Consider the following 72,089-nt stretch of genomic DNA (forward strand, 5'->3'; position numbering starts at 1 on the left):
AACATCATCACCAAAAGAAGACATAAGCATCAGTATCCAATTCCATACACATATTATAATTGACTCTCATTTTGTGAAACAGTAAGATGAGTAGTAATCAAAATTTTTCAGTGTTGTCAAGCAGTATTGTAAGCAAATGTATGTATATATATACAAGTACACACCTAACAATCTCGCAACGAGTTTTAAAACTGTACATGTAAACGTACAAATGTATTTAAATTGAACTTAGGATTATTTTCTTACCGCCCTTATTTGAAACACAGTCCATCTTAGAAAACCACGGAAAAATGCACACAACACTAGCCAAGATAATATTGAAATAACTGAGCTGTGCGCAGCTCGTGTTCATGCCGTTTCTTGCTTGACAGCTTGTCTTTATGGAAATGTTGCCTCGTTTATTATTCGATTTACTGGCGTCACTAAGTTGCTGGCTTGCGTGCCCATGAGTGGCAGCAGCAATGTGTATCGATTAGAGCACTGTTGTATTTCTTTGAAGGGACCGCTAGTATTTCCGGCTCGTCGTGTGTCTGGAGTTCAGTCGGGATGCAGCGCCAGTGAGGGCCGGACAGCTATTACTCACCGACTGCTGGTGATACACATGCACTGTCCGACGGAAGTAGATTGGAGCGGGGACAACTGTTGGTTGGTCGTTCGGTCGATCGTCTCATCGGACGACGTGTATTTGGTCTTCCGATCGCTTCTAGGCCGCTTCAATTGATCATCTTGCCGGACTTTGATCGGTTCCTTCCTTGTGCAGAGATTTTGGGTGGCCAAAGGGCCAGTGTTCCCTGTGCATGGTTGGGTCTGAGCCAGTGTCTCCAGGTCGTCGTCCATCGGGGACGGAGCAGCAGTGACGTCCGGACAGCCATGACTCGCCCGATCGTTGCCAGCACACATGACTTCAGTGGGCATCACCTCGGTTGGTCGTTCAGTCGGTCGTCTCATCGGACGTCGTGTATTTGGTCGCCGACTGCTTCTGTGTTGTCTGTGTGTGTCGACTCGTGATTTGTCCCTGTTGTTCCTCAGTGACTGGTTTTAGTATCGTTCGAGCTGTTTGTGGAAGTGTTTCCGGGGAACCATGTGTACCTTGTGGTTTTGAGTGACCAGTTATTGTAACGCTATCTGCATGTTGGATGCAGTCGGTCGGTTGGGACAGGGCAGCGAGGAAGTCTCCGCAGTGCTAGGTCAGGCTGGGGCCACTGGTGGCGTGCACATGGGGCCACATTTGTGAGGCGCTAGCTGCGACAGCTATAAAGTTCGTCGCCCACGGAACCTGGACACTGAAGTTGAGTGATCAGTTAACCTGTTACCAAACCTTAACTGCTCTTCGTTCATTGCTGGTTGATGCTTTCTGGACCGTTCCTGCAAGCACCAACGTATGGTGTGTTGGAGTCGGTGAAATTTTGCAACCATCTTCGTGTATGGTGTTTAACTATTGTATTGGTTGATACTTGTTAGTGAAGTGCACCAGCGGTATCTTCAGCCTTGTGGCCATTAACGTTCCAGGTACCTGCCCTGGTCGTTAGTGTATTTTTCCGGCAGTGTGTCTTTCCCCGCCGTGTTGATGCTGTCCAGCACGGCGTGTAGTTCGACAGCCTTTGATGTTGTTCATATCTTTGAGTGGTTATTGTGTCTTCACTGTATTTAGACGCCAATTTTCAAGACTAGTGCTACTGGTATCTTCATCCTCGCTGATTTTCCATTGTCATGCTGTTGGTCACGTGGAAGGGAATTGATTAGGTTCTTGGTCGGTCATTCACCAGTCCCTGGGTCGGCTTGCCATCCTATTATTTAGTATTACGCTTGGCTGCCTGTCTCACCTAAACTTATGTTAGAGTTACCTCCGCAAGTCGATCCTTGGAGCACTTCTGGGCACCAATGTTCTGATGTTTTAAATTGTGAATTTCTCTTAGTCTCAAGTACTGTGCGAGGCTTTCAGCCGTATATTAATTGTTTGTTTAATGTTAAGATAAGGCCTTAACACATCTTAAATTAAAACTTTGAAGATTCTTGCTTACAACATTTTTTTTAAAGTGGGTTTTGCCCATAGGAAATCCTTATTATTATCCCGGCCTTAAAACTGTGAAAATATTTTTATCTATCTGAAATTCGTGTTTCCAGGCCTTAAGCCTTGAGTTTTTCTATGTTCAGTATGTGGCCTTCAGCCGAACTTTACAAGAAATATTTTAAGATAAGGTCTTCAGCCGCCTCAAATTAATATTTGAAAATTCACTTGTTTAAAACCTTTTAAAATGTTCTTCTCTATCTGAAAGTCTTGGTATGCAGGTCTTATGCCCCCAGTTCTTCTATCTCCAGTGTGAGGCCTTCAGCCGAGTGGTTAAGTAAAATTTTGTAACTAAGGCCTTCAGTCATGTCTATTCCTTAAGGTAATCTTAATAACTTGTGTCAGGCCTTTTTCATAGCTGCCTGCTACAGCATTTGGCAGTTATGTTCGCAAACATTTCAACACTGAAACTTCTTGGCAGATTAAAACTGTGTGCAGGACCGAATCTCGAACTCGGGACCTTTGGCTTCCGCTGGCAAGTGTTCTACCATCTGAACTATCCAAGCACGAATCACGCCCCGTCCTCACACCTTTACTTCCGCCACTACCTCGTCTTCTTACAGACTTCACAGAAGCTCTCCTGCGAACCTTGCAGAACTAGCACTCCTGGAAGAATGGATATAGTCGAGACTTGGCTTTGCCACAGCCTGGGGGATGTTTCCAGAATGAGATTTTCACAGCAGTGGAGTGTGCACTGATATTAAACACTCTGGCAGATTAAAACTGTGTGTCGGACAGAGACCCGAACTCGGGAGCTTTGCCTTTCGCGAGCAAGTGCTTTACTTCCACCAGTACTTCGTCTCCTTCCTTCCAAACTTTACAGAAGCTCTCCTTCAAACCTGCAGAGATAGCACTTCTGGAATAAAGGGAGGTAGGAGAGAAGGTATTGGCCGAAGTAAAGCTGTGAGGACGGGGCGTGAGTCGTGCTAGGATAGCTCAGATGGAAGAGCACGTGCCCGCGGAAAGCAAAGGTCCCGAGTTCGAGTCTCAGTCTGGTACACAGTTTTAATCTGGAGGAAGTTTCATATCAGTGCACACTCTGCTGCAAAATGATAATCTCCTACTCATTTCAACACTGTATATTCATTATACGTTAGAAATTTGACTGCCCATTTTGGACTTTATGGCAATCCATTTCTGACACAAATTTAAACACGTAAGACACTCAAAAGGATTTCAATTTCAAATGCTGCCTATAACTAAGGTATAGCAGTCCATGTTTGACAAAATTTTACTACATTCACACGTATGTTCCTGCCCCACTTCAGCAAGTCTTCTACGCTGCCCAATCTGTATTTAAGGAAGTCCATATTTCTTTTTAATTTGGCAACATTTTGCCTTTAGCAATTTCAGTATAGGGTTTCACATATTTGACAACAAAGTTTTAGAATCTGAATCTTACAAGAAAGTATCAGCAACTTTATACAGGTACCAACACTTTTATAAAGAGATAAATTACATTTAAATACAGTACAGTGACTTCATAAGATAGACATGTTTCTTTTACAGTGTAATATAGAATTTTATTCCGGTATCATTTCTGAATACACGTCATTTATTCATTCCTAGGGACATACTGCTTGAGATCCATTATGTTACAGACACCAAGGGGCTTCTTGGACTTTGGATTGATTAAATGGTAAGGACTGTTGTGAGGTATATCTTGTGTTATGAATGGCCCATTACATGTACTTAAATTTTGAAGTTTCCTGGTTAAGTTCACTTGGTTTTACTTGGGTCTACAGAAGAACATAGTCTCCGATCTTGAACCTTCTAACTTCAGCTTCCTATTACGCCTTTTAGATCTCCCTTCTGCTTTGTTTTTTCTCTTACTAATGCTTTCTTCTGGGCTAATCCCGTACCTATACATGGTGGGAACTCTAGTCTTTCATCAATCAAAAATGTGTTCTTATTATTAAGCAGGATTTCCACAGGTGTGAAGCCAGTTGATTCATGAGACCAGGAATTCATACATTCTCAAATTAAGGTACAAATCTGCCCCATTCTCGATGGTTATGGTGGCTGTAAGTCCTGCATAAACTTCGTATTTCCCACATATACCGTTCAACAAAGTTTCTCGCCGGATGGTAGGCCGAAATATATTCAACGTCTACACAATTCTGCTCCATGCCATCTTTCAGAATTTTGGAAATTTATTGGGGGCCATTATAGGACACATAATGTAACCCCAAGATATGTTCTTCTCCTGCAAATCACCTATATCAGGTGGCTTCTTCAGTTTCCGGAGTTCAGCTTCATTGGAATGGTACCATATCATCAGATGGTTCTTTCCTCCTTCGTTCAGTAATGACGTCTGGATTTTGTTTAGACATACCGTCATTCGTTGCTAAACATTGCAGTTAGTTGCACTTTCATTGGTTTCAAATACACCGACATTTTCGCAATCCGAACAGTCGTGCGAATCCGACCATTCTATTTCCTTATCTGGATGTAACATGAAAGCTTTTCTAAGTCAGGAGCTAAGTTCGTAATCTGATTTCTCGACAGACCTTAATTCAGGCTCACAGTTTTCTTGTGATGAACAATCATCCTCATCAGCTCTAATAACGTCCACAGTTATTTCAAACTTCGTGTAATCTTCATGGTCTTTCAGATTACGTAAAAAATTGTCTTTTTTTCATTATCTTCAAATTCGTGCCTTTCGGCGGCAGTTTGGTAATAGTTAACAGAGAGTTAATGCTGAGCATTTCGCCCACTATCATCCTTCTATCCATAACTACCTTTTTATTAGCTGCCCATGAACGTTGTGCTGTATTTATTGTTCCCTCCTTATTTGCGGGTCACTTGAACTTATCGATGTCCCTATTATCTTTCCTACCTTCAATTAACTTTTTGGTCGCTTATACTTTCTTAAAATCCTCCCATTCACATCGTGTGAGGCCCCTGTACAGATCGTCTATCTGCACACGCTATTCTGTAGCCTGTGACACTCATTTTAGTCAGTTACACTCTTACTTGTACTGCTACTTGGAGTCTTTTAATACATCTACGACTCCACCCACTCTTTCCTCAACTACGGAACTATTATTTGCCATACGATTTCGCTCCTATATACTATGACGTTTACATTCCGTTCCACTGCCTCGTACACAGCTTCTCTTGCAACAGCTGGAACATTCGCATCAGTCATTGCTCTCTGATAGCTTATAAGTTTGCTAACGCCGGGACCGGTACCTGTTATTGGGGAATCACCAATAGTGCACATCTGTCGTTGTACGTCGCGCTTTGTCGCGTAATCGCTTTTCTGTCTCATTATTCAGTGATCATTTCGGTAAAAGTTTCTTCGTCTGGGCCAGTGAATTCTGCCCACTCCAGTTTGGCCATCAACATTGGCGGTATTCCGTTTTCCATATCGTTCCGGTGTGCATTTCGTGTGGAAAAATCTGAACCGTGAACGGCAGAATTTCTTCTTCCTCTGTCACTACCTCTTGACGTGATAACCATCGCCGTCATTTTGTTCATCATGATTACAGTTGTTTCTGTTAGTATTATTCTGGTGGTTATCCTTATTTCCTTGCCAGTGGTCTTCGTCTTCCAAGAATGCAAACAAGCCTCGGTGGTTGCTTCTTATGTATTTTTAAGAATCTTCTGGGAACTTTTTCCATAGCTCCCGGATAATTTCATATTCTCATTGTCTACTTCTTAAGTGTGCCAACTTCCGGTACCAGTATTCCCAGAAATCTTCTAAAGAATTCCTGCCCCTATTATCATGGAGTTTAGCCACGATACACTCCTACCACAAGCAATTATGCTTTTGTTCAGACCACTATTCTTCTATGAATTTTTGTTTAAATTCATTAAAAGTCGTTTGCTCAGTATTCAGGTTAAGACCCCAGCACTAGGCGTAACCTGCAAATGTGCTAATCATCACATTCATCTTTTCCTGATCAGATAAAGAATTATGAAAAATTCTATCACAATTCTTCACAAAATCTAACAGGTGCCAACCGTTATGTTTCATGGTGTGATCGAACCTTTCCTAGGCCTGTCTCGTATTTTACATTCTAGGTCAGATATTTTCCCTTCAACTTGCTAAGTGTTTTGATCACACTTCTGTTTGCATTCAAAAACTTGCTTACTTAAAACTTTTTCGGTAACTGAAACTGTTCTTGTCAAATGTGAGATCTCGTTCTTGCACTCGCCTACTACACTATGTGACCAAAAATATCAGGACACCTGGCTGAAAATGACTTAAAAGTTAGTGGCGCCCGCCATCGGTAATGCTGGAATTCAATATGGTATTGGCAGTCCCTTTTATGACAGCTCCCACTCTCGCAGGCATAAGTTCAATCAAGTGCTGGAAGGTTTCTTGGGGAATGGCAGCCGATTCTTCATTGACTGCTGCACTGAAGAGAGGTATCGATGTCGGTCAGTGAAGCCTAGCACGAAGTCAGCGTTCAAAAACATCCCAAAGGAGTTCTATAAGATTTAGATTGGGACTCTCTGCAGGCCCGTCCATTACGGGGATGTTACTATTGTGTAACCACTCTGCCACAACCCATGCATTACCAACAGGTACTGGGTCATGTTGAAAGATGCAATCACCATCCCTGAATGCTCTTCAACAGTGGGTTGCTTAAAACATCAATGCAGGCCTATGCTGTGATAGTTCCAGGCAAAAGAACAAGAGGTGCATGCCCCCTCCATGAAAAATGCGACCACACCATAAAGCCATCGCCTCCAAATTTTACTGCTGTCACTACACACTCTGGCAGATGACGTTCGCCGGACATTCGCCATACTCACACCCAGCCAGCGGATCGCTACATTGTGTACCGTGATTCGTCACTCCACGCAATGTATTTCTACTGTTCGATACGGAGTACATGGCAGTAGGTAGCAGCACAATGCACCAAATATGATAAACGTATATTTTTGGGGTCGTCCGGGTATTTTGGTCATATAGTGTATAACTCTCTAAGTAAAAATTGTTGTTTGATAAGCAGTCTTTTAACTTACTCAAAATATAATTATCTGTGCAAATACCAGCACAACATTAAATTCAAGTCCAAACAATTTTTCATCGAATAATCACTGATAAAACTTTGCAATTCTGAAAAAGTGCATAAATGCTTTACTGTTTTCAATTAAGACATAATGGTTTAAGAAAATAACGGCAGATTGATTTAAAATTTTACTGGAAGTGGAGAATTTCTCAAACTATAAACCCGAACTTTAAACATTATAACTCCACGCATTAGAAAGCAATCATATCTGTTTTTACAACTGCCAAATAAGTCTTTCCATAATACACTCCTGGAAATTGAAATAAGAACACCGTGAATTCATTGTCCCAGGAAGGGGAAACTTTATTGACACATCCCTGGGGTCAGATACATCACATGATCACACTGACAGAACCACAGGCACATAGACACAGGCAACAGAGCATGCACAATTTCGGCACTAGTACAGTGTATATCCACCTTTCGCAGCAATGCAGGCTGCTATTCTCCCATGGAGACGATCGTAGAGATGCTGGATGTAGTCCTGTGGAACGGCTTGCCATGCCATTTCCTCCTGGCGCCTCAGTTGGACCAGCGTTCGTGCTGGACGTGCAGACCGCGTGAGACGACGCTTCATCCAGTCCCAAACATGCTCAATGGGGGACAGATCCGGAGATCTTGCTGGCCAGGGTAGTTGACTTACACCTTCTAGAGCACGTTGGGTGTCACGGGATACATGCGGACGTGCATTGTCCTGTTGGAACAGCAAGTTCCCTTGCCGGTCTAGGAATGGTAGAACGATGGGTTCGATGACGGTTTGGATGTACCGTGCACTATTCAGTGTCCCCTCGATGATCACCAGTGGTGTACGGCCAGTGTAGGAGATCGCTCCCCACACCATGATGCCGGATGTTGGCCCTGTGTGCCTCGGTCGTATGCAGTCCTGATTTTGGCGCTCACCTGCACGGCGCCAAACATGCATACGACCATCATTGGCACCAAGGCAGAAGCGGCTCTCATCGCTGAAGACGACACGTCTCCATTCGTCCCTCCATTCACGCCTGTCGCGACACCACTGGAGGCGGGCTGCACGATGTTGGGGCGTGAGCGGAAGACGGCCTAACGGTGTGCGGGACCGTAGCCCAGCTTCATGAAGACGGTTGCGAATGGTCCTCGCCGATACCCCAGGAGCAACAGTGTCCCTAATTTGCTGGGAAGTTGCGGTGCGGTCCCCTACGGCACTGCGTAGGATCCTACGGTCTTGGCGTGCATCCGTGCGTCGCTGCGGTCCGGTCCCAGGTCAACGGGCACGTGCACCTTCCGCCGACCACTGGCGACAACATCGATGTACTGTGGAGACCTCACGCCCCACGTGTTGAGCAATTCGGCGGTACGTCCACCCGGCCTCCCGCATGCCCACTATACGCCCTCGCTCAAAGTCCGTCAACTGCACATACGGTTCACGTCCACGCTGTCGCGGCATGCTACCAGTGTTAAAGACTGCGATGGAGCTCCGTATGCCACGGCAAACTGGCTGACACTGACGGCGGCGGTGCACAAATGCTGCGCAGCTAGCGCCATTCGACGGCCAACACCGCGGTCCCTGGTGTGTCCGCTGTGCCGTGCGTGTGATCATTGCTTGTACAGCCCTCTCGCAGTGTCCGGAGCAAGTATGGTGGGTCTGACACACCGGTGTCAATGTGTTCTTTTTTCCATTTCCAGGAGTGTACATTAGGACACTTGGAATTAAATTTACTAGGATAGGATTCCTGTCCAGGTTTGTGATTTGGAATAATCACAGGTGCAAGATAGAGTTTTTAGTAACACCAAGATTATTATTAAAAGCAAATTTCACATATACCTCTTCCCTTTACAGAGTGCCAAATATAAACAATTTAGCGGAAGGCTGGTGGCACTGGTGGCATATTTTGCAGTGGCTGTTAACATACCGATGACGCAGTCGTGGCAATACAATTGGTCTCGTCCTATTATTGATCATCTTGGCGTCGGAATTATATGTCTACCGGGCCAAAATCAATGCCTGATAATGGTATCACCAATTGCAGCATCCGAGGCCCATATATACTGGTCTCAAGCTCTTCTGGCCTCAAAACTCAAAGAATATGAGCAACAATGATCCGCTACTGCCTACGAGATGTTAACCACAGCATAGCTTGGCCCAGACTCCTTACCTGTCGTCGCCGGCCGGAGTGGCCGTGCGGCTCTAGGCGCTACAGTCTGAAGCCGAGCGACCGCTACGGTCGCAGGTTCGAATCCTGCCTCGGGCATGGATGTGTGTGATGTCCTTAGGTTAGCTAGGTTTAATTAATTCTAAGTTCTAAGCGACTGATGACCTCAGAAGTTAAGTCGCATAGTGCTCAGAGCCATTTGAACCCATCCTTATCTGTCGCAACGGACTAGTTCATTTTGGAACACAACCTATGACCAGATTAGAAACAGAAGTGAGAGACGTTCTGCAGGACCTGACCATCATTTTGCAGGACAATGCTCAAGTAACTACAGTGCAAGCTGTTACTGACCTGTTTAACTGATGGCGCTGCTAAATGCTATACCACCTACTGCACTCCCCTGACTGAAGCCCTCGTGAGTTCAACTCGATTTCTAAAGTGAAGTAAACACTTCACGGCATAAGCTGCAGAACTGTTACAATTTCGTCGGGCAACAGACCGCCCCGCTCGAACTGCCAACACAATTGGCACTGCTACGAGTATCCTACGACTTCCACATCGCTGGCAACGGGTTATACGCAATGCTGGTGACTATCTTGAAGGTCAGTAAAACTTTGAAACACGTATCTATTTTGTACGATCTGTAAATAAATAGTTGTCACTATTAAAGTTCCAACCCTCGTTCCCAGATGATTCAGGTGAAAAGGTTTCCGACGTGATTATGGATGCACGACGGGAATTAACAGACTTTGAACGCAAATGATAGTTGGTTCTCAGCGCGTGAGACACTTCATTTCGGAAATTGTAAGGTAATTCAATAGTCTGAGTTCCACAGTGCCAAGAATGCGCCAAGAATACCAGATTTCAGCCATAATGTCTCGCCACCAACAACGCAGTGGCCAATGGCCTTAACTTAACGACCGAGCTCAGCAACGATCACGTAGAGTTGTCAGTGCTAACACACAAGCAACAATACCTGAAATAACGGCAGAAATGAATTTGGGACTTGCGGAAAACGTAACCGATAGGTTGTTAACAGAATGACACCGCATGCAGCGCCTCTTCCAGGCTCGCGACCATGTCGGTTGGACGCTAGACAACTGGACAACGGAAACTTGGTCAGATGAGTCCCGATTTCCGTTTGTAAGATCTGATGGTATTGTTCGAGTGTGGTGCAGACCCTACGGAGCCTTTGATGGAAGAATAAAGCAGTTGGTCACCCAGATCGCCCGACGTGAATCCCATCCAACATTTGTGGGACATGAAACTTCCTGGCAGATTAAAACTGTGTGCCCGACCGAGACTCGAACTCGGGACCTTTGCCTTCCGCGGGCAAGTGCTCTACCAACTGAGCTACCGAAGCACGACTCACGCCCGGTACTCACAGCTTTACTTCTGCCAGTACCTCGACCCCTACCTTCCAAACTTTGCAGAAGCTCTCCTGCGAACCTTGCAGAACTAGCACTCCTGAAAGAAAGGATATTGCGGAGACATGGCTTAGCCACAGCCTGGGGATGTTTCCAGAATGAGATTTTCACTCTGCAGCGGAGTGTGTGCTGATATGAAACTTCCTGGCAGATTAAAACTGTGTGCCCGACCGAGACTCGAACTCGGGGCCTTTGCCTTCCGCGGGCAAGTGCTCTACCAACTAAGCTACCGAAGCACGACTCACGCCCGGTACTCACAGCTTTACTTCTGCCAGTACCTCGACCCCTACCTTCCAAACTTTGCAGAAGCTCTCCTGCGAACCTTGCAGAACTAGCAATCCTGAAAGAATGGATATTGCGGAGACATGGCTTAGCCACAGCCTGGGGATGTTTCCAGAATGAGATTTTCACTCTGCAGCGGAGTGTGCGCTGATATGAAACTTCCTGACAGATTAAAACTGTGTGCCCGACCGAGACTCGAACTCGGGACCTTTGGAAGGTAGGAGATGAGGTACTTGCAGAAGTAAAGCTGTGAGTACCGGGCGTGAGACGTGCTTCGGTAGCTCAGTTGGTAGAGCACTTGCCCACGGAAGGCAAAGGTCCCGAGTTCGAGTCTCAGTCGGGCACACAGTTTTAATCTGCCAGGAAGTTTCATATCAGCGCACACTCCGCTGCAGAGTGAAAATCTCATTCTTATTTGTGGGACATGATTGAGAAGTCAGTTTGTGCACAAAATCCTGCACTGGCAACATTTTTGCAATTATGGATAGCTATAGAAGCAGCATAGCTCAGTAATGCTTCAGGGGACTTTCAACGTCTTTTTGAGTCCATACCTTATTGAGTTACGGCGGTACTCTGAACAAAAGGAGGTCCGACACAATAGTAGGCGGTATCTCATGATTTTTGTCAGATACGGTGTATGTTAAATGAGAAATCTTTGTCTCTCGATACCCCTGAGATCATAAACAGTATTCTCTGTCTAAACGTCATGCATAGTCAATTAAAGAAAGAATTTTGTGCAGACACCCTTACGTCATGCAAAAAGAAAAAGTTGTTAAAACACATAAAACACTGAAAGTAGGCCTGCTGAATAGATGCACCTTTTTAATTTATTTACTGGTAGTACCAAATCTTACGTGCATATAACCACTCTCAAATGAGGAGTGCCGTTAGTATAGACCAAATTAACATTCTATTAAATAAACTAGAACTCAAGTAATAATCTACATGTATGTTACATAACTAAGCAGGGAGTGGTACAGGAAATGCTATGTAACTGCGGGAAATAAGATGGTCTGACAATTTCACATAATTGAAAACGATATAAAATACATAATAGATGAATAAATAAAATGTATATAAATGTGTGGCTTTCAGCGATGATGGATAGCGTCCTAAGCTACCATCCAATATCCTGCTTATCACTATTTTTAATGATTTCTTGTAAGATTGTACATTCACTATGACTAATTAATTATTATTCATTCACTGTGCCAGTCCAACTTCTGTACCTTTCTTGATATTCATAATATTAATATCTCAATACCTGGATATCCATGGTGTGAATATGTTGAGGTAATTGCTTTTGCACTACGATAAGACTGTGAAGTGCTACTGAATTACGCAAAATGTTGGGAGCGACGCGATCATCAGACCCACTCACACACATACCATGTTTTCAGACATCTATCGGCCTTCCCGCGACCTCTGCGGCCTGGAGAAAGCCCTTGTACCCAGTTGCTGGGGACTCGGTTGCCGCCGGCTGTGGCTGTGCCTGGTGCTCTCGCGCCTCAGCTGCTTCCCATCGCCTTGACCTCTTTAGCTGGACCAACCCTTACTGATCCGTGACTCAGTAACTTCCATTTGGCTGGTAGTTCGCTAGTTTGGCCTTAGGAGAGGTAAAGACATCAGGGACGCAATTCTGATGTTGCAGTTGATAATGGTAGCTAGGCAAAATAAAATTAAAGACGCGATCAAGGTTTCAGTTGACACGTAAAAAAGCGTTAGAGAGCGTCAACTGTGCAAGGAGTTCGAAATTCTGTGGAAATTCTGCAAGGAAAGATGGGTAATGTACAGTAGGTAGAAGAACCAAGAGGGAACAATAATAGTGCGGGACGAAGAACGAAGTGCTCGGATTAAAAAGGGTGTAAGATATGTATCTAGCCTTCCACCTATACTGTTCAGTGTATACTCCGAAGAAGCAATTACGGGAATAAGAAGAAAGATTAAAGAGTAGATTTAAAATCTGAGGTGAAAGGATATCAATGATAACATTTGCTGATGACATTGGTATCCTCAGTGAAAGTCAAGAAGAAATACAGCACCTGCTGACTGGAACGAACAGTCTAATCATTACAGAGTAGGGATTTACAGTAGATCGAAGAAAGACGAAAGTAATGAAAAGTAGCAGTAATGAGAAGAGCGAGAAAGGTAACATCAGGATTGGAGACCACGAAATAGATGAAGTTAAGGAATTCTGCTACCTAGGCAGCAAAATAACTGATGACGGACGGAGCAAGGAGGACATCAAAAGCTGAGTAGCTAAGGCAAAAAAGGCATTCCTGGCCAAGAGAAGTCTACTAATATCAAATATCGGCCTTAATTTGAGGAAGAAATATCTGAGAATGTACGTCTGGAGCTCAGCATTGTATGGTAGTGAAATATGGACTGTGGGAAAACCGGAGCAGAAGAGAATCGAAACATTTTAGACGAAGTGTTACGGAAGAATATTGAAAATTAGGTTGACTGATAAGGTAACGGATGAGGGGTTTCTCTGGAGAAGTAGCGCGGAATGGAATATGTGGAAAACACTAACAAGAGATTGGAAATTTGTGGTAAGGACTATGGGAGCAAATTGCTGAGGTCATCGGTCCCTAGGCTTACGCATTACTTAATCTAACTTAAATTAACTTACGCTAAGGACAACACACACACCCATGCCTGAGGGAGGACTCGAACCTCCGACGGGCGGAGCCGCGCGAACTGTGACAAGACGCCCTATACCGCACGGCTACCCCGCGCGGCTCACTAACAACAGAAAGTGACCGAATGGTAGGGAATGTGTTAAAACATCAAGGAATAACTTCCATGGTACTAGAGAGAGCTGTAGAGGGTAGAAACTGTAGAAGAAACCAGAGGTTGGAAAACACCCAACAAACAATTGACGACGTAGGTTAGCAGTTGTGCTCTGATATGAAGAGGTTGACTCGGGAGAAGAATTTGTGTCGGGCCGCATCAGAGCCGTTAGAATGTTGACTCAGAAAAAAAAATAAAAAAAAAATAAAGAGCTCGCAGGAAATGAGTTATATTACAACATTTGAAAGCTATTCGTCGACTACCCAAGGGATAGAATGTGATACATGGCGTTATCGTCGGTGGCGTCACCGAAGGTACATCTGTTCATAGACTGTATGTTTTGACTTGGGACGTAACTCTAAAGAGTATGCGATAATGTGGAGCAGAGAACATGAGGCTGATTGAGCGAAATTTCATCACGGACAGTATTAAAATAAGCCATCGCGTTTCTACCAATTTCATTGATAATACTTCACAAATTTCACTCGTGGAACACATTTACTTTTAGCATTACACCCTAACTGGAATAAAAGGTAGTGCACAGAACGAACATAAACTGAGTACATCCTACTTTGCTACATAATATGAATGTTTCTCATCATCACCAATTACATGCGCTGCATATATTGTTAAGAAATCAGCGTTTATAATTAAATGATCATTAAATGTTCATTGGTGATCATGCTTATGTCATTGTTATCGTCTGCAGCGACTGGGCATTTATAAGCGTAAGTTGGATTGGTCGACGTAAAACATTTTGTCGACACGTCCTAGTCTCCGATGTTGCATTTTCTTTTAGTGGCTATGGTGATGTTAGCGATGAGGCATTGCTTACTGGCGCTACCGATCCAATTAGAAGTAAACAACTCGCTTATCAGAACCTCTCACCGCCGTACGTGGGACTCAATGCGGCAACACGATTGTAACTGCCACCTCCGTTAAAGTTATCGTTATACATTTTTATCTCTAGATCCTCTTTTATGACAGAAGCGAAGTTTGTTGTTCTGTGGGATAAGAATTTCCCGTTATCGATTACAATTTATAGTTGGGCGCTAATGACCATTGAAGTTGTGCGCCCTAAAACCACGAAAAAAAAAATTATAGTTTGGAGGCTGTGTTCAGTACCAGCAGATTTGATCTCTATAATTAACATTTAATTGGTGGTCTGTAAAACTTTGCGAGACTGTAAGGCGTGATCAATGTGGCTTTTTCCGCACGGACAAAGAGTATCAAACACCACGAAAGATGCCATTAAGACTGTGTTTTACCGGTTGCTGTACCTCTTTTCGTATCCTTGAAAAACGAGGAAAAAAATCATTATCTTACTGTAACCGTAGACCTGTTTTACTAATCACAGCCTTCCCGAACGGAAGGACTACGATAGGATGATCATTTGCGGCTGGGATAAATAAAAGTATTTTTTCTTCGAGATAGTTTGCTTATCTGCGTTCAGAGTTACAAATTTTAGAGTAACATGTTTCGCAAATATAATGTTTAAAACTGTGTGGTCGTTCTACTACGTAACACTACAGCACATCCCATTAGTTAGCATTCTGAGCGTTAGGGCTGCGAAGTAACACAGGACCGACGCAAGCGGCAGACTCTACGGCGAAAAGAATCACCTCGTGAACAGAGAATCAAATTACTCTCGGTGAAGCCAAAATAATCATACGCCAGAATGAATGAAACCGAAAAGTAGATAGCAGAATAGCTGGATTAGTAAGCAGGTAATCCGGTGACGCGATATGAATAACTGTATCAGGGACACTGTGCGGGAATTCTTAAAAAATTATCTCACGTGAAATTACTGAATAGGACGTGAGACTGTGCCTGGTCGTTAAACAGCTTTGCACTTCGATTTGGGTGTCGCAGGCTGACATATTCACGTCAGGAATACGACGCAGAATTCTAATTTGCATTCGTCCCTGATCTTCGTATGCTCTGTCTTTTCACGGTAGGCAACGCGTAGTCGTCGGCTTGCTATCCGCTACGAATAACTGCGCTACATGGCACGTGGGAAATTCCTTCTTAACTATTGATTTAGGAGGCCAACTTATATTTTTGTAAAACGAATAAAATTGTTCGCAGTCAATGTGACAAGTTACACTTTAGACGGGTAACTGACTAGTTCACAAAAAATTATGCATCTTTGGTATACGAAACGTGATACCCCTATATACGGCGTGTGTTATAAATGACGGGAGTTTCGTCTTTTGTAAAGAATTTTATTCATTCATATACATCAAAGTTATTCGCTTCAAAATATGCCCCATAAGCTAGCGATATTTGCAAACTCTGAAACACTTTGGGAACCAAGTCGATCACAGGGAGCACTGCCTCTCTAGTATGAAATTTTGGACCCCATTACAGTATTTTTTTGGCCAAGAATTCATGAATAAATACGAAGTTTTAGTAGGAGCATTATCGTGGTGCAAAATTCGTGAATTGTTTCGCCGCAGCCGAAAGTATCTATTGTGTTACATCAGATATAATTACTACTTGAAAATTTAGGCTATTATGAACAAAGAGCCTTCTGTGTAAAGCAATGAATTAGATCGTGTGATTGAATCGATCTTAGAGCGACAAAAGAAGTGAAGAATTCAATAGAACTGTGTCACTCTAAGTTACGTTCTATCTAAAAAAATGAAAGGTATGTGTGCAAGCGTTGACAGAGAAGTTAACCAAGCGGCTACTCAGTAAGTTTATACGAATTAAGTATAATACTATAATAGTAGAAATAACATGGACGGGATGGAATTTTTGTGCTCTACGAAGAGTCATGAAGAACACAAACTATTCTGAAAAGGTTTCTTACTACTAAAAGAAAACTGATGGCTATAATGAAAAGCTGTTTAATGCTTTGTGTTATTAATAGCGTATTTTTAAAGGGAACCATTATTAAGTGGTACATATGGTTCTCATTTACATAGGTAGCTATGGATATGTTTCTGTTACTCTGTAATGTAAACGCCGCCGTCTTGTACGTTTGTTCATTTCGAGCGGGAAGAGGAGACTAAATACAAAGCATGTTTCGTGTTATTTGATTAAGTCAATCTTGCTCCAGTTAATGAGAGCAACTTACACAAGAACATCTTGAAAGCTGGCAGCGCTCAGTTAATGTAATTCCAGAGAATATCTCGGGTGGCGCTAACAAGGTGCATGCAAGACAAGTATCAGCAAGCAGTGCTGTTCTAGCTCGCTTTGACTCACTGAAGTGTATTTCGCCAACACCTCAATTTTTATTTGGTTCACACCGTCCTTCAATCACTTAATTTCGTGTTATTAAACAAAAGAATTTTCAAAACTATAATGGGTCAGAATCTTGTGGAGGGATAGTTACTGACAACAATTATTTTAACCTACATATAGTTTCATAAGCACACTGTACAACACTAACTGTCGCAGAACTCATGTTGTGTTATGTTAGCGCTGAACGAACGCTCTGGGTCAAGAGGGCTGGATCACGTACGTTCAGAGCTGCGGTAAAGAGCATTACATATTTATGGGATCAATTTGCAGATTTGCTTCTTACACCAGCTTTCTACTTGTGTGCTTTACATCCTATAATTATGAGACCTGTTTTTCACTACGTCACATTGGGGAAGGCGTGCTAGCATCCATGCGGTTGTCCAAAAGCACTTAACGAGTCCCAGACTAAGAAATGATGACATAATAGAGCTGCAGCCACCTATGGAAGTTGGGCTGAAGCAGAATAAATAAAAACCGAAATAAACAGAAAAACTGTTAACAAGGCTGGACAGTAATGAAGAAGAAGAATAGGAGACTGCAGTTTTAGTGGAATGGCGTTAAACAGGAGTGTGAAGGGAGGGAGTAATGGGGGAGGGGGTGAATTTCGGGAAAAACGCTTGGTATTGGTGGCAGATCCCTGACGTCAGAGCCCGCATCTTGTGGTCGTGCGGTAGCGTTCTCGCTTTCCACGCCCGGGTTCCCGGGTTCGATTCCCGGCGGGGTCAGGGATTTTCTCTGCCTCGTGATGGCTGGGTGTTGTGTGCTGTCCTTAGGTTAGTTAGGTTTAAGTAGTTCTAAGTTCTAGGGGACTGATGACCATAGATGATAAGTCCCATAGTGCTCCGAGCCATTTTTGAACCTGACGTCAGAGTGAGGCTGCATAGGGCAGTACAGCAGTGTGATTATATGGCAAATGCGTCGCACCTTAGGTGCTGTAGAGCTTTATTCGTTCGTTTTACTTTCGGTTTGATTCAGAACACAGTTGGACAAATCAGATCCAGAGACATGACAGATGTTTTACACATTACAACCAAGTAAATGCTAATAAAGATGAGAAATAACTCACTTGTTCGATAAAGAAGCAAATGTTAATGTTGTCTGCTTCAGATTAAATTGCCATTTGCCAGATGAAATCATAGGTGCTTTCTCTTTGTAGCACATTTTCTCATGACTTCCAGCTGTGCTTCTTGATTCAGATACCTAAACCTTATAAATATTTTGTTCTTGCATAAAGAGCATAACTGTGTTATGAACCTCAGAGTTCTTTCGTCTCAAAATAGAGCACAGAGACTTCGTGTTCTTTTTTGTCTCTACGCTTCATTTCCATATAAATCATCAACTTCTTCTTCAAACTACATAACTTTCTTCGTAGATGCTGGCGTTAGCGGGTAAAGATCATCACAGGACTTAATTGATATCCAGATAACATTAGTCTCTTCTGTTTCAATTTTTGCTGCTGAAAAACATAATGATTTATCAATGTTTTGGTACTTAAATGCAATATAGCCTGTAATATATTTCACTACATCTGGAAGAACATCCGAGTTTACAGAGTTATTCCAGACTGTAACCACATCTGTTAATAAAATGTCTTTGACACTCACAACTTCTGAGATTTCTCATACTTGTGATTTACCTACAACGTTTACCAGTTGCTCACTAGTAATGAAACTCAGGGAGGCAGGATCTGAGTCGACTTCACTCTAGGAAGACTATGCACTTAATTCTTAAAGTAATTGCCATGTTTACAAACAAAGGAATACTGACTGCATTACCCGTTGGGGTTGGGTTCGGTTGTTTGGGGAAGGAGACCAGACAGCGAGGTCATCGGTCTCATTGGATTAGGCAAGGAAGGGGAAGGAAGTCGGCCGTGCCTTTTCAAAGGAACCATCCTGGCATTTGCCTGGAGTCATTTAGGGAAGTCACGGAAAACCTAAATCAGGATGGCCGGACGCGGGACTGAACCGTCGTCCTCCCGAATGCGAGTCCAGTGTCTAACCAGTGCGCCACTTTGCTCGGTGCCTTACCCGTGAGTACAGGGAGACGCACCCAGTTCGTTATATCAAATGGGGTAGGATTATTACGAAATATACCTAATTTTCTAAGTGATCTTGATTTGGTTTGGACGTTAGTGTGTAGCTGACATATATTAAAAAAAAAAAAAAAACAGCACTTCGTCTTCAGGCCACGATTGGTCTCCGAGAACATCCGACCGCCGTGTCATCCTCATGGCGAATGCGGATAGGAGGGGCGTGGGGTCAGCACACCGCTCCCCTGGTCGTTATGATGGTAGTCTTGGCCGAAGCCGCTACTATTCGGTCGAGTAGCTGCTCAATTGGCATCACGAGGCTGAGTGCACCCAGAAAAATGGCAACAGCGCATGGTGGCCTGGATGGTCACCCATCCAAGTGCCGACCACGCCTCACAGCGCTTTACTTCGGTGATCTCACGGGAACCGGTGTATCCACTGCGGCAAGGCCGTTGCCTTGACATACTTTTTAGGTCTTCTAAATCCTGAAACACCAAAGACCATCGTCATTATCATAACCATCGTCATCATTGTGATTATACGAGACTATACATACATCCACTGCATGCATCTACAGGCTACAAATAAACATGCGACACAACTTCCATATATCTGGAAGGGAGGGGCCAATGACTGCGGAGCAGGAATACCTATCAGACAAGCGGGTTGAATCCTCCCGTGGGATATCCAGGCCAACAATACCATACGTCTTTTACATTTTGTCGTGGATTTCAATAAAAGAATATATAATCTGAGAATGGCAATAAACTTTTAACGAAAATTGCAAAACTCTTACGTAACATATAGAAAAGAGGTTATAATGTCAGAATAATCTACGGTATTTAGTGTGATTGAGCTAATTACCAACTACGTATCTCAAATCGTGAGAACATTTTATGTTGCGATTTTCACTTAATTGCAGAAAATTATTGAATGCTGCAGTCTCAAATTTGATGAACTGGACGCCATAAACACCGTAAACAAAAAGCTAAAAAAAGTTTTGTCATACAAACAAAACCTTCAATAAAATGAGCAATATTTTGAAGCTCGCCATGTGCGCTCCATTATTAGGATACTAGATGAGTATCCATCCCATCCTTACCCTTCTCTCTGTCCATCTACTCCACCTCTCTCTCTCTCTCTGTCCATCTACTCCTGCCTCTTTCTCGCTCAGCTCCCTTCCCCCTCTCTTTGTCCATCCGCTCCTCTCCCAGAATATATCTGCAACTTCTGTGTCCATCTCCTCCTACCTTCCCTACTTCGTCCTCTTCACTCTTCTCTTCCATTTTCTCCTCCCAATATCTTTCTGTCCATTTGCTTCGCAAACTATTCTCTGTCGATCTTCTCCTCTTCCCTCGCTTTGTGCATTTCTTCCTCTATAGTCTCCCTGTGCATCTCCTCCTTTCCGCTTTCTCTGCCCATTTCCCCCTCTTCCTCCTATATATTTCCATATTTATCCTCAATGTCTTCCTATCTCTTCCTCCCTGTTCTCTCTGTGCACGTTATGGATCCCAAGCAAATATGAAGCTGCTTGTTCTTTTCCCCACTGTATTTCTTCCCAAGCATTAAGTAATGTGTCTACCGAATTAGTTAAAATCGATCTAGGGGTTCGGGAGCACCTTTATACATGGGGCTTTGCCTACATACGCACGTGTGATACATATTTCACATAAATTTAAAGATTTAAAGTATGTTACACGTATTTGCACACATATTTCAACTACATCTCTAGCTAATTTCGCGCTGTAGTTCCATTTTCATGCAGCCTAATCTTTAAGTCGTCGTGTCACCTGAATTATGAGTCACAAAATGAAATATTTTTGTAGAATAATTCGGCCGCATGTATGGATACCATCTGCAAAATTCGTAGGGAATACAATTAGTAGTACATAAGTAATAAATTAAAATGTCTCACACGGCAGTTCTACTGCATGAACATCGCAGATGTAATAATTGATGAACTTCCTCTCTTTCATTATTCTGTGGTGGTTGTCAGTGAGAAAATGTTTCGTATACGTTTGTAATTATGTGGAAAATCTGTTGCAAGTAACTGAGTGCTGTCCTTCTCAAATACTTAATGAATAAAGGCCGGGTATTCGTGAGTTGTGGGCTACAATTGTTTTTAACGTCGTCCCCACCCGTTTTATAACTAGGTGCTTCTTACCCTGCGCGGATCCTTCAAGAGAGCAAGGGATATATGTATCAAGTTTGGCTGAAATCAGTCCACTGGTTTAGGAGAATATGTGAAACATACGACGGCGGATCAAATATAAACGGGATTTTATTTTTTACTTAAATTAATTTATTGAAAAACTCACGGCAATTATAATTTATTTTGCCACATAGTCACCTGCTTTTGAAGTGCATTTGTCCCAGCGTATGGGAAGCTTTTTGATGCCTCATCATAAAAAGAACAGGGTCGTGTCACCAGCCAGCTGCGCACGAAGTCTTCCACGTTCTCGTTATCTTCAAATCGTCGCCCACTTAAAGCTTCTTTAAACGGTCTGAATAAGTGGAAATCGCAGAGCGATAAGTCCGGACTGTAAGGAGGATGATAAAGTGTAGTCCAGTGCATTTCCTGTAACTTGGAGACAGTATGGGGTCAAGCATTGTCGTGGAGGAGGATGACCTGCCGAATTGACTGGTCTCGTCTTTTGCGACTATATGCAACTCTCGCCTTGTTCAACAGTTCGCAGTAGTGAGCATCAATGATTGCGCGTCAATCATGCAAAAAATCAATCAGCAAAATGCATCGCTGAACGAAAAAAAATTGATTGAAAGAACATTTCCAGCTGACAGTCAAGTCTTGGCTTTTACTGGTGCTGCCTCCCCTTTCCTCCGCCGCTCCTTACTGAGTTGTTTGGATTCTGGAGTGTAGAAACCCATGTTTCGTCGCAGGTGATGATTCGACTCAAAAATGCATCACCTTCTTCCTCAAACCTTTTTGTAAGCCTCTAAAAGATCTCCAAACGTCTCAATTTCAGATTTTCCGTCAAAAATTTAGGGACCCATCTGGAACACACTTTAAGGAACTGTAGGTCGTTAGTAATGATTGCTTGACTGCTCCCATAACTGATTCCGACATTCTGTGCAGTTTCTGATACTCTCACACGACGATCGTCCTCAACAATGTCTTTAACCGCACGAATGCTTTTGTATCTAATGCTGGTCCAAGGACGACGATCGTATTGCTAATTTTCCACACGTTCTTGCCCTTCCTTGTACGTTTTATGCCAGGCAAATTCACACGTCCTTGATAATGTTTCATCACCGAACTGTGCAGTCAATCTTTGGCAAATTTCCGCCTATGTAACTCCTTCACGAGCAAGAAATTTGATAATTACGCGTTGCGCGATGGAGGGGTGCACCTGTTGCTAATACATTGTGAGTGTTACTGACGAAACTGGGGCAAATATCTAACAGCACGCTCTCCTCACTTCTAACGGTCCTGAATAGGCATAGCAGAAGCGCGGGGCCAGTCCTACCAACTGTTTATGTTCAGGAACCAAAATCCCATTTATATTTGATCTCTCTTCGTGCATTCATACGTACATCCATTGTTGTAATATGTACTGAATCTCCTATTCAAGATACAGTGAAAATTGGTCCATTCTTTAGGCAGCTGCATTCTACCGTTCCAGAAGACTACCACCTAATTATAACGACGCTGTACGCGCACGCGTGTTTACTTGGTTTCCTCGAGCAGCAACAGTCAGGCAGAGCCCAGACGGCATCCTGCAATCCGTATGTTGGTCAACCTGCTCCGCCCCCATTCCCTCCCCCCTAAACCCCCTTAGGTGGCGCGCTGGATGTGCGGGCTGGCCTCCCTGGGTAATTGGATTGGATCCCGCTCGGCGGCGCAGCTGCCAACAGTCAGCCGTCTTTCAGCAGGAAAAGGAAGGGCAAAGCTTTCATAGAGAGAGTAATTACATTTCTTCGCACATCGAGTGGAAAAAATCAGAGGAAGGATTCATTTCCACAAGAACTCGGCTACTCTTCCCTTCTGGGCGATGATCAAAGGCAGATACGTCTTCCGTCTTTTAATAATAACGATATCACCGGATCGGTTAATACACCATACTACCAGCGTGCTCTAACTGAAGAGACATGTAATATTAATATTCAGGAAAACTGTGTCGGTTATTTTACTGATTATCTTCGGGCCCTGTCACTTATACACTGACGAAGAAACAGTAGGAGTGGTTGCGCGAAGTAAATGAGAGTTGGTAGGTGTGTTTCTTCGTATGAAAGGTGGCATCTGTTCAAATTTCGCACCAGTCACGTAAGAGTGGTGCTAGTAACGCCACTATGGGGACCCAAATTAGGTTTGCCCTGAATACGATGATGAACTATAGTTACCTTTGAAATAGGATGTAGTAAGTTAATGCTAGTCAAGAATGCCTTTAAGATGAAGAAGATGCCATTACCATCAGCTCACTGTGTTTGAACGATGTGAAAGGTGGCTACACTGTGTCATAGCGCCAGAGATTGCGCCAAAGATTATTATTCCGCCGCCTCCACTGGTGCAGTAGTAGTTGAGAGGATGTCGAGGGCAGTTGATGTTCTGTTGGGCGAGAGAGTAGACGCTGTTCGGTTGGTGTAATGTATAGATGGAAGATGTTGGAATTGTCACAGTGGATTTGAGAAAGGAGATGGGCTTTTGATTTATGATACTGGTGTAATAGGAAATTTTCGTCAATATATAATGAGGTAAAAAGGTATTACAATTTTCTTTAATGACAATGCCTCCTGCTCACAGGTACAGTCAACAAAGCATCTGGCTCATGTTCATTTATTAGACTTGTAATTTTGGTTTCTACGTGCAATTCCCCCCCTGAACCATGGACCTTGCCGTTGGTGGGGAGGCTTGCGTGCCTCAGCGATACAGATGGCCGTACCGTAGGTGCAACCACAACGGAGGGGTATCTGTTGAGAGGCCAGACAAACATGTGGTTCCTGAAGAGGGGCAGCAGCCTTTTCAGTAGTTGCAGGGGCAACAGTCTGGATGATTGACTGATCTGGCCTTCAAACATTAACCAAAACGGCCTTGCTGTGCTGGTACTGCGAACGGCTGAAAGCAAGGGGAAACTACAGCCGTAATTTTTCCCGAGGACATGCAGCTCTACTGTATGCATGGGGAGCTGCATCAAACCAGTCTCAGGACTGAAGACCACAACAACAACAACAACAACGTGCAATTATAGTATTTCTGGTTTTTCAATTAGTTCATTGTAAATGGTGTTTAAAATATTTTGTCATATTGAGAAAGAACCGAGCCAGATACATGTATGTTGAGTAACACCAGCAAACACAGAACTGTTACACTTGTGCTTTGTTGTTTCGTAGCTTTTATGGTTGCAGGGGACTTAATTAATCAATTGTGCTAATCGAAATTCCTTGTCATTCTTTATTTTTATTTTATGCTGTCAGATTGCGAGCTAACACTAGTCAGGGCCAACCGGTTACGAGACTTCGTAACTAGTCACACAGCTACTAAAATTATTGCATTTATTCATTAATATTTTTAATTAAGCCCCAGTGCAGATGCTGGAACTGGTTCTTCCTTCCTCTATATTGCAGAAACATGATTTCTGATAGCAGTGGTCACGGAAAGGTACGATCACAAGAAGACCGGGCTTTGCGCGACCACGTGGAATTACCAACAGAGAAGACGTGTGCGGTGTACGGCTCTGGCGCATCGTATTGCATCTGCAGCAGAAATTCGAGCAAAAAAAAAAAAGGTTCAAATGGCTCTGAGCACTATGGGACTTAACTTCTCAGGTCATCAGTCCCTAGAACTTAGAACTACTTAAACCTAACTAAGGACATCACACACATCCATGCCCGAAGCAGGATTCGAACCTGCGACCGTATCAGCAGTGCAGTTCGAGACTGAAGCGCCTAGAACCGCTCGGCCACAAGGTCTGGCTTGAGCAGCAATTTGTACAACAGTGACACAACGAACTGTCAGAAACTGATTGCTTCTAGGACAGCTCCAAGGCAGACGCTCTGTAGCGTGCACTCAACTGACCTCAGACCATCATCATTTGCTGCTTCAGAGTGTCTAGTGAGATCTCATTGGATGGCAGGGTTGATGTCTGTTGTATCTTCTGATAAAAGCTAGTCCTACCTCGATGCCGGTGATGGCCATGTGTTGGTTAGGAGGACGCCATATGAGGGTCTACTAGCAACCTGTCTCCTCGCTAGATACACTGGACCTGCACCTGGAGTTACGGCCTGGAGCGCGATTTCGTATAGCAGCGGGAGCACTTTAGTGGCTATCCAACGCACTCTGAATGCAAATTTCTACATCAGTCTGGTGGTTCGACCTGTTGTGCTGCTTTGCACGAACAGCATTCCACGAGATGTTTTACAAGAGAAAACGCTTGCCCACATACCGTCTGTTACAACTCAACATGCTCTAGAGAGTGTCGACATGTTGTCTTGGCCTACTGGATCATCAGATCTGTATCCAGTCGAGCACGTATGGAACATCATCAGACAACACGTCAAATGTCATAAACAATCAGTTTCAACAGTCCTTATACTGACCGACCAAGAACAACAGGCATGGAACTCCATGCCACAAACTGACATCCGGCACCTAAACAACACAACGCATGCATGTTTGAGTACTTGTATTCAGTGCTCTCGGAGCAATACCAGTTATTAATCTTCCAGCAGTTCTAGACAAATGAATACCCAAAATTTTATTACGTGTTTTAATTATTTGTTGGTGTTGGCATAATTTTTTGTCATCAGTGTAATTCCAACAAGAAATTATCGGTTTCGCCGCGCAGGATTAGCCGAGCGGTCTAAGGCGCTGCAGTCATGGACTGTGCGGCTGGTCCCGGCGGAGGTTCGAGTCTTCCCTCGGGCATGGATGTGTGTGTTTGTCCTTAGGATAATTTAGATTAAGTAGTGTGTACGCTTAGGGACTGGACCTTATCAGTTAAGTCCCATAGGATTTCACACACATTTTAACACAAATTATCGGTTTCGTCCGTCACCTGCCGGGCTCAGGCTGTAAGACGGAAGAAGAAGTTCAGTCAGAATCATTTTCAGAAAACTACATTGTCAATGATTGGGATTTGTGAAGTTGATTGTTTGAGTGATAAATACGGGGTGTTCAAAACTCTGTCCGCAGTGCCATATGGTTTTTAGCCACGCGTGCTGTGTGATTGTTCGCCTGCCTGGGTTACTTCCCTTCAAGTGGACTCTCCCAACATTCCACTGTTTCGTTTATCTCAGCCAGCGTCAGTAGTATCGTTGGTGTATGGCGTTACGTGTTGACGTGAACGTTTAAATTTAGTTCCTTTGTTCGTTTGTGTCACCGCTGACATGCTAACCATTGAAGAACGTGTGTTTTTAGTCGAACAAGTGTTCAAAGCTGGCGGTAAATACACAGTTTCAGTTCGTCAGACACTTAATTCAGTTTTCCCAGAGACAACACTCCCACATCGCTATACTGTGTGAGATCTGATTAACAAATTTCGAAGTAGAGGTTCATTGACATATGCATCGAGAAGTGGTCGTCCTAACGTTTTGTCTGGGGATAAACTACTCGATATTTCAAATAAAATGTCCATGAGTCCGAACATGTCAGTAAGAAAACTCGCCCAGAAAATCGATGTTAGTGTCGGAACGGCCCACACAGCTGTAAGGAAATATTTAGAACTTTTCCCATACAAAGTGACAGTCATGTAAAAACTGAAAAATACTGATCATAGAAAGAGACTGCATTATTGTCAATGGTTCAAAAATTTCGTTCAACAAAGTGGAAGGGATATTCTTAATGAAACATTTTTCACTGAAGAGGCGTGGTTTCATTTATACGGGTACATGAACTCGTGAAATTCTCGTATGTGGAGTACTGTAAATCCATTGTGTGTTCATGAAGAACCATTTCATTCTGTGAAAATAGGAGTTTGAATTGAAATTTCTAGACGTCGGATTGTGGGTCCCATATTTTTCGACAAAACAATAAACGCACAACGATATTGCAGTGATATTCTGTACCCATTCATAGGAGAACTTGGGTTAAGTGAAATACTAAACGGTTATTTTCGACAAGATGGAGCAACCGCGCATACAGCTCGTGTTTCAATGTCACTGCCTGCAGATGTTTTTGGTGATCGCATAATTTCACAGGGACTTTGGCCTCCACGATCGCCTGACCTAACACCACCTGAATTTTTCTTCTGTGCTGCAGCGAAAGCAACTGTCTGTAAAAACCGTCCAAAATCCATTGATGACTTAAAAACTGCAACCTCCACTTTCACTGCTTCTGCTACAGTAGAAATGTTACAGCTTGTGTTTGAAAACGTGATTAGACGAATTGAACTGTGTATTCAACAACGGAGGGGACACTTTCAACATTTAATGTGAAAATTTGTAAGTAAAAATGAATATTCAATAAATTAATAACTTGTATTTCACTAAATTTCATTTCGGTATATTCACTGAGGCATGCGGCACTCGCGGCTAACAATCATACGGCACTGCGGAGAGACTTTTTGAACACCCCGTATTAAGTAATATTAGTTTGCGTGTTCGGCATTTGACAGTGCGATATGAAAAAGATAATGCATAGGGCACGGATGACGACTGTGATCGAATCTATCCGTCATCAGTGGCATTCGTCAGATCTGTAAGAGGGGAGTATGCGGAGGGCGTAAATAGACTTGGTTCTGTGCCAGGAGGCACACTCCCTGTACGCTTCTCGCCATTTTCCTCGGAAGGATGGTAGCGACCAGCGGTCGCGATTAGGCGCAGCTAAAGAATATTAAGAATTAGTTATTTATTTCGATAGAAATACAGGTAGCGTCTTGACTCGTGGTTGGCGTCGTCTGACAATGCCTGCCGACGAATCGCGTCGTAAGCGGCCTTCAGCCCGCTCAAGGCAGGTGGCACGGCACGGTTTTTTCCTGCCGGCTGCTGCACTGGCGGTTCGCCACTTGATGTGGTCCTAGGACCGGCTGTACCGTGACATCGCGGCATTGAGCGAGGGTGGCGCGTATGTTGAAATTACACACGCCGACTTGGGAGTGCTCTGTCCCCTTCCGCTCCCACTCTTTTCCGTCATGTGTCGTACCACGATGACGGTTGCCATGAAGTTATACGATATTGACCTGCGTCCAGGTAGGCCCTACTGAGTCCGTCGGAATGTCGTTACCACTGGTGTCCAGATTTAGGTGGGACGGGAAGACCTCCACATCCTCCCATCTGCGATAGAGGCAGACTGGCCTTGAACTCCGCGACTGGTGATTATGGCGGGGTTGCCATCTCTCCCACGAGCGGCTTTTGTGGTCCGCAGCGGGCAGGAAATCTACGACAGACTTCTGCCTGACGTCACTTCACAGCAATCGGGCAATCGAGTACGAACGTCATGTAATCCATCGATCTGTCTGAGCGACTGCCTTACGAGCTAAACTGTTGGTGCATTTATGGAGCGAAGTAGTGGCTAATATTTACCCGAAGTCATTCGTCATGGATTGCTATTACGAAGATATCAGTGGTTTACACCCTGCAGTACGTGCTCAACGAGTTTTTTATTGTATGGGACTTGTTTGTAAAAACTCTTGCTACCATTTGTTGCAGTCGTCGTAGCCTTTCTTTTTAAAAAAAATGGTTGAATGGCTCTAAACACTATGGGACTTAAAAGCTGAGGTCATCAGAGTCCCCTAGACTTAGGACTACTTAAACCTAACGAACCTAAGGACATCACACACATCCATGCCCGAGGCAGGATTCGAACCTTCGACCGGTAGGAGCAGCGCGCTTGCGGACTGAAGCACCTAGAACCGCTCGGCACAGCTGCCGGCTAGCCTTTCTTTCCTCACATAACGGTGACGTGACCCTGTTTGCCTGCTCGGACTCAACACATCCTGCTGAAGTCTGCTTGCTGCCTGGCCGTACTGAAAGCCCGATGTTGTGTTTTGCCCTGACCCAGTCCCGATAGCGAAATGTTTTCATTGCGGCCGGCTCGTGTCGACATTGCTGTAACGTAGCGAGATAGCTTCGCACTGGGACGTTGAAAATTCTACCCGTTTTACTGCCCTATACAAGGTTGGCTTGTAACACATCGTCACTGAGTGGCAGAGAGCTACCTACGCTATAAAAATCGTAAACAAAATTCTTATCGTCTGCAGCTCGTGGTCGTGCGGTAGCGTTTTTGCTTCCCACGCCCGCGTTCCCGGGTTCGATTCCCGGCGGGGTCAGGGATTTTCTCTGCCTCGTGATGACTGGGTGTTGTGTGATGTCCTTAGGTTAGTTAGGTTTAAATAGTTCTAAGTTCTAGGGAGCTGATGACCATAGATGTTAAGTCCCATAGTGCTCAGAGCCAAAATTCTTATCTCGCAAAAATTACACTCAGACTGTTCCAGAACCTATCCCTTCAAGTTTAAAATGGTGTTGTAAAGACTTTCTCAGTCTTTGCAGCTTGTAAAGAAAAATACAGGGTGTTTATAAATGAATATTGGGGTTTTAACGCTTTATAATATTCATTACACTAAAATTACGGTTATAAATGAAATGTCAAATGAAAGAGCAACTCAAACAGTTTTAGCAAGAACCTTACAAATGTTCACTGCCATAACGAAGTACGCGTTTCGTTGATCTTCACTATACCCAAGCGCTGGATAGGCTGCAAGGGGCCCAATGATATGTCTTGCTTGACATGACCTCCACGTTCACCCGGCCTAATGCCATGCGAATTTTTTCCTTTGGGGCTTCGTCAAGGATCGTGTGTACATGCCTCCGCTACCAGCAGACCTCCCTGAAATAAGAAACCGGAATTAAGCAGCTGTTTATACAATCACTGAAGACACACTTATCAACGTTTGGGAAGAACTCGGCTGAAGACTTGATGTGTGCCGTGTGACAAATGGTGCTCACACTGAACATTTATAAGGTTCTTGGTAAAACTGAGATGCTCTTTGATTTGACATATCATTTATAACTGTAAGTTGAATACAATAAATATTATAAGGCGTTAAAACACCCATATTCATTTACAAACAACCTGTATCTCACTTGATAAAAGTAATATTTCTTATCTAATTAAATCATTATATATTTTTCCATTATCATGTAAATCGTGAATAATTATCGCCAACTCTCGCTGGACCTAAATTTTTATTCTCTTTGAAGTTAAGCTGACGAAGGCTCAAGAGTAATGTTATGAAAACGACACTCGTTCCAACGGTCTCGCGATTTCCCTATACGCCGCAGCGTTCGATACGGCTGCTCGAACAATCGCATGACATTTGACTCACGCGTCGCGAGAACAAACGATCGCGAGAAGCTAAAAAAATTGCCGCAAATACAAGCCGCATCTCTGCTTGAAATTTAATAGTCACTTAAAACACGTGGAAATGGTAATAAATCCTTCCATCTTACGAACTCCTGCTGTATTTGAGCCAATAGCGATCCGCTAGATCATATTTCCTATTTACTGCTAGTGATCGTCGTCAGAGAGGCTAGTGAGCGCAGGCGGAGAGTCTTTGGAGGCGTGTGTAGTATAGAGTCGCGCCTCGGCTGTCAATGCGAACGGTGTGCAGTCAGTTCTGCATTGGCTTCGCACGTGACAGCGTGTGGGTTGCACGGTGCGTAGAGATCTGTATGATGAAGTAACCACGCTCGGCCTTGCTGGAGAGGAACGAGTACTCCGCACGTCGCTGCTTGTGGAGGTTTCAGTAAGGGATGTTGACACAGTGCTACTTGCAACACATAAGGAACTAAGGAAAGACGGCCTCGGCGTTTGTATGAAACGCACAGGCGGGATTCATTAGAGGCTATCCATTCCTTTTTTGCTAGATCAGCACAGAAATCGGCAACCTGATGCTACGGTGAGAATAATTATTATTTGCCTCTGCAGGCTACTACGAAAGAGTGTGCCACCTCCTCAGAATTCTTCCGATATCGTTAGCCGTTCTAGTTAGTCGTTACGCAATTTGAATTGCCTGATTGTACTTATTGATTTGATAACTGTGTCGGCTCAGTCTGCCCCTCCCTGTATTAAGATATTTTATGCTCTGCTTCTTTAACAACTTTAAGGAGACAGTGATTGCTGTGTATGATTTATCTGTCGTGTTGGTATCTCACGTGTGGTTGTTGCACTGGCGGCTGGGGCTGCGAAATTGTTTCAGTAACAAAATGTTTCAGTGCGGTGCCAACTTATTGACGTTGGACCAGCATAATTCAGCTTAGATTCTCATTTCTGTTGTTATTGTATTTAATTCTCAGTACCGCCTCGTAATTGAATGTTTTAGTCTGTTGTAGACTTGTGTACACCCCCACGCTAAACTGGTGATTTGCGGTCCGGCTGTAGTGTACCGGCAGGGCATTTGTTAGCGACATGTAAAGCAGCTCGCACTAATCTTCAGTTATTTTATTGCCACTTGTAAGTATGATCTGCGGAAATTTTAATGTTCACCTATTACTGTGATTGCTTTGTTAAAACTTTTGCTTCTGTTTAAAGTGTCTTGTTCATTGTTCAATCAAATACCTTGGCAAATAGCGTGTGTTTAAGATAGCCCTTCAGGCCTGTTTCAAAATTAACTTTTCAAGTACTAGTTAATTATTGAGTTTTTAGTCCGCCTGCTTAGCTGGGTGGTAACTTGACCGCCTCCTATGCAAGCGGTCCCGGGTTCTATTCCCGGCCGGGTTGGAGATTTGCTCCGCTCGGGGAATGGGTGCTGTATTGTCCTTATCATTTCATCCTCATCCCCGGCGTGCAAGGCGTGAATGAAATAATACTTTCACTTGGCGGCCGAAATCTCCCGAATAGGAGTCTCCCGGCCAACGATGCCCTACGCTCATTTAATTTCCACTGAGTTTTTAATTGCATTTCTTTAATTAGCCCTTTAGGCATCATTGGCTGTAGTTGCTATTTCTTAAAATCAGCCCTTCAGGTGTTAGTGGTTGCAGCTGTTGTATGTTGTTGGAATCAGCCCTTCAGGCGTTACTTGTTTTCTTTGCTGTTCCTTAAAATCAGCTCCTCGGGCGTTTCACTTTGGGAATTTGTTGTATTACCGCCTTAGTTTGTTTTTTATATTATCCCTTCAGGCTGTGTATGAAAAATTTTATGTGGCTATGTTGTTAGCTGCGTTTTTAAAATAACTCATAAATTGTTAAAGATCACTGCTTGTATTGTCAAGGCTAATGTAATGGTAAATAAAGTCTGTGTTACCTACCCATCAACTATGTGCAAATGAACAAAACGCGGCCCAGTCCTTCCTTTGATTATCTGGTCGCGTGGCACCAGATCGGATACCCGTCCGCGTCTATCAGTATTTGAGTTAATTTACAACAAGAACTCTCATACGGTATATGTGTATGCTGTGTCTAAACACCTATAATCTGTCGTGTATAACTAACAGCCGAAGGGGAAAATATTATCGTTCAAAATTATTACCCGACTCTGAACCCAATACAAAATTTTATTTGTTTATTAGAGAATATAATAGTTTACCAAGTGAGCTGAAAATGACGATTTGGATACTGTTCATGTATCAGAGTAATATGTCAAAAGTTAGCAGCTATTAATCAGCTTAAAAACAGGTTGGTAATATTCAGATGAAACAAGGCAGAAAATTAGTTGGGAATTGAATGACAAATAACCATATTAAATTATCTGTAATTGCGATCGCGAGAATAAATAACAGTTGCAAGACTCGTTGCGGAAATAGAGGCAATAGACGTCAGTGGAACCTAGTACGAGCTGAAGCTCTATAATTAGACTGAATTGTCATTGTGCCTATTTATTTATTTATTAAAAGCTGTGTTTATGTAAGAATAGTACTCCATAAGATATGTAGCACTTGTTTCATGTTTATTTTTATGATTAAAATACATGAAATAGTAATGGCGCTATCACAAGTCATGGAGATAGTAGCAACAGCAGTGGCTAGATCGTGTGGCGATCCAAAACTTTAAGGAAGCCCGATATTTCCCAAACTATTCGAATAGTTCGAGTCGCCCTCAGCCATAGCACTACTCAACAACATAGCGTTAGTAACTTCATCCAGTTCTATTAATACATTAAAATCTTCCACAGGAGATACAGGAACAGTACGTGATAATAGTTGGTCTGACGGACGATGACCTTCGGTAAGTTATGGTCTGTGGACAGATATTCGAAGTGCGGCCGGTCTTGAAAGGCGTCACACAGCCGTGATTAACTGTTCAGTGAAAACTGAAAAAGGAAACACATGTCTTAACATATAACACCACTTGTAAAATGGCTTGTGCACTGTCCGCGCCAAAATTTCTGATTTTATTTCTGACCCCCAAGCGACGTCAGCTCAGTATCTACGGTGGGAGCCTGGACTAACGACACTGTAAACAGAAAATTAGTGCAGTCGACCGGTCGGTTGTGCAGCTTGAAGTAGTGGACCTGCTGCCGTAGTGTATCAACTTTGTTGTGTCACAAATCACTATGTATTAACATTTCTAAATGAAGTGATCAAAACAGTCTCAAGAATGTTTCGAAGGAGAGAAAAGTGTGGGCAGAACTTGTCCAGCACACTGTGACTCTTCGGCAAAAAACAGTGATATGTGGACGGCTGCCGCGATTTGCTTGAATTGCGGAAGGCGGACAGCTCTTTTCTGGATAAAATCATCACGGGTGAGAAGACCGCGTGTTATCAATACGAAACTACAACAAAACGACAAGTGCAGAAATTCACACGAAAGGTCAACGTCCTGACGATGTAACCTATATGCAAGGCAATGCGATGCGTTGGTTGAACATGCCGAAATAGGACTTTTCTCTCAGCATCACACGATTGTATGAGCATTCTGTGCGTTGTACTCAGTTACTTCACCAATACAGCCGGTCATGCCATGACGCACACAGCCTTTTGTTTTGGCGCAGCCGCCGTCACTACCACAGTAACCAGGGCGTGAACCACTGACCTCACATAAATGCCTAGGCCCACGGCACATGAAGTAAATTACTTTGATATCTTCTATTTTTTTGTCTTCGTAGTTAAGATACTTACATAACCATATGTGACACATTTAGTAGTTATGAACCTATCTTCAATTTTATGTGGAATTACATTACCCTAACTAAAGTTCCCGTAGATATGACTCGTGGCTTTTTTTTTTTTTTCTCTCTCTGAGACCAAACTGCTGAGGTCATCGGTCCCTAGGCTTACACACTGCTTAATCCAACTTAAACTAAGTTACGCTAAGAACAACACACACACACCAATGCCCGAGGGTGGACTCAAACCTCCGACAGGGGGGAGCCCCGCGAACCGTGACATGGCGTCCAAGAGCACGCGTCTACACCGAGTGGTCTTACGATTTAATTACTGGAAAGTTGTGTGGCCTACTCACTTTTCAATTAATAAACGCGACTTGTCTTTTGCACGATTTGTGTGACGGGTATTTTTGGTTCGATTTTTAATTACATGGACGTAATGGCTTTTGGTTTTAATGTCATCGAAAGACCTAGGTGTGTACTGGTTCATAATTTTATGTTATTTTAGATCTAATTTATTTCTTTGTGATCACTTATATTTAAAACATATGAATTCTTTTTGAGCGGATTGTTCGTCAGAAAGCTTTTCTGATATTTCATGTATATGTATTGTTGATTCATCCTGTATGGTGGCCTGTATCCTCACGGGCTATTTAGTGTCCCTGTGTGTGACTGTTTCATGGCAGTACATGATTTATGGATGCATTCACACTTGAATGTTTTTCATCATGAACAGATTCAAAAACGGCTCTGAGCACTATGGGACTTAACTTCTGTGGTCATCGGTCCCCTAGAACTTAGAACTACTTAAACCTAACCTAAGGACATCACACACATCTATGCCCGAGGCAGGATTCGAACCTGCGACCGTAGCGGTCGCGCGGCTCCAGACATGTAGCGCCTAGAACGACTCGGCCACACTGGCCGGCTGAACAGATTCCTGTTGGTATTTTTCATATGTTCTACATATGTTATGATCCGACGTGGGTATTATATTTGGTCCTCTGACCCGTCTTCGGTATTCATTTTATGTATACGACGTAAGTATACCCCCGAACTGTGTGCAACTCAGCATTTTATACTTTGACATGACACATAGGTTATGTTACTTCTCTTTACTTGTTTATGATCTATTGTTTATTTCGTACATTTATCACCTTTTACAATTATTTTGTTTTCCAGTACATTATTTCAGTGTTGTGCAGATAATGTCCTACAGGCCAATAAAAATCAAGAAATAATTATTTAATGAAGTTATTAACAAATAATTGTCCAATGTATTGAGTGGAAATTCGTAATGGTATACTTTAGGTATGTGACAATGGATGTATCTGTTCGTTCTATCAAATGTTTGCTGTAGATTCACTTGTGGAGTCTTGTCCTTGATTCTCATTCTGTTTTCAGTCTATCTTTGTGTTGCATGACTGGTAAGTTGATTAGGCTATCGTTACTGTTTTATGCATACAGACCTGAAGATGGCGCACTGAAGCGTCGAAACTGGCAAAGTAAATAATATCATAAGGACGGCTGTAAGCGCTTCATTTTCACACAAAATGTATGTACTTCACTGGTTAAATATTGTATGTGTTTTTTCAGTATGATGTTATTCTTGTGACTATAATCAATGATGGTTGTGTAATTTGTGTACTGATTATGTTTTTCTGATGCGTATTCAGTAATTGAGAATATTAGACAGCCGAAACATCGTAGTACACTCCTAGCTGAGCTGTAAGCGAGGAGTCGAAACGGCGCGGTATGGCCGCAACCAATATGCCATTCTGCAACCCATGCAATACAGGGTAATAATATGTAACATCCGAGATCAGCCTCTCCACAGCATACTTCACTGGTGGAAAGTATGAAGGCAGGGAAAACTGAAAATAACTGAATCACCACGATGGGGACAAGATTGCTGAAATCTGCGACTAACGAGAGCAAATAACCACACTGTCTGCCATGATGACCCTACGTCCACCTCTGTTTCAGAAGCCTTAGTTTCTGTCAGTGGTGTCTAGTGGTGTCTATTCTTTGACCACTGGACCACGGGGTGCCGGGTTCGGTTCCTGGCCGGGTCGGGGATTTTCTCTGCTCGGCGACTGGGTGTTTGTGTTTTCCTCATTTCATCATCATCATCATCATTTGTGACAGTGGCTAAATTGGACAGTGTAAAAGAAATTGGACCGTGGAAAAATTAGGACTTTGTATGGCCGCTGACGTCCGCCCAGTTGAGAGCCCCACAAACCAAACATCATCATCAACTATTCTTTGATGACTCGAGGACGGTACCCACCTAATAATATAAATCACGGGAAAGGTTGCAGTATGAATCAATCGTGAATCAGAAATCGGCTCTTTTAATACTCGGTAAAACCAGGGTGTTCACCTGAATGATCAATGTTTTTAGAATGGGTCGACTACCAGCTGGTGTAAGCGAATGATCGATGTATTTAGAATGAGTCGACTATCGGAGTCTCAGTGAACCGTCCCATCGGTTCAATGGTAGGTAACGGACGCGTCTGGAAGCGAAGTGGTACTGGGGATTGGGCACGAGCAGTGACTATGTCGATGCTTGAGAAAAAGCGTGCTGTAATCAAGTTTCAGATTCAAAGATTTCCGCCACACATTGTGTACCCTCCCCTTTAACGTGACAATGAAAGAGCACACCCGAGAGATGCCTCTTCGACAACGATCCTACACCTTGGGTTCGCTATCATGAATCATTCCACTTACAGTCTCGAAATGGCCCCATCTGCTTTTCATTTGTGTCCAGAGCTTAAACCAAGCGAGGTGGCGCAGTGGTTAGCACACTGGACTCGCATTCGGTAGGACGACGGTTCAAACCCGCTTCTGGCCATCCTGATTTAGGTTTTCCGTGATTTCCCTTAATCGCTTCAGGCAAATGCCGTCATGGCTCCTTTGACAAGACACGATGGACTTCCTCCCAATCCTTTCCTAACCCGATGGGATTGATGATCTTTCTGTTTGGTCCCTCCCCCCAAATCAGCCAGCCAAGCACAATTTAAAGATCATTTACGCGGACGTCACTATGATAATGATGTGGCGGTGCTAGCAGACATTATGTTGGGCTCCGTCTACAAAATTGAACACTCTACTGCGACGGTATCAAAAACCTGGCTCATCAGTCAGAGAAATGTGTTTGTCGCCAGGATGACTATCCTGAAAAATTAATATGTAGACATGAAGAACGAAAATGTATAATACTCACAATGGTTAGTTTGTTTAAAACGCTTTAAGAGAAAGTTTACACATAAAAAAATTCTTTTCAGCACACGTCTTTAAGTGTCACAGGGTTGTATGTGCAGGGATATTAAGGACATACTGGTGGTGTAGCTTCGAATGGTTGTTGTGGCGGTTTTTGTGTGTATCATCAGCATGGACAAATGAAATGAATATGGATGATACGATATTCTATAGTATTCTCTGGTTTGAATTCACTCTGTTTTTTTAGCAGTTGCATTGATTTGATTTTGTAAATGATACTGACAACATTATACACATGTATAATGCATTATTCATACTACAACTTCTCCCGAATAATTATTTTGTTCAAATTGCACAAGAATTCCACCTGACGTAGTGTAATAATGTTGACTGTAAGTTGTGTTCATATCACTAAAATTACAGATCGTACATCAGAGCTTTTAAAATTTTTGTCTTCGATGGGTTTAGTTATTCTTAGCTAATTGATCATGAAAAGGAACCACAGAATACCACCCACACACAACACTGACGTATGCTACCACATATATTTTTCTCCGTGATTCGTCCGTAGTTTAATTTTGGCCTCATACATCAGCAATGAAATCTTGTTCCACAATAAATACCATCAGCACTGTTCTTAGAAAATGCAATCTGATTCGATCAATTTTTTCTTTTATAAATAAGTTCAGTGCCACTGGTGCACATTTATTTCTTACACATCGGAATATTGTTTGCAGTTTCAAGTAATTTAAATTTGCCACTGTGATAAAAGTTAAGATGGCGGCCAACAAAAGATAGAAGATTTCTTTTTAATTAAGATTTTCCTTTGCTCAATAAATAATTAATCATTTAAATTGCTGACACCAATAAAAAAATTATTAAATTGTTTTGCAAATTAGTTTAACAGAAACCCATGTTATTTTCAACTAGAAGTACAGACGAAGTTGCTATATAATCGCATCTAACAATGGGTGCGCTTCTTGCAGCTATGATAAAACAATTAATACAAAATTATAATTAAAACAGGAAGTGAATTTCCAATAATTAATCATAAATAGTTGTAACGCATTTGGCTCTATTTGTTTTTACCAGCAAATGAACTGAAAAGTACAATGATTTTACATTATATGTTTTTCATTCAACAGACCTCAAATCGATTCGCGTCTTGCTTCGGCGACGTACATCAGAAGAAGACGACAAAAGGGTACAAAACAAAAGAAAAGAATGACATAGATTAACAAAGAATGTGAGACAAATATTGTCTCTGTTTTACATAATTATCATCTTTTTAAGAAATAATTACATAATTGAATGAATATTATTGAGTTACGTAATTTTCCACACGTTCATATTCCACTCGTAATAAAAAAAATATATGTATATCGTGGATGTTATATTGTTTTGGAAATAAAAACTTTGTGGTCTTACGTGTAATTTATAATGCATCCTAAGTTTCTGTCTTCATTCTACTAACAGAGATAGTATCGTGATACAGGACGAATCTTCTAAAATATCCCGTATGATAGCATTTTTTAACATTTTCTTTGATCGTTTAAACTACACCACGATTTATGCTTCGCAAGTGGTGAGTATTCGGTGTTAGATGAAACAGGCGGGTAGAGTTATTTGACGATACTACTCATAACCAGCTCCTAATCTTGAAACTTAGCCGCTCAGAACTACTTCGCTGTTGCTCGCAGATTCCAGTGCTCTGCTTCCAGCTGGCGCAAGACATTCAAAGTGCGTTACTGGACAGGCATAGGGACTGGTGTAACTATTGCAGAGCGGCGCGCTGCCCTGTGAGCCGATGACCGCTGCACCGTGGGTCGCCCATTCCTCAGCCGCCCCGTTCTCACCGATAATTACAGGGCGCGGAACACCCACGCAGACTACGTGGTTCCACCAGAGGGAGAATCGAGCGACCTGTCTCCTCTGTATACCGACACTTCGCAGCGGACGCACGCTGAAATGGCAGAGAGGGGGTTCACTTACATCACTGTCATATTCGCACTTGCTCCGGAAACATATGGCGGCCCGGTTCGTGAAGAAACACAAACATATTAATTTGTGTGACAGGAAGCGAATGATTATGAACCAATTTGAGTAATTTTTAATTATCTTCGCGTCTTGGAAACGTTGACAGCTGATCCAGGTAACTCCTTTCATACGAAATAATTGTCCGAATACGTATTGAATTTGAATTGTGAAATTATATTCTTAACAAAAGGAACGACGAAATACTCTATAACTGGTACAGAAACGAAAGTCATTGAAAATCTTTTAGTAAAAATTACGGGCTATTCAGGATGAGATAGCATAAGACATAAATTAAAACAGTTACCTCTGTCAATCACTGACTGACACATATTATGTTTCAATTTATCTTTTATGTCATAATAGACAGTCCCAGTTTCCAAACCAAGTCCAAGTGGGACGACATATGGATAGGGAAATAGCATATTAGAATGATCTTCTTTCATTATGGACTTCAGTCCGGAACCCCGCGACTGCTACAGTCGCAGGTTCGAATCCTGCCTCGAGTATGGATGTGTGTGATGTCCTTAGGTTAGTTAGATTTTAAGTAGTTCTAAGTTCTAGGGGACTGATGACCTCAGATGTTAAGTCCCATAGTGCTCAGAGCAATTTTTTTCATTATGGACCTTATATTTTAAACCCAATAAAAGTGCTATAGTGTAACATAAATCTCCACGACTCATTAGCAGTAAATAGCAAATAATAAAATCAGCGTTTTTTTAAATTCTTACCTGAATATAGATATACTGCCGTAGTGGACGCGGCTTCGCTCGCGTAGGCTATATGGCCTGCACAGGTTCTTCTTTTTTCTCTTCGAGTTTCTATGTCATTCACAAATTGCAACATCGTTTAAAAATTTCAACGTAATTAAGACGATACCATCATGGTCGTTCCGAATGAACTTCTGACCAAAAAGAGAATCTGGTAGTTGGAGTCAAAGCCATTTGTTAATCCTCTCTCTTGAGTTCTCTTGGTGATATTTCCATAACAGTCAAATACCACTTTTCATAGATTTAAATACAACGAAACACTTTAAAAAAATTAAAAATTTCATCTATTTCACCCTGTTAAGTACTGAATTTCCAAAAATATTGAAACACGTATTTGTATTTCTGAAAAGCCAAATAGAAAATCTTAGTTTTAAAAGGCTTTCATAATGAAACATTTCCATACAAATTTTAATCCCCAGTTTCATCCTCTTAGCGTTGAAATTTGAAAACATTGAAATACGTTGTTTTTACTTCTAACCGAGAAGTCACACCAAATTGCATAGGTGTAGCTCTAAAAATGCTTTAGCAGTACATCAATAACAATTTATTTTAAAAAAACTTTCACCTACTATTTCACCCCCATAAGAGTTAAATTTCCATAAATGGTGACCAAAAAACCACATATCGATTTTCGTACTTGTAGCTTAAAAGTAGACTTTAAAGCGACAATTTTTTTAAAAAAAAAAAAAGCTTTTCGTCACCTATTTCACCCCCGTACGAAAAAAATTTCGAAAAATTGTTTCTTAAACAATGCCTATAGTAAGATCAATGAACATTCTTTCGAAATTTCGAGTATCCATCCTTAGCGGTTGGTACTGGACGATGATGTGACTGTAATCAGTCAGGACATCTTCTTTCAAATATAGAGATTATTGTCTTCAGTCTCCGTGCACCAAAGTTACTTACTGACGTAGAACAATAATGCGCGTCTTCCTTGCAGAATGTCTCAAGATACAGAAATAGAAGTCACCGAGTATATGTACACTGCAGCGCCATTTAACATGGTATAGTTATGCGTATTCAAATACATAGATGTATAAACAGGCAGAATATGGCGCAGCGGTCAGCAACACCTATATAGGAGCAGTTGTAAGGTTACTGCTGCTCCAATGGTAGGTTAACAAGAGTTAAGTGAGTCTGAATGTGGTGTTAGTCAGCGCACGAGCGATGGGACACAGCATCTCCTAGGTAGCGATGAAATGGGGATTTTCCGTACGACTGTTTCACGAGTGCACTGTGAAAATCAGGAATGCGGTGAAACACCAGATCTCCGACATCACTAACGGCCGGAAAAAGATCCTGCAAGAACGGGACCAACGATGAGTCAAGAGAATCTTTCAACGTGTCAGAAGTGCAACCTGTCCGCAGATTGCAGCAAATTTCAATGCTGGGTCATCAACAAGTGTCCACGTGCGGACTATTCAACGATATATCACCTATATGGGCTTTCGGAGCCGAAGGCCCACTCGTGTACCCTTGATGACTGCACAACATAAAGCTTTACGCCTCGCCTGGGCCCGTCAACACTGACAATGGACTGTTGATGACTGGAAACATGTTGCCTGGTCGGACGAGTCTCGTTTCAAATTGTATCGAGCGGATGGACGTGGACGGGCGTGGAGACAAATTTATGAATCCATGGACCCAGCATCTCAGCAGGGGATTGTTCAAGCTGGTGGAGGCTCTGTAATGGAGTGGAACGTGTCCAGTTGGAGTGATATGGGACCCCTGATACTTCTAGATACGACTCTGACGGGTGACACGTAAGCATTCTGCTGATCACCTGTGTCCATTCATACCCATTATACATTCCGACGGACTTGGACAATTCCAGCAGGACAATGCGACACCCCACACTTCCGGAATTGCTACAGAGTGGCTCCAGGAACACTCTTCTGAGTTTAAACACTTCCTCTGGTTGCAACGTGCTGTTCAGAAGAGACCTCCACCACTTCGTACTCTTACAGATTTACGGACAGTCTTGCAGGATTCATTGTGTCAGTTTCCTTCAGCACCACTTCAGACACTAGTCGAGTCCTTGGAACGTCGTGTTGCGGCACTTCTACGTGCTCGCGGGGGTCCTGTACGACGTTAGCCAGGTGTACCAGTTTCTTTGGCTCTTCAGTGTATATGTGATGGAAGAGATTTAAATTGAACATACAACGTCTTTCGTAGTAAGTAGACGCTGCCATACCAAGGATATAATTCATTTTGTCTTAAAGTATATTATTAAGACTCTACAGACACTAGCTAATCGGTCTTTAAAACGAAATTAAATGCAGAGAAACGTTGGCGTTAACAAATTTGTAATTAGTTTTATATGTGAAGACCATGTGAAAGTATTCGAGCATTTTTGTATAGGTGAGCAAGATGGAAGAAATGAAATCCCTTCACAGTGTGCTCGACATGTTATGCATTTGGATCATTTTATGATAAACAGATACGAAGTCTAGACGTGGGTTACACAGTCTGAAATGAGAGAAAAGCGACCAGAACTGCAGTTAAAGGACAGAGAGAGACCGTTCTCGTAAGCTGTCATGCAAGGACCTCAAGGTGTCAGTTATTGCGACAGAAGCTACGGTAGCGGAGAGACAACCGGTAGTCCACAGGGGTGAGATGTTGAAGCTAATGATGCGAAGGCGGAATTATATTCCTGTTAGAATGTCATAATGGAATATTTCAATAATTAATATCGAACGAAATACAGTGGCCATAATTAAGGACCGAGGAATGGATTTCCTTTTAATTTTTTAATATTAATTCGGTTTCCAAGTGCCTTTAATGTCAAAGTTTTATAAAAAAAGAGATGCCGACGTGTCTGAGAGTCAGAAGCAGCCGAAGATAGTCCGAAGGTTGTCGAAGGTCTAAGCCCGAAATTTTGTGGACTAAGAAATACGTCTGAGCTCGACTTCGGTTTGAGACACATTACGTGCCACTTACGAAAACTTGTGATTATATTACGTGTTGTATATCACTGGGTTAAGCGGAACTTAGGATAGAAAGTAGGGGCAATGCAATTACGTCACATCACGAGTGATGTTTGTACAATATTGCAGCTGGATTTATGATCAGTGTAGGTGAAGGAATGACAATTTTTTAAAATATTTATTTCAGTCAACGTAGAATCGTCTGCCTCAAATAAACTAGGGGAATGTTGCTTCAGTTCTACAACTTTTAATATTTCATTTGTTATAGCCTAAATAGTAATAAATTTTAATATTATTCAAACAATGCCATCCTTTGCTAAACTATCTTGCTCTTGGTATCTGACTCGAAGACTGGAAATAAACACACTACGCTTAATTGTGTCCTTGAGCTTAAAGATATGTAGTAGTCCAAGTTTAAAGAAATGTTCTGTATTTTAGTTCTTGCATCACTATATGCAGGCCCTCCAATACGCCTTTTCCACTCCTTTCCGGTGTCGTGTATCCGGCCAATGCAGGAGAAATTACTTTTGTAAGGTATCGCATCTGCTCAAAGGAAAGTGTAGTGGAGTGTTATTTTCGCTGGTAACACATTTCCTAGGAAACTATTGGGTTTCAGGCTGGTTCAGAGATATTCGTTTCTGCTTTCACATGAGAAGCAACACGTTCTTTGTTATTAACAGTATATTCTTCTCCACTTGTGCGGGCGGAATTATGACAGGCAGATGCCTGGACTGAGACATTCACTCTTACAAGATGCGAAGACGGCTCGTTGGTGACCTAAAATAATATCTGTGAGTGGGCGTTCCAGATGCCGTTTTCTAGAAATTATATATATGGCAAAAAAGCCTACTGCACGACATAAAAAGATATCTGAGAGGTAAGGGCTTAAAACATGTTTTGCTCAACATTGTGTACATGGGAAGGCAGCTCGTTGGATATCTCACATTTTCATGGTGGAGTGTTGGCCTACTCGTTCGGAAAATATTATTAGCTAACTTTTCGCCAAGCCTTCATATTGGTGAAGTACCATTTGCATGTGTTTCGTGCAGAGGTGCGAGGAGAAATACAGTTTTGGGAACATTCGAACTTGGGGTCAAGGGATGGAGGGTAACATCTGACTCTGGAGACAAGATTGAAGGCAGACTTCCATTTGACAGGGTCAGCCCATAATAAAATTCTGATGAGTAACTGCTGGCAGCAGGCCTCGTGATACACAGGACTCATACCTCTCAGCACTGGCATTCAGCTAGGCGAGCAATTAGGCGTTTTTCAGTATATTGTTTATTTGCTTACTTAGGACCATGATTTAAGACCTGGTCAGGCAGCTGAAGGTTCATCCATGACCAAGAATGCTTTCTCATTTGCATGTGGATTACACATGCCTTTCTGGTGCGATTGGGCCAGTTACTGTGGACACTTCCACAGTTATGCTGTTCAAGAATAACTTGTTGAGGAAACCGTCACCCCCATCCCATTTATTCCTTGCGACCTTTTTCAAATCAGCCTATCACTAGTTAAAATTTGGTTCATTATTTCTCGTTTCTTAGTTCCTTCTACTTTGTAGCATTTTCTTAACATTACTATGTAAGTACTGCTTTCTTGTTTATATCTGTGCTCGCAAAGGGTAAATGTAATAAACTTTGGTCAAATTGTCAAGATATTCAGTTGTTACACAAACCTCCTCTACTTTAAAAGCTTTTTTAAGAACCATTCATATTGTTCAAGCCGTTGTATGACATATTAATTTCTGTATCTGAGTTCATGAGAAGCGATCTGTCTCGTCGACCCAGTCAGTGATCATTATGGCAACCAACAGCTTTATTAACTCAAGTGGCGTTCTACTGTCCATTAATTGGCAACCCTGCTCAAAGTATAATCATTTTACATTGTCTGATGTGTATTCAGCATTCCTGGCATTAAAATGGAAGACCTTCCACAGATTAACTTTCCAGAAATTTTGATTAGTTTACCGACCGTGTTTGCGTAAAGCTTGGTGACAGTGGTTAGAACTCGTAAGAATGGATTTTCCAAATGATTATATGTAATACACTCCTGGAAATGCAAAAAAGAACACATTGACACCGGTGTGTCAGACCCACCATACTTGCTCCGGACACTGCGAGAGGGCTGTACAAGCAATGATCACACGCACGGCACAGCGGACACACCAGGAACCGCGGTGTTGGCCGTCGAATGGCGCTAGCTGCGCAGCATTTGTGCACCGCCGCCGTCAGTGTCAGCCAGTTTGCCGTGGCATACGGAGCTCCATCGCAGTCTTTAACACTGGTAGCCTGCCGCGACAGCGTGGACGTGAACCGTATGTGCAGTTGACGGACTTTGAGCGAGGGCGTATAGTGGGCATGCGGGAGGCCGGGTGGACGTACCGCCGAATTGCTCAACACGTGGGGCGTGAGGTCTCCATAGTACATCGATGTTGTCGCCAGTGGTCGGCGGAAGGTGCACGTGCCCGTCGACCTGGGACCGGACCGCAGCGACGCACGGATGCACGCCAAGACCGTAGGATCCTACGCAGTGCCGTAGGGGACCGCACCGCCACTTCCCAGCAAATTAGGGACACTGTTGCTCCTGGGGTATCGGCGAGGACCAATCGCAACCGTCTCCATGAAGCTGGGCTACGGTCCCGCACACAGTTAGGTCGTCTTCCGCTCACGCCCCAACATCGTGCAGCCCGCCTCCAGTGGTGTCGCGACAGGCGTGAATGGAGGGACGAATGGAGACGTGTCGTCTTCAGCGATGAGAGTCGCTTCTGCCTTGGTGCCAATGATGGTCGTATGCGTGTTTGGCGCCGTGCAGGTGAGCGCCACAATCAGGACTGCATACGACCGAGGCACACAGAGCCAACATCCGGCATCATGGTGTGGGGAGCGATCTCCTACACTGGCCGTACACCACTGGTGATCGTCGAGGGAACACTGAATAGTGCACGGTACATCCAAACCGTTATCGAACCCATCGTTCTACCATTCCTAGACCGGCAAGGGAACTTGCTGTTCCAACAGGACAATGCACGTCCGCATGTATCCCGTGCCACCCAACGTGCTCTAGAAGGTGTAAGTCAACTACCCTGGCCGGCAAGATCTCCGGATCTGTCCCCCATTGAGCATGTTTGGGACTGGATGAAGCGTCGTCTCACGCGGTCTGCACGTCCAGCACGAACGCTGGTCCAACTGAGGCGCCAGGTGGAAATGGCATGGCAAGCCGTTCCACAGGACTACATCCAGCATCTCTACGATCGTCTCCATGGGAGAATAGCAGCCTGCATTGCTGCGAAAGGTGGATATACACTGTACTAGTGCCGACATTGTGCATGCTCTGTTGCCTGTGTCTATGTGCCTGTGGTTCTGTCAGTGTGATCATGTGATGTATCTGACCCCAGGAATGTGTCAATAAAGTTTCCCCTTCCTGGGACAATGAATTCACGGTGTTCTTATTTCGATTTCCAGGAGTGTATATCTCCATCCACTGCCGCTTATGCTCCCTCTAGTGGGCAACGGGACAGAGATATACACAGCACAAGTGTAATCTGTTACTGAGCGCCAAGAATGTCGCAGAATATTCTAAGGCTCTTATTCTAACACAGAAGTGAGTCCAAACCCGCATCCTCAATTTCATGAGCAAAGGAGGCTGTCCAAAATTGGTTAACATTTTGCGCTTTCAGCCAAATAACACTATGGCTACAGAATGTTCGAATTGCGATTTAATCAAGGGATTTTCGATCGTTCCTACCGCATGTCTAGGAATTACCCTACTCTGAAGTAATCCTCCGTCTGGCATGAGTTTTCGATATCGATTCTGTTATAAAAATGGTTCAAATGGCTCTGAGCACTATGGGACGTAACATCTGCGGTCATCAGTCCCCTAGAACTTAGAACTATTTAAACCTAAGTAACCTAAGGACATCACACACATCCATGCCCGAGACAGGATTCGAACCTGCGACCGTAGCGGTCGCGCAGTTCCATTCTGTAGCGCCTAGAACCGATCGGCCACCACGGCCGTCATTCTGTTATAGACATCCAGGAAAGGTAGCTGTGTTTGAGACAGGTTAGAGAATATTTTTACACACAAGTGATTTGGCACCTCTTCCTGCTACCTTCCCCCTATTTCTCACTTTCGCCCATGTACATTTCCACTAATAATTGTGATACGCTGTGTGTACAAATCTAGAACTTGGGTACTCCTATGAGCTTGGCGCAGCAAGTGGCACATTGTGTCGCTTGGGCCTTAAAAAGACGCTGGCGGTAATATACACATCTATGTGTCACAATCGAGTGCCCACTGGTTGGGCGGGCGAACAGCTCTCTCGTACATGAGGAAATTGTGAGTGCATTGCTATGGAACAACATCGGAACAGCCGTAACTAGAGAACAAGAAGGGAACAGTTAAGGATTAGTTCTAACACAGATTGTTTCAAGAAGAATTATCTCGTATCATTTGACTATGTTATCAACACAAATAACGACAGTAATTTTATACATCACAGTTGAAGGTTTACCTTGGTGTCAGAGGTAAGCTGCTATCTATTTGGTTGCCAGTAGAGGTCTCCTTTGTGCATCTAGTTCGATCAGTCTCTAGAGGATATGTCTCAAATCAAAATTGTGCGAAAACACGACAAGGGGTGTTTTGCATTCTCCGTTTCGTGAGGTGCAGGTTGAGCCGTTCAGCATACCCTCAAGTTGCTACATATGCCACCCCAGTGGCCTACAGGGATGAGAAGCTTCACACGAGTTCGTGAAAATTTAAGAGAAACGATGCCACACAATGATATAACGTCTTGTTAAAAGAAATTTATTCGGTATGGCCCACTTTTGCATGAAAGTGTTGGTACCAGACGTCACACGGATCTACCAGAAACGGAATTCATCAAACTATAGAAGGAAACTAGTGGTCTCTACAACAGTTGGGTTTAATTCCATAAGACACCAAACGAAATAATTTACCCTCTGAATCAAGCATGTAAACATTTAATAAGTGGAAAATAGATTGAAAATATGAACTACAGCCTTGACACAGGTGGGTGAACACATGAATATCATGGATTACAGTCAATGATTTCGAAAATAATTACTGAACTGAAGAAAAATCCCCAGAAAATCAAGAAAGAACACCAATACTTTCGCTTATGTGCATCAGGGGTGCAGCTAACTAGCTGTGACCAACAAAGTCCTGATGCAAATTAACTATCTTTGCGTTCCCTTCGCTTCGACGGCTGAATCCACGGCTGGTGCTTCCTATTCTCTCATGGTGCAACTGCAGAAGACAATTGCAGTTGCGGATTGCGAGTCTGGTTCGATCTTTGCAGTTTGCTCTTAGTCGGAGAAATTTCTCTCTGCTGCCTAAGGTGAAGTGCACTCTCGGTGGCACTCCTGAAGCAAATGTACTCTTCGATGTCCCTCCCGCAAGTGCGTTAGGATTTTATTCCATAAAACTTGGTTGGTTCCACTATCGTTGGAATCTTGCCACTCAACTGCAGCAGACCTTACAGGTTCTGACCGGTTATAACTTTAGAAACAAATTTACCATTTCCCTAATCTTGCGAATTTTATGATGGTTAACCATTTACGGTGTGGCATAGGAGAGGAACCAAAAAATCTCTCCCACTATTTGGTAAGTTTCCAGCCATGACCAACGAAAAGTGTTGCACACAGGAAAACGTGGGAGATACGGCCTTCTAGCAATGTAAGAACCCCTTACTTGGTGTTAAATGAACAGTCAGGTGCAGCACAGGAATGTCTAATGGCTGGTGTCACAGTCTGAAGTTTTGAGTTTTCACCTTGTCTTCGTATCTTATGTATACACAAAGGAGTCGTTTTAGTGTCTCGCACAATGCAGTTTTTGTAGAATGCAGTCTGTCCTCTCTTATTGTTCTGTTGTGTGGACATGAGAGACTGCCATTTACCTGTTGTATACCTGTGCAGAACTATGGTGTTGCGGGCTTTCAAAAAAATAAATAAGAAATGGTGGTGGCCCTCAACTACGTACCCTCAGACTCAAAGTTGAAATATTAAGAGTTTTGGCTGGTTTCGTTGTCTAGAGGCTGGGATTCGTAGTTGCCGCGTTACAAGCCAAATACTTCTGAGTGAACGGTATACAATATGAATATACACATGAATCGAATGGTCATAGGTTCCTATCACTCGGCGATTGCCAATGTAACGTAGAAATTTATAAATGAAAGATTGCAATAAAATAAAATATGCAGGTACTATCTTAACGACTTTAAATGATGAGTACGATAGTAGAAGTACATTTGATAATGCGGTATATTTCTGCAAAATACTTACTGGTGTCGATGGCCCAGCAATTAAATAAAATATAAGTTGAATAACAGGGAAACTGCACGTAATTAGCAATGAACCACAACATAGCTGTGGAGATATTCACAGCTAAACGCATACTACGTCTTCACTGCAGAAGACACGGAAATCTCAGAAGTGCACCAGTCGGCACTACGAAGTATTTCTATCTGCCACGACCACGCGCAAACACCTCCACACTCTCGAAGTCTTTCTCGCGACCGTGCGTCCGCCGCACCGTCGTGTCCAGCACCCTCTCCGTGTCTCGAAACGATGCTCTTCTCCAACTTCCATAGAGTCTCCCCATTCCTGAGCGCTGTGATTGGCTAGATCGCACCCTCCATGCCTCCAAGCCAATGCATACTCACAAACGTATTGAAACACATACGAAATGTTGGATTTATATTTAAACAGCATGAAATGAAATAATTATTCCTACGCCTGGACCATAAACAAGCTCAAACACACATTATTAAATACATAAACAAATTAAATAGAAATATATCAAAGGAATAGCAAGGACAAGTAGGGCAGTAGCCTAATGTCTCTGTGCTTTCTAAACCACAGTAAATAATTGACCAATTTCTTTATGAACACCGTATATCCGATATAAACAGACGTAGATGAATAAATATATTTATAAGCATGCTGCTACCGTTATTTCGTGTAACTGTGGAGTACTTACGGCCTGACGCGATCGATAGTAACTGGCCACTTTCACCTCTAATAACTCATGTACTATTCAAGTTACATGCCTGTAATTCATACCAATTTAGCATTACACTAACAGCTTTCTAAGACCCGTCGATCAACGAAATCGGATGAACTGTTTAGATCTTGGAAATTCGTTGCTGGGTGTTACTTGTATAATTTATCGTCAGATACTAAACCTTAAAGTAATAAAGATATTGAAAATCTGATTACACTGTCAGAATCATCGTGCAACTAATAGTAATGTACATGTTTCTTTTTGAGATATCATGATTCATCAGATTACTGTTAATTTCTATGCAAACTGTGAAATCTCTGTCATGATGGTTTCACAAAGTCCGCCATCTTTGTCACTCTCAGCATACAGCGTCACCATGGACTTCCCAGCCACGCGCTCGGGCTGGACCCCTCTTGCTTTGGCCAATGTCCAGCCCCACATGTTCGGCCTGCCCAGCGGCCACGCCAACTCCATACTTTTCAGGGAGCCACAACTCGCCCGTTACCTCACGTTGTTAATGACTTCTTGTGGGTAGGGCATACAGGCCAGTCTCTGACACAAATGAAAACAGCAACATCGTACCTGAAAATATACACACAAAAGCATAAAAGGAACATTGACACACTTCATTGTTCTCGGGCAAACACGCATTTCATTGTTCTTATATAAAATTCGGCACCTGAAACAGCAAATGAGAGTTAATGTTCATAATTTTTGTAGTTCTTCTCGTGGAATCGTGGCATGTTTTGTAAGTTCCAATTATCTGCTTGTTCAAGTGACTTGTTTCACATTCGATCGTAATTAATGGGGAAGCTAGCATAAAAGATCCATGTCCATAGGATGCTGTTGACAACAACTAAATCCTTCTCACATTGTATGCATCGTATATCTTCATGAACATCACAAGTTGCTGCGCTGACGTCTGACCAGTTTTCTAATAACAAATTCATAAGCACTTCTTGATGCAATACGCCACACACAGGTTTGTTAATGACTCGTGTCGACTTAACGTCTCCCTGTTAATTAGGATTGTGGAACTGGATTTGATGTCCTCTGTAGCATCGCTTCAGAACTAGATCAATGACTGTCACCAAGGATATATTAAGCTGGATAAACAGACTATAAGCAGTTGCAGTGGGCCCTCGGTGAGTGGATTAGGTCACCTTGCTGTAGCAATCAGTCACACAGATGTGATTCACTGCGTTGGCCTGGTGTGGCGTTAGGCACAGGCCGACAGGTAAGCACCCTCGAGCAGCTGGAATGACGAAACCAGAGGCAGATTCATACAAGGCAGTGAGGCTTATTAATCAGAACAGGATGCAGTGTTTTAAGAATAAATTAAAAGGGGTGGTATGGGATGAGGCATACACAAAAACAGGTGCTAATGTCAGTTTCAAATTATTGCATACTAAATTTGTGTCAATATTTGAGAGTTGATTTCCTAAAAAAAAATCCAGATCCGTTAAAAATAGACAAGTGAGATGTGGGTAACTAAGGGAATGAAAATCTCATGAAAGAGGACGGAAATTCATGAGGCCAGAGTAAGTCAAGATCTGACTTCAGTTACATACTACAAAAAGTTCTGGAGTATTTAAAACGTCCAGAAGTATGCACATCCTGACAAAAATAAGTAATGCAAATAATAAGATCAGATTGTAAGGGATACTGTCAAATAGGAGAAAGAACAGCCAGTCAGAGAACAAGATATCATAACAGGAAAACTGAATGCCAATGTTGTGACTGATAATTCACAAGTTGTAAGTATTTTTAACGACCAGTTTCCAAATGTAAATGCAAAAATAGGATTTAGTGAAGCAGTTGAAGATACAAGAGAATATGTTAAAATGTCATTCCATCATCTGGTGTAGGTGACGGCACATCCTTCATTGAAATTAATGGAGGTACAAGATTTCTAAACAATAAAAGCTCGTATCGTGTTAAAGGATTTTCAAACAGAATTCTGAAAAGCTGTTCCAGTTCAATAAGTAATGTCCTTAGTGAGATATGCAATGCATCACTTGGGCAGCGAATTTTGCCAGAGAGTTCAAAATACACTATTCTTAAACCTCTTCATGAGAAAGGTGACAGGACCGGCAGAAACAATTGTCATTCAATCTTCTTATCTCATCATTTTCCAAAATATTCTAAAAGGTAAAGTGCTGAAGAGTAGTCTTCAACTTAAGTGGAAACAGTTTACTTAGCACATCAGTTGTTCCAGAAAAGTTTCTCGAATAACAATGCTATTTACACATTCACGCAACAAATATTACAAGTCCTAAATAATAAAATATCGTGATTTGATATTTTTGTGATGCTTCCTAGGCACATGATTATTTGGAACATATTACTCTCTTAGAAAAACTCAAGTTCTATGTAAGTGTTAGGTTTAACCACAGTTGGTTTTAATCATACTTAACAAACAAAATGCAAAAGGTTGTGCTGACTAATTCAACCTATCTCAGAAAGACAGAAAATTTTAGTGATTAGGGAGAAATAGGAGTCCCACAGATTCCTATTCCGTATGTATGTGAATGATCTTCCACTTAATGTTCAATTGGCAGAATTCGAACTTTTTGCAGCAGTACTGCTACTGTAATATATACCTCTCGAGAGAAAGCAACGTAAGATATAACACATGTTATTTAAGAAAGAATTTGAAGTGTTTGTCAGAAAATGGACTCTCCCTAAATAACGAAAACACGGATTGGATTGTGGCCTGCATAACGAACAGCAGAGTCATGCCAGCAACTGAGAGTATACATGAACTGGAGTCAGTAAATAGGGGAGAAATTTTTGGGTATATATATATTGATTAAAACTTGAACTAGAAGGAGCATGTTACTGAGTATCTCAGACAGTTAATTCAACTGCTCCTGTTCTTCATATAATTGCTAATGTTGGAAACAAACGAATCAAACTCCTGCACATGTTGAATATTTACATTCGGTTGTACCTTACGGTACAATTTACAGGAGTAACCCTTCACTTAGAAAGAAAGTATTGGTTGAACAAAAGTGAGCAATAAGAATAATATCTGGTGTTCAGCCACAAGACTGCACGTAGGTACCTCTTCAAGGAACAAAGCATTTGAACTGCGCAATCACGACACACATATTGGCTAATGAAAATTCTTCATACATAATGCATCTCAATTTAAAGACAAAAGTGACATCCATACCTACAATACTTGAGGGAAAATGGTCTCTATTACCTATTATTAAAACTAACAGTGGCTCAAAAGGAAGGAGATCAATAAGCAGCAACAAAAAATCTTTTATCATTTTCCGGACAATATAAAACGTTAGGTAGAATAAAACTGTAGTCACCTCAGCAAGACATACAGAAATAAAATCTCCATAGTTACGTGTACATATGAAACTGACTTGTTAAATATTATTTCGATAAAAGAACACTTCGAATCGGCTGTGGAACATATAACTGACAAACGAAGGAAGCCTGCAACCCCTCCACAGAAACTGCACAGCGTGACTCGCATCGTCACTTAGCAATGTTGTGTCAAGGTCGCTCTGTCTAGACAGCTACCTTCACGGCCACATAGCGTCGGCTATGTCAATCATATTTCCCTCATATTTTGTTACATTTGAACATGGATCACACAGATATAAAATCTCCATAATACCCTTGACATTCAACGTCCTTGCTTAATCAAACTCCTATTTGGCAACAAAGAAACATTCTGTCCCAGTATTACCGTTCCTTGGCCTCTCAAAAAATGATTGATTAATAAAACAGTGCGGCTCTTTGGCCTTCAAGAGCTAGAAAATAGTCGTGACATATGTTACAATGTATCTGGACTCCATAGCATCTTAAAAGTGAAAAATTTAAACATGGCTCCTGGCCTTTTAACAAATGAGCAATTAAATCAATAATTAATATACAAACATAACTTATAGATAAATATAGTGACAGCAATTAAACTTTAAAAGTCTTATCTGTAGTCGATCGCTGAAAGTGAGTGACAAACCATCATTTGCTAACACATTAGTGGTTAGTGGGCAAGCAGTTAATGTACATCACACGCAAACATTATATCCTGAGGTATCCACGGATGGTTAATGGAATACTCTCTCCTTGGCTGAGCAAGCACATTACTCTAATTATCGGCGCACCCTACAACTGATTACTGCACTGGTAATGTTTGGAGGTTAACTTCCTTATTTTGATGACGGATTTTCCGTTCTCTTATGAGATTTTTCTTTTACTTATACTTACGGTTCTGGAATTCAGAAAACAGTGATGACGATTCTGAAACACACATAAGTGTAACATGCTTCTGACAGTACAATGAAACACAAAGCACTCTATTATGGTACTCATTACGACATTAATACATTTATGTAGTCTGGTACATGAATTTGTGACCTTACCTTACTTTTTTTCTGAAGTTAAAATTTTCTCAGTCAGATCATTATAGCCATGGCCGGTACTTTTCTTATGCTAAGAGACTCAGCATTACAGTTATGGACTTCCTCCAAATGACGATCACGTGTCCAGTGGAAAGTATGAACAAAATACACAAAGGAATTCTTCATACTCTGGATCGCATATGCATGCAGTATCTATTGAATTGTGGTATATACCGCCTCAAAAACTAAGACGTACAAAGTCGTCATGATCTTGCGTCCAAGCAAATCTGTAAATCATCAGTTAATGTTACAGCATCCTCGCTAGTTGTAACGTCAAATGCTTACAGTGCGAGCTCGTGAGTGGAAATTCAACTTAAATGTTGATGGTAGCACAGAGTGCCTCCACATCAGGCGTCTTTAATTAACACATGCCTGCGGCCCTGTCTTGTATCTGACAAGTCATTACAACAATTTTCTTTCACTCAGTGAGCTAACAACTGACATACATATTATCTCCCCAACAAATGTCTCACTTCATTCACTGATGTGTAAAAACTTCCTCCAGTGAGTCAGCTGATTCTCCTCAGTTCAATGACTGCTATAAACCACAGTGTCCAAACTTCCACATAATTTATCATTAAAAACCCCAGCATAATAGTACAGAAACTGATACACAATATATTTATTTAGTACACAACTTGCACATGTAATAAGTGCACTATAATGATACTCCCCGATGTTATTCAATCTGTATACTGAGCAAGCAGTAAAGGAAACAAAAGATAAATTCGGAGTAGGTATTAAAATCCATGGCGAAGAAATAAAAACTTTGAGGTTCGCCGATGACATTGTAATTCTGTCGGAGACAGCAAAGGACTTGGAAGACCAGTTGAACGGAATGGATGGTGTCTTGAAGGGCGGATATAAGATGAACATCAACAAAAGCAAAACAAGGATAATGGAATGTAGTAGAATTAAATCGGGTGATGCTGAGGGAATTAGATTAGGAAATGAGACACTTAAATTAGTAAAGGAGTTTTGCTATTTGGGGAGCAAAATAACTGATGATGGTCGAAGTAGAGAGGATATAAAATGTAGACTGGCAATGGCAAGGAAAGCGTTTCTGAAGAAGAGAAATTTGTTAACATCGAATATAGATTTAAGTGTCAGGAAGTCATTTCTGAAAGTATTTGTATGGAGTGTAGCTATGTATGGAAGTGAAACATGGACGGTAAATAGTTTGGACAAGAAGAGAATAGAAGCTTTCGAAATGTGGTGCTACAGAAGAATGCTGAAGATTAGATGGGTAGATCACATAACTAATGAGGAGGTACTGAATAGGATTGGGGAGAAGAGGAGTTTGTGGCACAACTTGACCAGAAGAAGGGATCGGTTGGTAGGTCATATTCTGAGGCATCAAGGGATCACCAATTTAGTATTGGAGGGCAGCGTGGAGGGTAAAAATCGTAGGGGGAGACCAAGAGATGAATACACTAAGCAGATTCAGAAGGATGTAGGTTGCAGTAGGTACTGGGAGATGAAGAAGCTTGCACAGGATAGAGTAGCATGGAGAGTTGCATCAAACCAGTCTCAGGACTGAAGACCACAACAACAACGACAATGATACTCATAATGTACAAATCATACACAATATTCCTATACTTAACAAGTAATTTCCTTTACCCTGGTACAAATGTCCGCTTGAAGATCTCCAAATACTTGACATTATCTGTCCAGTCGTTTCCATCTTCTTATTTAAGGCTGGAGCTATAACGTGCCTAATAATTTCTTAAATTTGTCAGCCGCACACGTGCCTCTGCCAGCTAACATGATCTCTGATCTCACCTATTATGGCGGTTTCAAAACACCTAACGGTATTATGTCGTCTGACGTAAATGGTTCATCTGAGATGTCTCCAGTGACAATACTGAACCGTTGCACTCAGGGTTCAAGTACTTCGGTAGCATGAGTAATTCCCTCTTTTCATGTTCCTGCTATACTTGTGCCCAGTATTAGTCGTAAGTCTGTGGTTGCCATTACCTTAATAGTGATCATAGGTTCCCTGCGTATGTGTGCACACACAAAATTCATTTTCGAGTATGTGACCTTAATAGTGGCAGTAGTGTCGGATTGACTGATCCAAATTTTTTGATGGAGATCATCGGACTGATTCGATAAATAATTTAGCTTCTGGAACCCTCCGTACTCTTTATACACAATTCTGTGTTCTTGCGTTACTAATTCACAATCTTTGTGGGGCTACCTCTCGTCTAGCCCGTCAAATTCTTTCTCTTCGAACTGTCGGTAACACCCTTGGTTTTTCTTTTCCAATTCCGTGAGACATCCCTCAGCATGGATCCAACGTTCCTCTACGTTTTCTTCGATTTTCGAAAATTCTTATACAGTTTGTACTTATAGGTCACCTCTCTGTTTTTCCAGTGCTGCACCTTGTCTCTCTAACGTGGTCCTCTGTTCTTCCGTCGCTCTCAACAGTTCTTCATGAGGTATACTTTGTACATCATGCCACTTCGTGAGACCTGTCTATAGTTCTTCACTTTTCCAGCGCATTTTCACCACGTACTCAGTATTACTTTGCATATTTTCCGCTAATTTGGCCTGTGTGGCCTCTTCTGATATAGATTCACTGAACAACTCAGCACTCGTGATTTTCGGTCCTGGAATTCCTTTGGCGGTTGCTGTGCTTTCCTATCTTAACTCCCTCGCTCTTCCTCAGTTGTACGTGTTTTGTTCAAATGGCCCTAAGCACTATGGGACTTAACATCTGAGGTCATCAGTCCCCTAGACTTAGAACTACTTAAACCTACCTAACCTAAGGACATCACACACATCCATGCCCGAGTCAGGATTAGAACCTGCGACCGTAGCAGCAGCGTGGTTCCGTACTGAAGCGCCTAGAACAACTCGGCCACAGCGGCTGGCTACATGCTTTGTTTCCCCACTAATTAGTTGATCGTTGATGTTGCACATACACGTTTCCTGCCGGGGCTGTCACTCCTTCGCAAGGTACTCACCTACATGCAGAAAACTCTTTACTTCATCCATCCGCACACAAAGCGTACAAGCGTACATTGACATACTTCCGAGAGGGGCGTCGTTATTCAGTGGTAACAAAATTTCCTTTAAATCGCCTCCCTAGGAGCGGTGTGTTTGCTTCCATGTTTCTGTACTCCACTACTGAACACTTCCACCTTTGCTTCGCATGTCAGGTAGTGCATCGTACTTACGCTACCATGACATAACAGATGAATGAACAAAATTACCCAATATTCAGCGATTCTAACGTCACAAATGATTCGTAAGACCACAAACAAAAGCATATACGTATTACTCGGAAAATTTAGCCTGACAAAGCCAAATTCAAATTCTGCCTACCCATTCTGTACACATGATGCAAGTTGCTCTGAAAGTTATTTGTACTAACCAGTGGTCCTCCCATTACTAGACGTACCTAAATCGTTAACCTACTGATCTCAAAAACTACCAACGAATTTGTCTCTACTTTGTCCCCAAGCAGCACTAAGCACATTCCTGACAACAGCTTATGGAGTGCTCATAACGTCTGCATGTTTCACAGAACTCTGGCACTGACTGGTTATAAGGCGTGCTATGAGCAGTCATACTGCACTGTGTGCACCTGGTGGGACGTAAAGCATGTACATTTCGTGTGTTAACTTTTTAAGTGACTCAGACTAGGCACTACAGCTTCTTCGCTAACCTCACATGGTACTGGTGGATATTGCGAATGCTTTCTGCTTAATGTACACGTACTACTACTGTACAAAATCTTAAACATGGCTGCGAAACAGCAACTATGTAATTCACAATAGATTGAAAAATCAGCCAACCAGTTGCAAATAAACATTTATTTTGCAACTGTTTGGCTTATTTATCAATCTGTTCTACTGTACATCTAGCCCCGCAGAGTACCCCCAATAGTTCAATAACTCCACATACAGAAGACAATAAACAAAATAATCTATCAAGAGCACAAACACAAAAGAATATATTTACCAAAAAAGCAGCATCGAAACTCCTGACAGTATCTGACTTTACTCACCTGCCTTCTTCTTGCTGTAAAAGAAGCACAAATCAGCACAGTGCAGACAAGTTTGACTACTTTAAACTATTGAACTCCTTTTTTTTACGGTCTTCAGTATGTACTTTCCCAGTAAAAATGTGGTCAGTAACCAAATCATTCAAATAGTAAACAAACTCCGGCGTACTTACCTAGAAATTCAGAGAACTGCCGGTTATCCTATATGTCCTGGTTCGTTATTTAAAAAAATCCTATTTGTTGATTTAAACTGGTTATGTAAATCAGAGAGTTTCAGGCTTCAAAATACTGGCAAAGGATCCACAGATCCCTATGAGCGGAGTCACTTGAGCTCGTTCATGTACTCCATAGATGCTACAGATATCATGCTCAGTGACGTACAGGGAAGAGAAGATCCCAGTAAGGTCACATAAATTTAAGAGAAACAATGTATGACACAGGGTAACGTGCTCTTAAAGGAGCGTTGAAAGTATTCGTACTGCACCTCACATCGATAGATTAATGAAGGGATTCACCAAGATACATAAGAAAATTAGATCACTATAATAGTTTGCTTTATTGCCATAGGACATCAAACAAACGATTTACCCACTGAATCAAGCATATAAACATTTAACAAGTACAAAAGAGATTGGACACAGTATAACATGAAATTATATCACGAAATAAGCCCAGTGGCAACTAAAATGGTAGATGATTTAATGAACGCTCCCTGAAAAAACAAAAAAATCACCAACACTTTTGTCAAAGTGCATGATGGATGCAATTAGCTGGCTGTGAATGTTAAATCTGCAAATCTGCAGAGTGAAACCGCGATGCAGATTAATCAGCGACGAGTTCCCCTTGATTCGGTGGCTGCATCAGCGGCTCACGCTTACCACTCTTAAACGGTGCGAGTGTACAAGACGGCTGGTGTAGTGGCAAGGACTCTATACTTTGCTCTAAGTCAGAGACATATCTCTTACGGTTGTCTACAGTGAAGTACTCTCTCAATGGCGGCCTTGAAGAAAGTGCACACTTAGACGTCTCTCCCACCAATGTGTTCGAAATTTACTGTACGAAACTTAGCTCATTCTGCCAGCAACGAAATCTCGCCACCCAACTGCGAGTTCCGACGAATAATAAGTTCATAAACATGTTTACGATATCCTACTCTCACGATTCTGTCATGCTTAACCAATAATGGTGTGGCGTGGGAGAGTAAGCAGCTAACCTCTCCTACTACGTGACGGGTATCTGGCCACAAACAACAAAAAGCCTTGCTCGTAGGCACACATGGTATATCGCGCCTTCCACTGATGTAGTTACTGTGAGCCAGTCACTGAAACGCTTAACCGGATTCAAACGAACATTCCTGTATGACACACACTGCTACGGTCGCAGGTTCGAATCCTGCCTGGGGCATGGGTGTGTGTGATGTCCTTAGGTTAGTTAGGTTTAAGTAGTTCTATGTTCTAGGGGACTTATGACCTAAGATGTTGAGTCCCATAGTGCTCAGAGCCATTTGAACCTGTATGACACAGAAGTGTTAGGTGGCTGGTCCCAGAGCCTGAATCTCTGTGTTTTCTCCTCCTGGCTTTCAGATTTTATCTAGTCAAAATCGATTTCTTTTAGTGACTCCCACAATGCAGATTTTATGGAGTACAGTCCGCCCTCTGTTCCACTCATATTGTGGAGACATGGAAGGCATCGTTTCCTTGTTCTAACCCTGCGTGGAGACAGCTTTCAGCAACAAACAGTTTTATGATATTCCGATTCTCCTAACTTCCCTGTCATGAACAAACTAAAGTGAGCCGTGGCTGGCTCACGTCATGCCTTTTTTTTATCATTTGTTGCAGTCCAGTGGTGTCTTATTTGTTCTTTGGTTACCGCCATAACGTTGCTGTCTTCTCTCCATGAGTGGCAGCAGCAGCGTGTATCCATACTAGTACTGCTGTACTATCTTTGGTGTAGCGGATATATTTTCCGGGTGCGCTGCGTGTGGCGGTCGGTCGGTTGGGGCAGAGCAGTGAGGAAGTCTCCGTGGCGCGTCGTCAGGCCAGAGCCGCTGGCAGTGTGCATGCGCGGTTGGAGTTGTGAGGCGCTTCTTGCGAGGGTTACGAAGTTCGTCGCCCACCGATCCTGGACACTACAGTTGACTGCTGTCGTAACCTACTATCAGGCCTCAACTGCTATCACGTCTCTTCATTTGGTCCTGGTTGTCGCTTTCTGGGAGATTCCCGTGAGCAACAATGTGTGCATTCAAGTCAGCTAGAATTACAGCCATCTTCCTGTGTGGTGTTTAACTTAATTTAATTCATTCCTTCATTAATGAAGCGTACCAGCTGTAACTTCTGCCTTGTGGCCGTTGACGTTCCAGTGATCTGCCCTGGTCCTTGATGTAGTTTTTGGCAGTGTATTTTCCTTGTCATGTTGATGCTATCCAGCACAGCATATAGTTCGACTGCTGAGGTGTTGTTGGTAGTTTTGGGCGTTTATTCTGACTTGGCTGGATTGGGCACCAGTATCCAGAACGTTGTGCTATTGACATCTTGTTGTGGTTTTGCTGGTCAGGTGGAGCAGAACTGATCTTGTTGGTTGGTTTGTCGGTTGGCTTTCGGTTGGGTTGCCTTCCGATTAAGAAGCTGTCGATCTGGCTGTCTGTCTCACCTAAACGTGCGTTAGTGTTACCCTCCTAGGCCAATCCTTGGAACCTTCTGAGTGCTGCTCCTTGTGTTTTACATAGTGATTTCCAATTTAGTCTTAAGTACTCGGTGAGGCCTTCAGCCAAGTTTTAGCTTATTAAAATTGCAAGGCTTTTCTTCTTAGGCCTTAAGCCTTAAGAAAAATTGTTTAGTATGTGGCCTTCAGCCGAGTTTCAGCCTTTCAAAATTAAAAATTCCTTGTGCCTAGGCCTTAAGATGTAAACTGGGTTCAAGTTGGTATGTGGTCTTCAGCCGAGTTTTCATCCTTTTCAAATCAAAAGATGAAAAATTTTGTCTAGCCCTTAAGCTGTAAGATATATTTTCTAGTATTTATGTGGCCTTCAGCCGAGTTTTCCAGCTTAAATTAAAAATTGGAAACTTCTTTGTCTAAGCTTGCTTGGGTTTCGTATGTGGTCTTCAGCCAAGAGTAATGTGAAACATTTTAGGATATAGCCTTTAGTCTATTTTAGGTGAATTGTAGAAGATCTTCCCTTTAGGCCTTAATCCGTAAAATTGTTTTCTGCTTGATGTGTGGCATTCAGCTGCGTTTTAATCTCTCTTAAATAAAAAATTCAAAATCCTTATCCTGCCCTTAAGTCGTAAGATTGTTATTCTTTAGTATGAGGCCTTCAGGTGAGTTTTACACGAAATATTTAAAGACGAGGCCTTCAGCCTTTTCAAATTGAAATCTCTTCTTCCTAGGCCTTAAGCGGTTAAATTGTTTTGTTAATATGGGGCCTTCAGCCGTGTTTTCAGCCTATTTAGATTAAACTTTGGAAACCTTTGTGTTGGCCTTAAGTCGTAACACTATTCTTGATTAATGTGAGGCCTTCCGCAGACTTCTATGGAAAAAATTTAAGCTAAGGCTTTCAGCCTATATATATTGATGATAAAATATTTTTTCTAAAGAAGTGAAACCTCCAGAAGAACTCCTGTACCTCAATTCCTTGCTTAGGCCTTGTCCCTTGGATTTTCGATGTGGCCTTCAGCCAACCTAAATTAAATCAAAGCAGATCTTTCGTTAAAACCTTGAGAGCTTTGATTCTTGCTTGTGTGATTGTGTGTTTTAAGAAATAAAGGTTATATGTTGAGTGCAACTGACAGTAACTTATTTTGGCCGCTTTCCACAAATATAACTGCATCCGCTCTGTCCTGCTAGCCCAGGGATTTCATAAAGAAAGTCCACAAGGCTGTAGGAGGAAGAGATCTCCCTCAGCATTGTAAAAGGAAGGGAGGAGGAGATATAATGAGTAATGCAATCATTGGTAGTAGTGAATTTTGTCTGCAGTTTTCATGTAACTTCAAAGAACCGAGTGTACTGACTAATAGAATCTCTATATTACGTTACAAAATTAGGTTACGTGACAGTTGGGGGTAAATTGCCACAAATAGTTTCTACAAAAACAGTTCGGTTGCTACTATGCGCGTGATTTTCTTAACAGTCGCAACGATGGTAAGCCATAAGGGATTTAGATATCTTGTACGGCATCTGTGGTCTCCAAGGTCTAGTGATTTCACTGTATGTTACTTTTTTGTGGGGTTCATGAAAGACTCTATATATGTGCTGCCCCTTTCAACAAATACTGCGACGCTCCATAGAAATTGTGGTGGATTAGCAATTTCAGACATGCTCTATATAGTATGGAACGAGTCTAAGAACCATCTCAATATTTGTCGTGCACGCAGTGGAGTGCATATTCAACATTTGGTGGAAATTTCCAAAAAAAGTAACTATCATATTTGCATAGATGTAAAAGATAAATTATTTTTAAACAGAATGGTTCTACTGGAAAAAAGACTTGTCAGTTCAAATCTACACCAAGTTTGTTCCTTCATTCATCAAAAACATATAGTCTTCGGAATGACGATGAATCTTTCTAGAACCTTGTATTATGAACTTCTACTGAGAAACCAGTATCCTACCACATGCACTAAACAGGTACTTAGAAAATATCAAATTCTCTGGCATGGATGAAACTATTGAATATCATTTGTGGTCGCCATGTGTGGACGAGTCTATTTATTCGAGGTTCACAAAGGGTGACTACCGACGTTCTAGCCAAGGAAACGAATATTTCTGATGTTCAACGGCTTCAGATTTATTACAATAATTTTCCTTCCTGCCAGTGCACTGCAGAGCTAGGAAAAACGTTTACCATAAGTATAAGGCAAAAGTCTTAGAAAATTTAAGTAGCTTCAAGTGAGGCATACAACATCAACTAAGGCAACGGAGTATGTTTGACGAGCTCCATTTGTGTTTTAAAAAAGTAGCAGCAAATTGTTTTCGGGTTATTTCGGCCATTATGCTTCCACAGACGTTGATTTCCATAAAATACTATCACACAAGACTTTAGGCCTAGAAATACCCAACGTATGTCTTTCAAAAATTAAAGCATTTCCCTTCTCTCAAGTGTACGCGAGACGTTCTGGTTTTATCAGTGTTAAAATTTTGACGGCCTAAGAAATACTGGTGGAAGAACGAGTCCCACACCTACAAAATCAGCTGGCTTTACCCAGTATTTGACTTTCCTCATTATGTATATGAGAGCTGAACAACTGCTCCACCGTCAAAAGTCACTTATTGATATATCCACTAATAATGTCGTGTGACGAGGGCCTCCCGTCGGGTAGACCGCTCGCCTGGTCTAAGTCTTTCGATTTGACGCCACTTCGGCGACTTGCGTGTCGATGGGGATGAAATGATGATGAGTAGAACAACACCCAGTCCCTTAGCGGAGAAAATCTCCGACCCAGCCGGGAATAGAACCCAGGCCCTTGGGATTGACATTCCGCCGCGCTGACCACTCAGCTACCGGGGGCGGACGATATATCCACTAATGCAACAGTAATGTCTCCCTTGTTGTGTGTATCACTGTTACAACTAAATGTCTTTCTTTGTAGTCAACTCTTCTTCATTCCACAAAGCTCTTAGTCAATGCAGTCTACTTACGTTTCTCTCCCTCAGAACTCGCCATTTCAAGAAATATTGTATTTTTACACCTATAAATTCCTTTTTTCTGTTATTACCACAGTTATTATTATTATTATTATTATTATTATTATTATTATTATTATTATGCCTTGTTTTAGTTGCGTATGGCACGTTAAAAATCCGCTGGGGCAGTTGGCACTAAGGCTGGTGAAGTGTTCCCACAGTGCTAGAGACAGAGGAAAATTTCAGAGCAACTGAACGCAGCCACAATTAGAGGCGACGATGGGCCGTGAATGACAGTGGAAAGAGTCTGGTGCATGGCACAGAAATGGCCGCAACTTGGAGCGAGCGCAGGCTGTAGTGTGCAAGAGCAGCAGGACAACACTTCGACTGCGGGGTCAGCCCATGGAGAGTGTGCCATTCGATGTGTCTTCACCCTGCAGCGACTAGTTCTTGGAGTGGGTCTGTGTAGAGGGGCACGGTCAGATTATACTTGGGAAGATGACAAACAAAAGAGCGGCAAGAAAATTATGTATTTGCACTCGACAACTACTAGCTGAAGTGAGTCACTGCTACTGCTGCTGTCCTCTGAACGTGAATCAGCGAATTAGGAAAAATGTAAGTCTAAATCGCACTAGTAGTACTACTGATATAATTTCTGTTTTCCTTCTCAACTACTTATAATTAAAAAAACAGGAATTATGAGGTTATCATATTACAGAACTTGAAGTAAATGGGTTCATTTGGAACAGCAATATTCATTAAAACACTTTTGGCGTTGGAGAATGCAGAATGGCACTCAATCTTCAGGGCAGTATGCCTCAATACAAAAGTTAGGTCAGCAGTTAAGGTTTCTCTGAGGAACCAAAAAACATATCTCTCATCAAGATTCTTAGTTGTCAGCAAAGGTGAACCAGGCTTTTCCAACAACTGCACAGTGTGCATGATATATTGTGGAACAGTGAACAATACTGGCACGGTTAATTTCGAAAACGGTTGTGTGAGATAATACTATCTTTCATGTGTCCCAAATAGGAAACTGCGTATATAAAAATGTCTGTTCCTATTCATAACGTATCACCCAGTAGAACTGTAATAGATATTAATCTTCGTCCTCTGAAAGAAGATTGTTGTGGCTCTGTACTTAATTTATAAGAATGTTCACTTCTCAAACACAAAATCATTGGATATGTTTCTGATACAAATGCTTTTTCAGGACCAGATGCGAAAATAATAGAGTCGATCAAGATACTGAACGCATTGTTGCGTTTTGTTTGTTAAGTACGAATGTATTTATTACACTGCAATGATTGTATTTCAGTATAATAAACTGATTGTTTCTTACACTGAGGATACATTATTCATATTGTGCACATTTCGCTTACAAAATGCAATTCAGCATCATTACGATTTTATTATGGAGGATACAGCTGTCAAAACTTTATGTTAACTGGTGGAGGCATCTCGAATATTTATTCAAATTGCAACAACCTGCTATTTACAATACATGAATTGAAGATTAAGTAGAACGAATGTCAAATGTGATTGTTCACGCTGCGTACGATGGCACAAAAATCTATTTTGGCTAAGTAAAACAAATTGGTTAGGTATTCAATTAAGGTTACTATAGTATTTTTGTAATGTGAAAAATCAGAAAAACTTGAAAAGTTTGAAAAATGTAAAAATGTTAAATATAAAAACATTGTACACTTTAATCTCTGAATACCTCTTGCTGTTTAGCTGATGGGATGCAAATATGTACAGCCAAGCAAGTAACCAGAAGCATATTTAGCTTTCATGGCTACATAAGCTCTTTTTATAATCAACATACCAAAACAATTTGCTTCAAATTTTCTGGATATGTTGCACAGTCCCTTCTGTATAATTTAACACAGCCTGTTTCCAAAAACCATTATACTGTTGAATTTATAAACAAAAAGTGGCACAAAAAGTCGTGATTTTTCATTGCAATAGAAAAAATGAGTCTCTAACAACTGAATTCCCAATATTAAGAATCTTTTGTTTCGTTATAGCCAATATCCCAATAAATAACCTGTAAATATTTCAACTTACTATCTCAAATACTTTCTGAGAAAACATGTAATTTGTAAGCGCTATTTTAACGTTTGAGAGATAAGGCTTTCCGAAGTCCAATAAATTAACGCCATCACCATCTTGGATTTTTAGCGTCGGTAGTGATGGTTGTAAGTCAGTCTGACTATCTCCATAATTTGGATAGCATCACATTAAAATGATCTTTCTTTGCTGTCCATGTTGTTACAGGTCATCCATTTAATATGACATGTACTATACAGGATGTTACAAAAAGTTACTGCCAAACTTTCAGGAAACATTCCTCACACACAAATAAAGAAAAGATGTTATGTGGACATGTGTCCGGAAACGCTTAATTCCCATGTTAGAGCTGATTTTAGTTTCGTCAGTATGTACTGTACTTCCTCGATTCACCGCCATGATTTCATACGGGATACTCTACCTGTGCTGCTAGAACATGTGCCTTTACAAGTACGACACAACATGTGGTTCATGCACGATGGAGCTCCTGCACATTTCAGTCGAAGTGTTCGTACGCTTCTCAACAACAGTTTCGGTGACCGATGGATTGGTAAAGGCGGACCAATTCCATGGCCTCCACGCTCTCCTGACCTCAACCCTCTTGACTTCCATTTATGGGGGCATTTGAACGCTCTTGTCTACGCAACCCCGGTACCAAATGTAGAGACTCTTCGTGCTCGTATTGTGGACGGCTGTGATACGCCATTCTCCAGGGCTGCATCAGCGCATCAGGGATTCCATGCGACGGAGGGTGGATGCATGTATCTTCGCTAACGGAGGACATTTTGAACATTTCCTGTAACAAAGTGTTTGAAGTCCCGCTGGTACGTTCTGTTGCTGTGTGTTTCCATTCCATGATTAATGTGATTTGAAGAGAAGTAATAAAATGAGCTCCAACATGGAAAGTAAGCGTTTCCTGACATATGTCCACATAATATTTTTTCTTTGTGTGTGAGGAATGTTTCCTGAAAGTTTGGCCGTACCTTTTTGTAACACCCTGTATAATTTGAACATTTTAGTTCTTAAATAGGTTTGTGTTACATTTTATCTAATTCTAATTATCCAGCTTTATATTTCCTGTACCGTGCTTACATAGCAGAGATATCACATCTTCACAATCGTTAACATTTGTGCATCAAAATTTCCCACACCATCATTTTGCTACAGTTTTGGTATTTGTATACGACCAAAGTCTCAACGAAATTAGCATACGTGTCGTATGAAGGATTTGAGCAATTTACATGCCAACTCTACATCATATTTTTAAATTAAACTGCACAGTACATTATCTAGAAAGACCAATTCAAGTCGAAATGATTTTTCGGTACACAGTACATCAGAAAAATACATAGAACGGTACAACGAACTGCAGTTTTCGAGACCGTCAATGGCAAGTTCGTGAAGCGCTATAAATATTAAAGTCACAGAGTAAGAAGAAATGATTGTCACTATAAGATTTAGAAATTAACAAGATTCTGTAATGACTTCATTTTCACAGGCCTGTTAATTATCTTTCGTGAGGATTGAATTTGATGCAGTACACCTTTAGGCTTGTTTTCTGTACTTTCACGTCCTTTGAGTCGCAGAGAGTGAACACGATTCCAGCCACGGTATTTCACCGTATCTGTAGGGGCGCGACAGAAGACGAGTAACGCCGCTCCGAATCCACCCCCTTCAGATGAAATTCCACCCAGTTGTAAAATTTCTGCACAACGGGGTCGGCGAAAAAATGAGGTTACTGTTTCCACGAGAGCTGTAGAGAGGTGGACAGCTCACTGCGTAATTCAGGAACGGCAGCGCCAGAAAAAGCGAGAAACGCGAAAGGGGCGTAGCGGAAAGGGCGAAACCGAAAGTGGCGTACTCGAACCACTCACCAACTCTGGCCGTGGCCGTACCATTTAGCTCGTTCAAAGCACGAACAAGTAACGGCTAATCGTTCCAAAACCGCATGAACTTTAAAGTATCCTGTAACCCTCTTTATAAGTAGCATTAGTTATTGGTTCTTGAAACTTTCATATGTATGTCAAATTCACAACGAGAAAATTACTTTAACTCCGGTTATGGATTACGAAATTTACGTGACCAAGTCGTTCCTTGGAGAATGTACTAGTGTTTGAGAAACAGCAGCTGGTAGGAGTTATATAGGAACTACAGATTCTTATTTGCCTCTATGTATAACATTAAAGTACCGTGTAAATAATTATGTCACGACACTCAGTAAATCCTCATTGCGAAAGGAAACAGACACACTGTGATAGAATCGTTTGGAAAATATGACTTTCTGTCAGCGGAGGTCGTGACTGTTACTAACATACCTATAAAAACACAGAGGATGTATAACACCATCTGAATGTCAGGTTGTACTGCGGTTACCTACGTTATTGGCTCAATATATGATTACCGTATTCAAATGTTTCCGAAATTTTGTCATCTCAAGTTACAGAATCATTGGCTGTTTGAGCGTTGGTTACATCGTCCGACATCTATTTCTATCTCCTCAGTATCACTCAGATTTACTCTCGTATAAGCCATCTTCGAACACCAGTCAGAAAAGTACCGGGTGATCAAAAAGTCAGTATAAATTTGAAAACTGAATAAATCGCGGAATAATGTAGATAGAGTGGTACAAATTGACACACATGCTTGGAATGACATGGGGTTATATTATAACAAAAAAAAAAAATACAAAAGTTCAAAAAATTTCCGACAGACGGCGCTTCATCTGATCAGAATAGCAGTAATTAGCATAACAAAGTACGACAAAGCAAAGATGATGTTCTTTACAGGAAATTCTCAATATGTCCACCATCATTCCTCAACAATAGCTATAGTCGAGGAATAATGTTGCGAACAGCACTGTAAAGCATGTCCGGAGTTGAGGTGAGGCATTGGCGTCGGATGTTGTCTTTCCGCATCCCTAGAGATGTCGATCGATCACGATACACTTGCGACTTCAGAGAAACCCAAAGCCAATAATCGCACGGACTGAGGTCTGGGGACCTGGGAGGCCAAGCATGACGATTGTGGCGGCTGAGCGCACGATCATCACCAAACGACGCGCGCAAGAAGTCTTTCACGCGTCTAGCAATATGGGGTGGAGCGCCATCCTGCATAGACATCGTACGTTCCAGCAGGTGCTTATCAGCCAGGCTGGGGACGATGCGATTCTATAACGTATCGCCGTACCTCTCACCCGTCACGGTAGCAGTTACAAAACCAGAATCACGTATTTCCTCGAAGAAAAAAGCCCCGATAACGATAGATGTGGTAAATCCAACCCATACCGTGACTTTCTCGTCGTGCAATGGAGTTTCCACGACAGTTCTAGGATTTTTTTTTTTTGGGGGGGGGGGGGGGTTCTAATGAAACCCCATGTTATTCCAAGCATGTGTCTCAATTTTTACCTCTCTATGTACATTATTCCGTGTTTTATTAAGTTTTCAAATTTATACTGACTTTTTGATCTACCGGTATTCCACAATGATTATGGTTTCTCCTCTATTACGATAGTCCTACCGCAGTTAACAGTACACAGTTCTTTAAGTACTGTTAAACAATATTTATCGAAATCCACACAATAGGCTGCTGTTTGCCGTGTCCTTGTGCGTATGTCATCAGTCTTCACCATGTGAGCCTGCTCATATTCATATATTTACAATAAATTTCTGTTTCGTTACTGTCCATATTATCCAGTTTTTGAGGAACTGGATAATGATCTGCTGCAGGGTACCAACGTAAGCAGTGAAAACATGATTGCACTTAACAGTATCCTATGTACTGTTTTCTGATAGAGAAATCGTTTTCACAAAATAATTCACTATTTGCCATAACTAACATGAAAGACGTAACTCTAAAATCTTATTCTATACCTCTCAGTGTACGGGGGGATTTCAGTAAGTACAGCAAGAGAATTTATTCGGAAAGCAGGTTGGTTTTATGCAGGATTTCAGTACACCATATTATTCCCCATTCGTTTGGCTAAAAAACCCTGTTTTTCAACATGATCTCTTTTTAATGCGACGGCCTTACGTCACCTTACCGGGAAGGCCTGCATTCCCACATTGTGCCACTTTACTGCTCGTCGTCAGAACCAACGTCTTGCTGCATCAGTAATCTCCCAGTCATACACGTTCTGCTTCCGTGGAGTCGATCCTTCCTTGGATCAAGCAGATGGAAGTCGGAATGTCCGAGTTCCGGCTGTAGGGTGGACGGGGAAGAAGAGTCCAATGAAGTTGGTCTTGCTTTGTCATGGAGAAGGAGACGTTTGTTTGCATTTCTGTGGCGACGAGCACGCTGAAGTCATTTCTTAAAATTCCTGATGGTAGCACAGTTCATTACAGAGTTTATCTTTGCACCATGACGGGGGACATTTAACATAACAACCCCTTCACAGTCCCAGAAGACGGTCGCCCTGACTTTACCGACTAAGTGTCCGGCTTCCAATTTTTTCTTCGGAGGAAAGATGGTGTGGCGCCACTCAATGGATTGTCGTTTTGTTTCCATTTGATGTGATGATTACCTAGAACGTAGTTCTACAAGAAAAACTGTCACGACCAACCTCTTAACGCGCAGGCAGTTCTGCACAGATAATCCTTCGTTGCTCTTTATAGTCTTCTGTTAGGCGGCGAGAAACCTAGGTGACTCACAGCTTTGAGTACGCCAACTGGTGGACGAGTGCGTGAGCACTATTAATAGAGACGTCCAGTTGCGGAACGAGGTGATTTATTGTAATCTGTCGATCTCCTCTAATGAGACTGCTCGCGCGTTTCAACACTGCGGGAGTCACACTTGCGTGCGGTCGGCTGGCACGCTGGAAATCGAACGGGAGTGAATGAAATTGTTGCAATGATGACAGACTCCTCGCCCAACGACTCACCGTGTTTTGGTTGACTGCCAGGTCTCCGTAGACATTCTGGATGCCCCAACAATATCCGTGATGCTCAGGTTTTCCGGAAAAGAAACTCAAGGACCTTTCTGCGTAGAACGCATCTCCGTTGCAGACACGATTTTCATACGTATAGAGCCTCCACGTATCGCAGCAGTGAAGTACAGGAGCTGACGCGGGAGTATTCAACAACGTCCCACATTAAATTCTGCATTTTGCAACATAAATTGGCTGAAGAAAATGCGTTGCATTACTTCTTGAATGCCCCTCGTATAATGATATTAAGTTGTTCCCGATTTGCAGACACCAACAGTCCACTCACTCTGTGTTACAGAGCACACTGTCTTTTAATATCCATTGTTAACATCAGGCTGTCATTCGATTATGCTGTTTAGCATCAGTGATTACGCTACATTAAATAGTATATGAAAATAATATTCACACGAAACGTAATATTCCTGGCTTTGCAGCCGTAATACTCAGGTACAAGAAGCTCTTCATAGAGCAGTTGAGAAGGCAGCAATTGGAAGATGACGTAATGTGGTGTGAGGTACCAACGATGACAGATGGTTTGTTCGGTACGGGTATCAGAGAGAAAGACCGCCTAAATTGTGGTCCTCCTCCGTGGTGGGTTGCTGCGTTCGGCAGTTGCGCGCCAAAATGATTACCGTTTGTTATAAATATTAGACAAAGTGAACAGGGTGTTTACTTGAATTTCAAATTAAATCATCTCTAAAAATCTGGCGATCATTCCATTACTTCACAAATATTAATAACCAGCAGAATAATAAACAACTGCTAAACAAAAACGCAGACGAAGCACTTCGGTGATTATCGGATCGCGCCTAACTCGGATGGCGGGCGAAGTGGTCCGGATGTAAGATCAGAGTTGGTTCGGGAGTCTCGGAGGACGGACGTGTTGTCCGCCATGGTATCAATTATGACTTAATTTGCAATGTCTAGTTTGTGAATACAGCTGGTTCGGAAACCTCAGAGAACAGGCATGTTGTCTGTCGCGGTGCCGCGTGGGATTAGCCGAGCAGTCTTAGGCGCTGCAGTCATGCATGGACTGTGCGGCTGGTCCCGGCGGAGGTT

The 72,089-nt window shown here is 42.2% G+C and overlaps 1 non-coding gene and 1 pseudogene across 1 annotated transcript; both read right to left on the reverse strand.

Annotated features, from left to right (window-relative positions):
- Positions 1–10,513: 10,513 nt before the first annotated feature.
- On the reverse strand, positions 10,514–10,588 carry Trnap-cgg (transfer RNA proline (anticodon CGG)). Its single transcript has one exon. It is a non-coding gene; the product is annotated as a tRNA-Pro (tRNA).
- Positions 10,589–19,343: 8,755 nt separating this feature from the next.
- LOC126099582 (5S ribosomal RNA) lies at positions 19,344–19,461 on the reverse strand (annotated as a pseudogene).
- Between the last annotated feature and the right edge of the window lie 52,628 nt (positions 19,462–72,089).

This window comes from Schistocerca cancellata, chromosome 1 (genome assembly GCF_023864275.1).
Source record: "Schistocerca cancellata isolate TAMUIC-IGC-003103 chromosome 1, iqSchCanc2.1, whole genome shotgun sequence".
Classification (NCBI taxonomy): Eukaryota; Metazoa; Arthropoda; class Insecta; order Orthoptera; family Acrididae; genus Schistocerca; species Schistocerca cancellata.